The sequence below is a fragment of the Mercenaria mercenaria genome, chromosome 12 (assembly GCF_021730395.1).
Source record: "Mercenaria mercenaria strain notata chromosome 12, MADL_Memer_1, whole genome shotgun sequence".
NCBI lineage: Eukaryota > Metazoa > Mollusca > Bivalvia > Venerida > Veneridae > Mercenaria > Mercenaria mercenaria.
This window is the reverse complement of record NC_069372.1, coordinates 39,090,494-39,151,441: the sequence shown is the minus strand read 5'-3', so window position 1 is coordinate 39,151,441 and position 60,948 is coordinate 39,090,494. Positions and strand designations below refer to the sequence as shown.

The 60,948-nt window shown below is 35.8% G+C and overlaps 2 protein-coding genes and 1 long non-coding RNA gene across 4 annotated transcripts; 1 reads left to right on the top strand and 2 right to left on the bottom strand.

Moving 5' to 3' along the window:
- Nucleotides 1-1,004: 1,004 nt before the first annotated feature.
- On the top strand, nt 1,005-16,106 carry LOC123533930 (dopamine beta-hydroxylase-like). The gene is made up of 11 exons (XM_053519746.1): nt 1,005-1,236; nt 2,376-2,571; nt 5,078-5,210; nt 5,586-5,684; nt 6,516-6,695; nt 7,506-7,672; nt 9,208-9,451; nt 10,306-10,402; nt 12,622-12,785; nt 13,379-13,466; nt 14,180-16,106. Exons 1-11 carry the CDS (start codon nt 1,223-1,225, stop codon nt 14,436-14,438), a joined length of 1,641 nt encoding a protein of 546 aa, XP_053375721.1. The 5' UTR covers nt 1,005-1,222; the 3' UTR covers nt 14,439-16,106.
- A 3,456-nt stretch (nt 16,107-19,562) lies between these two features.
- Nucleotides 19,563-24,635, bottom strand: LOC128547343 (uncharacterized). Its single transcript, XR_008366463.1, has 2 exons — nt 24,351-24,635; nt 19,563-20,762 (listed from the first exon to the last, which is right to left on the bottom strand). It is a non-coding gene; the product is annotated as an uncharacterized LOC128547343 (long non-coding RNA).
- Nucleotides 24,636-42,954: 18,319 nt separating this feature from the next.
- Nucleotides 42,955-50,300, bottom strand: LOC123533931 (complement C1q tumor necrosis factor-related protein 3-like). 2 transcript variants are annotated; one of them, XR_008366462.1, is made up of 5 exons: nt 50,070-50,300; nt 49,595-49,736; nt 48,841-49,043; nt 44,942-47,776; nt 42,955-44,151 (listed from the first exon to the last, which is right to left on the bottom strand). XR_008366462.1 is itself a non-coding variant. In XM_045315919.2 (4 exons), exons 1-4 carry the CDS (start codon nt 50,215-50,217, stop codon nt 47,679-47,681), a joined length of 591 nt encoding a protein of 196 aa, XP_045171854.2. In that variant the 5' UTR covers nt 50,218-50,300; the 3' UTR covers nt 44,941-47,678. The 2 variants fall into 2 exon arrangements, 1 of the variants encoding a protein (XP_045171854.2); XM_045315919.2 differs by lacking the exon at nt 42,955-44,151 and having other exon boundaries at nt 44,941-47,776.
- Nucleotides 50,301-60,948: the final 10,648 nt, after the last annotated feature.

Here is a 60,948-nt window from a genome sequence, read left to right as displayed (position 1 = left end):
CCAGACTGCGCGGATGCGCAGACTGGTCTGGATCAATGCTGGTCGCAAACCAACTATGTTGGTTTTCTCATGGCGCGGCTTATATATAGATCTTGACCTAACAAACAATAGCACCACATCTTGAATTATGTCGCGCCTATGACCGAAAGGAAAAATGGCGACAATGGTTGCGTAAAATTTCAAGAGAGGGAAAATTCTGGATAATATATTATTTTGAGTGGAGAATGATACCATAACTAACACAAAAACACAAAAACACTTTACTAGTATATACGGAATTTGGATTATTATAGTTGTATGATAATGCAAAAAAAGAAATCGCGAAAGAGTAAATTGTTTTTGTTGTTGTTTTTTTCATTAAGGATAAATTAGGTAAAAGATGGTATAAGATGGTGATACTCCGTAACAAACACTTCAGTGGTAACTGACCATTAATACGTAAAAATCTACAGGTAAATAAGATTTCCATGGCAGCCAATGTAATGTATTATATAGTAACGAAATTTAAATCTCTTGGTCGATCTATTTACCCGGAAGGAATACGTTTTGATTTTTGTTACTTTAAATTGTTTTTACAGTCAGTATATATCTGTTCAAGTACATCTTGTTAACGCTTGACATAAAAGCAGTGATTGCGCTATTATCACATAAATAAACATCAGAAGCAAAATGTAGATCTGATTTGCATGAAGAAGTACAGTTATGTTACAAAGAGTCATTTCTTCGAAAATGCCTAATATAAAGGAGAAGGAGGGGGTAAAATGGGGCAGTTTTGTGTCTGTTTGTCCTTTTCTTATAGAATTATTGACAACAATGTTGCTAAGCCAAATCAACCCGAAGTGGGTCTACAATAAGGGCTTGGCCAAGATTTAGCTGTTTTAGATGGTGAAGCGGGGTTGGAGGTTGCACCCACTTGTTCCATAGCCTCAGCCTAGTGTTGTTGTTGTTTTGTTTTTTGTTGTTTTTTTGCGTTATTTTTACGTGTTGACATTAGAGGTGTGCATGCCGAGTCACAGTCATATGAGCTGAAAATTAAGGGTGTCATTCCCCATTCTATCATATTTACATCTTAGAATAAGCTACGGTTTGTTGAACGTCAAGAGATATTTCTTATTTCGAAATGGCAAAAGTTCAAACCTGAGGTAATCCAGGAGCGAGCGGTTTGGGCGGTATAAATATATATTCATACACTTGTCCAAGTGGTCATTTCGCATTGGGTATAATGGCTTATAACAGGTCACTAACAATATTATTGTGAAATAGAAATTTATAATAATGGATTTTGGTTTTGTTTCTTAAATAAATCGTGTACTAACGTTTTATACTAGTGGAAAAATATATCTTAAAATTTATTGAACATTTGCAAATACAAACAGATTTGCAAGAAATTGATATAATAGATGATTTATAGAGTACACGTATTTGCATGGAAGCAACTTGTTTAAAGGACTATGAAGGAAGTACACAAGTTCATGTTGTGTTGATCATCCAAGAAAAACTTAAAATGTGAAAAAAAAAGAATTATTTTCACTAATTTCTTTCGGATTTTCAAGAATCCATTGTGCTACCTGATTTAAGAGTCTGCTTGGTTACCATAATATTTATTTGTAGCTGTTCAAACGGTACAAATTCGTATTTTGATTTTATTTGTTTCACTAATCGAAAAGTAAAATTAACAGCAAAATGTATAATTTAGGTACTAACTGCGTCAATTTAGTTGTACATGAAGGGCTATAAAATGTTTGTCCGCAGATAAAGAAATGATATAACCACCAAATAAAATAGTACAAAAATATCACGACATAGCGTAAAACACTCACTTTTTCTGCATTTAAGTCTTTACTGACTTCGAATTTATACAGACCAATTCCATTTTGAGAACAAAGTATATACTGGGATTTAATGAAGTTCGAGATGGTTCTGCTGTTGCTGTTTTCTTCAAATGTGCAGACCATACTAGTCTCAGTTGCCTTGCAACGTGTTGAAAACAAGACCAATAAGAACAAGAGTATTTTAACAAAAGAGATATTATATTTCCAAAGCGAATAGCACGTCGTTGCAGGAAAGGTATATCCAATGAACTTATGGTTATACTTATATAAATAATTAATTGTTATACTGTAAAATCATTTATTTTCGTTGGGCACGGAATTTCGTCGTTTTAGTCAAATCGGCAATTTCGTGGGGATATAAATTCGTGGATTTTACCTGTTGAACATAAAATGAATGGTAATTTTACTTGTTCGTTGGGATTAAATTTCGTGGATTGACCCATCCACGAAATCCATGAAAATTAGTCCCAAACGAATATTAATGATTTCACAGTATAACGCTCACCTCTAACTATCTAGTAAATAGTACAGTACTATTTTCAGTTTACAGTTACTGTTGGCGCTTTGCTTGCTTCGTTTTGGAGAAAGTTACCCATCTTTTCAGCAAAACATTCCAAACGGTGAAATCGTACCGAGCCCATGCAACCCAAATCACGTCTGGCGGGGTGTCGGACATAAGGTCAAGGGCGGAGGTGGGGAGAGGAACCAATTTGGAATCGATTTTGATGAAAATGGATACGTAAGTTTGTTATTATCCTGTTGGTAAATTACTTTAAATTTATAGATTCATACATTTTATTTTAACCATGTTTTAACTGTCGCCATCACGTCTATAATATTATATGTAGAGGCCAGCCCTGTTTCTCTTTTGTTTTTTTGTTGTTGTTTTTTTCTCAAAGATCTTCTCGCGAGAGTAACCATAGTAAGTAAAAAACGTACGCACAACTGTTGCAACTTTTAATCTTTTTTTCTGTAAACATGTTTTGAAAACCAGTCACGAATTGTCAGGTAATCAAGGGAGGCTACAATGTAAAATTGGCTATGAAAGCTGGCAGGTCGTGCTTAAAAAACTCTCTGGTACTTCGTCGGCACCATAGCATAATAGAAAAGAACCATAAACGGGCAAACATATCAACAGAAACAGAGAAAAACTGCAAAGTACAATTCGTTTATTCGACGAATTCATCCCAGATGATGGTACCCAAGGTATTCTGCTCACCTCGGCCTTTATGCTACGCAATAGACCAGAGAATGCGGAAATACCCGATGTTTACGATTGCCTATACACGGGTGTAAACTTGTGGTTTTCATAGCGTTTATGAGATATATCTTGACCTCCCAGTACAGTAGTACTAAAAACATACGCATCTATAGTCTCGTCATGTTGAAAACGATAATAAACCATGGACATGGGTATAATAAAAAAATTAAACTCGAATTTTAATTTTGGGTGATTCCTACTATAAATTTTAGTTATTTTGAATGATATAATAATAATAATAATAATAATAATAATAATAATGACAACAACAACAATATTAGCAAACAGAACTGAACAAGCCAAACTAACCTGAGGCTCAAACATATATTATATGAGCTGCACCATGAGAAAGCAAACATAGTGCGTTTGCGCAGTCTGGTCAGGATCCATGCTGTTCGCTTTCAAACCCTATCGCAATTAGAGAAACTGTTAGCAAACAATATGGATCCATGCTGGTCGCAAACGCAATATGTTGGTTTTCTCATGGCCCGACTCGTATATGCATACTTATCAATCAGTAAGAAAAGAATTTATCACAAGAGCTGTTAGCTGTTAGAAAATTTGCAGCACCGTAGATTCTGATTTAAAATGTTTTACTGAAGTCGCATTTTGAATGCACTGAAGGAGACCAATCAAAATAGGTGAACCAGAAGACAGAAAGTTTTTTTTTCTGAAAGATTCACTTTTTGGTTTGGGTATATGAAGTTGGAGAACGAATATTGGAAGCAAATGGAAGTGGATCTTTGTGATTATCAGGAGCTATATATGCCATATATGATTTTTTTTTACGTGAGAACTGTCTTTTTAAAGTTTGACTATTTGACAAAACGTCATCACTAGAGGAAATTTCCTAATAGTCGAATATCAGTTATTTAATTTCAAAGAAGTGTCACATATAAATTGCAAAATGCAAGTTGGAATCGCAAAACTGTCCTGGTACCAAATGATCCGCCAAAGAATTGTAGTGGCGCATATGTGTTTATTGCGAAAGTATAACAACTTCTTAAAAAAGTTCGATCTGTTCATAAAAATGATTATATATACACATTTTATTATGTTCTAAATTTTAGCACTTATGTAAGTGTTTCGTTCTGTTTACATTTCTTCCGGGGTTAAAGTTAAATATTTATATACGCTGACAAAAGTTCTCTTTCAGCAAATTAAATAGATTTTGATTGACCCGGTATTGACATAAATTCTCAACGAATTGACTGTACCAGCCTTTAATAAATAAAGGCCTAGCTGGACTAAAATACGTATAAGTGGTGTCTTTACATGCAAGCTTGAAGGTATCCGACCCACAATAAACACGTTCTGTATAACAGTGCTTTTAAAATATATTAGTATTGATGCCTGGTAAGCTCGTATAACTTTGGTGTCATTTGAAAGTATATTAGATCTGTCTACTGAAAAAAAAGAATAAATTACATCACAAAAATATTACATTTTCATTTAAATATGACTTAAGACTATATATTACATAAAATGTATATGTACTTATAAAAGGAACCAGTGCTGGTTGCCTGGCCCTTAATAATGTAGTCCATTCAATATATCTGAACTACATATTAATTCCATTTGAAGCAGTGCTAGCGTTGGCACAATCTGATATCTCAGGCACACTGAGTCTATTATCATTTTTCTTGGCCCGAAGGATCTTCTAGTAGATTTTATTGTCGAACCCGCTTGTGGAAGCGAAGACACAGTCGTCCAAATGGCTATTCGGTGTATGCACGTGCGTGCGTGCGTCCGTCTGGACCATAACTTTGACATGCATGGAGCAATCGTGTTTATATTTGGCATGAATGTTAACCGCAGCAAGACGGGGTGTCATGCGCAAATCCCAGATTCCTATCTCAAAGGTCAAGGCCACAGTTGGAGGTTAAAAGACATGTCAGATCTTGACAGCTTGCGGACTCGACATGTTGTCCATAGGCATGTAGTTGAGTATATTTAAACGATTACTTTTGATCCATTTTCACAGACCTGGACTGAGGAACTCTGCAGAATGGACTCCGATGGTGATGGAAAGACAAATGGAGAAGAACTTGGCGATCCAAACTGTAACTGGAGTAAAGGCGCTACACCACAAACCAGCCTAGGACTATCACATCCTGGTATGATAGTTGAAGATTTCTTGTTGCAAGATATTATAAACTGAAGCACTTTGAACAACGCTTTCTTTCTAAAACCAGCAGCAGTATTAAATCAATAAACCGGTCATTAATCAATTATCGAAAGATATAGAAGTGTATTGTTGTTATTCTAAAACAGTAGTATTAAATGTAGACGTTTATAAGATAAAACATAGAAAAAGGATATCAGCTATATTATAACAAAATTGGACCACATTAGTTAATAATACAACGATTTCTCTAAAATGAAATTCTAAGAATAGATAGAAGCCAAGAATTCTGAAGGGAAAACAACTTCTAGCATCATGAATCATAGTTGTTTTCTTTGATAATACTAAAAGTATTATTATCTTTCAGGTATATGCGAGCCATTAGGGTCCTCTGCATGCCAGGGGAAAAACGACTTCATTGATTGTGCTACCGAAGACTTCAAGTGCAATGCACTTTCAGATCCTGGTAAGAAAACACATAATTTATCATTACCTTAAAGCTTTTCAGTGCCGTATATAAAATTCTAAAAACGTTGGCATGTAATTCAGCTATAATTCCAACTTTCTTTGTTACAAGACATTTGGTTGGCCAAAAGAAATATTGTGACCAGATATTGTACTTAGATATAAGCTCCACGACCTAATTATATCTTTGATAAATATTTAAGACGGACTTTTGTGTTAAAATTTAACAGCGTCATCTATAAATTACAATGACATTTCTCTTCTGCTGTGTAAAGATGCAAAGGCTATACATTGATCCGTGGCTGTTATGCACCTGTCAATATTTTGCCCGCCCGGGGGGGGGGGGGGGGCGGCGGGCATACACGGGACTTTAGACAGAAGACCATTCCCGACAGGCGGGAATTTGACAAACATTTGATGTACCAACCAGGCTCTAGGGTGGGATTTAGACAAAAAAGGTTGTCCCTAGGGTGGGGATTTAGACAACAAAATTTTTGAAATGTCAAATTCCCCCGGGTCGGCCCGCCGCCCCCCTGGGCGGGCAAAATATTGACAGGTGCATTAGAGTCCCATACGACATAAGATTTTATGCTAACAGATAATACAACTGTTATGCGTAATTACATAGTGTTTTCTAACCATGTTTTGTTTGTTTGTTTTGGGTTTAACGCCGTTTTTTTTTGTGGGGGTCGCGATTTCAATCCTCGGGCGGGGCATATGTTCTCCGTGGAAAATAACTGTATAAAGCTATGTCTATTATTCATTGAAAGCCTTGACGCAGAAGCATATACATATATTTTAACTGACCAAAAGATGTTTATACATTTTACAGATATTGTGAGTCACACTGTCAGACTTTCTGAGTCAGACGTTCCGGCAGAGGAGACAACATACATATGTCAGGTGCTAGATGTCCCTTCAGATAAAGACTACCACCTCGTGGCGGCTGAACCTTACATAGATAACGTGAACGTCATGCATCATATCATAGTGTACGGATGTAGTGATAAAGGTGAGTCTTGCATCATATCATAGACTACGGATGTAGTGATAAAGGTGAGTCAGACATCATATCATCGCGTACGGATGTAATGATAAAGGTAAGTCAGACATCATATAGTGTACGGATGTAATGATAAAGGTGAGTCATGCATCATATCATCGTGTACGGATGTAATGATAAAGGTAAGTCAGACAATATATCATATTGTATGGATGTAATGATAAAGGTGAGTCATGCATCATATCATAGTATACGGATGCAATGGCAAAAGGGAGTCATGCATCATAATCATTGTGTACGGATGTAATGATTAAGATAAATCTTATCTTATGAATGAAAATGATTATAATGTTTTGGCTGGATCATTCAATGTCAAAGTAATAGTGTGAAAAGATTATTAGGATATTACTAGTCTGTCTGTGTAAGACAGTGATTTCCTGAACCCGAGGGAATATATGAGTTGCGCCATGAGAAAAAAACCAACATAGTGGCTTTGCGACCAGCATGGATCCGGACCAGCCTGCGCATCCGCGCAGTCTGGTCAGTATCCATGCTGTTCGCTTTTAAAGCCTATTGCAATTAGAAAAACCGTAAGCGACCAGCATGGGTCCTGATCCGCCCAGGCTCGTCTGGACCCATGCTGGTCGCAAAGCCACTATGTTGGTTTTCTCATGGCGCGGCTCATATTGCAATAAGCGTCTGAGGACCTTTATTCTTAAACCTGAATTACGCACATGTTTTCAAACTACAGTGTACATATAATTGCAAAACTTAATTTAGGTTGCGTGTATGATTAAAAGTTTATTCTACATTTTTTAGCAAATATTACCCAAAACCAGCGTGAGCCAAATAAATGTTTCATGAACAGAGTGCCGGGCTGTGAAGAAATGGTGGCTATATGGGCTGTAGGACAAAATGGAATGTGTTACCATGAAGACGCCGGGTTCAAGCTAGGAATGACGGGCTACAAGAAAGTTCTTATCGAGGTTTGAGGATAGTGTTATTGGAACGTGGATTTTCATATTTGATATACATTCTGTTTTATTTTATTTTTTGTTGTTTTTTTGTTTGTTTTTTTTATCTATAACTTTTATATAATGATTGTAAATTTGAGGAGGGATGTTCACAACTATAGAAAGATTATACTAGCAAAAGTAGCTGCTAACAAATTATTAACATTCGTGGGGTGGATAGTTTTTGTGGAATTCATGGTTTAGTCGTTCCACGAACATTAATAGTAACGAATATGTAAAATTCAAATTCATTTTATGCTCAAAAATTAAAATCCACGAGCTCATATCCCAAGTGCTTCTGCAGACGTTAATACACAAAACAAACGTGTATTGTCGCTATATTCTTGCATAAAAATATTACACGACGACTATATGCATTGTTTTCATATGTGATGACTTTACGATTCCGGTACATTTTTTAATTACCATTCTGTTGTTCTTGGAAACGGTAAACATGTTTTAAATATCCATAACCAGGGCCCAGAAATCAACAGCTCTTCCAAAAGCATGTAATGATGGTTTTTAACCATTTTTATTTAATCTGTCATTATTACAAACATAAAATTACTCATATTTTTACATATCACCTAAAAATCTGGTAAACAGGAACACAATTTCAAAAGTAATAACTTGACATTTAAACTATTTTGAGTACGAACACATTTAGAGTACGGATGAGTACGAACGTACTTTCAAATGTTTTATCCGAATTCTTCGCGAAATTAGATAAAAACAATTCGACTGATACTTACAAAAATCATTAAAATGATTCTTAAAAACAAACAGTTGCGCAAGTTACTCGCAGTTCTTATACATTCACGGTTATCAATAAAAAATGAATCGAGTCCGACTTCTAAAAGGGGTGTAAACAAGGGTGGAGCGAATACGTATATTTTTGGGGGTAGTGCGTTTAGTTTTGGTAACTAATACAGCAAAACATACTATGGCCTAGATTGCATCTTTTATGCTACAAGAGAGAATATTATGGAAGAATCAAGATGCAGATATCAGATGTCAATCTGCGCAGAAATACATATATACATCTCTGGCAAAGCATTTCAAAAATAAAAATCATGTATTAACAGCACGTGACTCACGATTTTTCTCCCGTTAATGCATGGGCGGCTCAAGTAAAAAAAGTAGTTTTTTTATGCAAGAATGACAAAAAGCATAAAGGTGCAGTTTTGCAAATGTTTGTTAAAAAGTTGAAAAAATATACTCCAAGGCCATAAAACCACTTAGGGCCAGGCCAAAATATTAAGGTAGGCCTGGTTACCGAAAACAAACAATTTTTACGCCTAACCAAATGTATATACAAGATGTGTGCCTTTCTTTCTTTCATGTAAAGAAATACAAATTTAAATTTACCCAAATGTTGTTACGTTAACTTACAGTAACTTTTTGCAATGTGATGAAAACGTATTGAAATATTGATTTCATTTGAGGATTTGTATAATTTTCGATTTTAAATATATATTTCTCTGACATAACTTACATTCGACCTATAGATGCACTGGAACAACCCAATGAAGGTTGACACTTACAGGGATTCCTCCGGCATGACCTTACACTTGACCCCTAACCTTCGCCCGAACGAGGCTGGAATGATGATGATTGGCCAGGCATTTTTGATGATTCCACCTGGCCGTGAAAAATATTCCGTCAACTCTTCCTGTAGCTCTGAATGTACAAACAAGAAGATGATCGGAAATGTCAACGTAATAGGAGCTCTTAATCACATGCATTACCTAGGTATAAAATAAAATATATTTTATGAACGACTTATCGGCCGACACCGACATTAAATCATATATAAATGCAACATGACACAATGTTTCATAGAACTAACAAATTGCATAGATGTATATATGAGCCGCGCCATGAGAAAACCAACATAGTGGCTTTGCGACCAGCAGGCATCCAGACCAGCCTGCACATTCGCGCAGTCTGGTCAGGATCCATGCTGTTCGCTTTAAAAGCCTATAGAGCATGTGCGGATGCGCAGACTGATCTGGATCCATGCTGGTCGCAAAGCCACTATGTTGGTTTTCTCATGGTGCAGCTCATATAGATATAAATGGTATTTGTTTGTTTAAGTTTCAGTTAACATTGGTGTTGTCACAAAGAAATGTTAGATACGGTGTTTATTTGATAATTAAATTTAAACATGTTTTCCTTTTGCAGATATTTCAATAAGTCACTGAATAAAAAAATATATTCTTAAACATGCTACATTGTATTTCTAAAGACGGAATTAGTTCCACTGGGTAAATTCAACAGACAGGATAACACACAATATTTATACCGAAAATACACAGAAAGTGATAGATTAAACTAACAGATACATAAAAAACAAACTGTGGTTGCTTTGAAGTTTTATATCTTGTGAAAGCATTTATTACGCTTGTTGTGTCAAGGTTGTGCGTTGCCCAGTTGCAAGATTCCTCTGATTTTAGCTAGCATAGTAATAACTTAGCTGGGTTGTTCGGAAATGTTTGTTGTGTAAATATTTGATAGAGGTACGGGTAGGTAAGTTTTATTTATTCATAAAGCACAGTTGTCTCACGAAGATGCTTAACGCAGTCGATTGTATATCTATTTACCAGGCATGTCAGCAGTAACCAAGGCGATTTCCAATGACAAGGAAGAACATGTTATAGCAGATGACCCAAAATACAGCTACGACAGCCCAGTGTTCTATGTGTAAGTGTTACTGCATTGTATCTTCGGAGATAAAACAAAAGTACCGATGTTACTCATTGCAGACCTGAAGCGGTCTTCTGCGCATGTCCGGTTCAAGTGATTATCAGTTAAAGCGCACGGCAAAAATACGCAAATTATTGCATGTCCACACGCATTTATTATATAATATGTATAATATACTAACTAAAGGTTAGTATTACCATGGTTTCAAAACATATGCATTAAAGATACTTTTTATTCAAATCGCTTGAATCCGGTTTATACCGGAGTCTGTTATTTATCACAGGCGCTCCAGGTCTGCAGTGAGTCACAGTCAAACAGTAAAGACTGCCAAAGTACATTAAGTGACGACATATTTGAATACAGCTGTACTTGTCTGTTCCTATAACGTTACACAAGATTTAGCTTACCAAAAGGTTCCTTCTAGTGCATATTAAATATTCTTTTTAAGGGATCTTTAATAAAACAATTATGAACTATATGTTTTACTAGTTTACGTACATTCTTATCTATTTTAATAAGGATACTTAAAAGTTATTTCACACAAACATTTATTTAACTTAAAATAATATACAATTACCTTTAGATGAACGATTCAACTTCATTATTATGAACGGACAATAACCATGACTCTATCAAAATTTTGGGAACCATTGTTGACAGCTGTCCTAATGGCACTGATCAGAATTTGGTCGTAAATTTGCTTATTTCTAATTAGTAATATACTATAGCAAATAAATGAGTTCTGACAAATGCCAGAATGGATACCAGAAACTCCAGGTGAAAAAGAGCTTTTATAGAAGTCGGCACCAATAAACTAATGGTTTTGTGAAAAGTGCGCACAAAAAGTTCACAGCTTGAAAATTACAAAGCAGTTAATCAAAAGGCATGAAATCACAAACTTCGAAATAATTTATAGCACAGTAAAGTAAAGAAGTGCATTATACAAGGGAAGTAATTGAAATGTTGTAATCCGGTGACGGTACGTATCGTGCAATAGTATTCATTCACAGTCTTAATTTAGTACAGTATGTTTTGATGGTAATACTTAAAATGTCAAAATAATAAAGCTGGTATGAAATAAAACCGTAAAAAGAACATCTGGAGGCAGCAAAGAATGCAACCGAGAAGAATAATAGTTGACGATATTTTTGGGCGGGATTCTATTTTAAGATGATGAATATTCATTTAGTTAATCTCGATCCTACATTATGACATGTAAGATTTAGGAGTTAGATAGTTTAAACTAAATTATTGTTTTTTGTAGGTCTGTTATTACGTAGTTGTATTTCACTAAAGATTGACTTAAAGATGCGTAAAAACACATTGGCAAAGAGGCTATTTGTTATAAATATGCATAAGTACAAAATGGCGGCGCCTACTGGAATTCGGATGCCTTTGATGATACCCTTGTATCAATTACCTGCTCAGTCAAGTGTGACATGTTCACCATAAGTGTTCCTTCTCATGAGAAGGAACAATAATTACGTCAATTTTACCAACCGGAATTTGAAAACTAAATACAAGCAAACATGGAGAGGACTTCAATAAGCCTACTGGCTTCCAGTCCAATCCAGAATTTATGTATGTAAATAATCATTTGAAATGTACATATTGGGAAATAAAATATGTTTAAACCAAATACAAGCAAAGACAGAGTTTAAGAAATTAGTCTCTCTTGAAAGTTATCCAAACAAAAATTGGTCTAGGTTTATGTTGCTGCTTAATCTACTACAGATTTCAGAATTCTTTTACGGAAATGTTCCCCATACAACGCCTGCTCTGTTTATATTACTTTTAGTTTATTATGCATCTTGATATCGATCTAAGTATCTCGTCATCATCCCTCCGACCTCCTCATTGCCCTTACCCAATATTGTTTCTTGATACTGTATCGTAGCGTTATGTTTCATCATTCTCTTCCCCCCCCGCCCCCCCCCCCCCCCCCCCCCCCCCCCCCCAACACACACACCACAACCATTCTATCTGTCACTTATTTATTTCAAATTTTAAAAATCTTCATGTTCTCATGCCCAAGTCCAAAATAATTTCACAGATATTTTCATTGCGTGACCTCGAACTACCAAAACTGTTCAGACAAGCTGTGAAACTCGTGACTCTCGAGCATTATGTAAAAAGTGAGAATAGCACCGGCACATTATGACATGCATGCCTGATAAAAAGGGGCATACATTTAAAAAGATATATGAATGTTACAGATTTGATGAACCATTGACATTGGAACCCGGGTACGAGCTTCAGCTCCATTGTGACTTTAAGTCGACTTCACGAAGCAAAACAACATTTTTTGGTGAAGGGACCTATGACGAGATGTGTTTTGCTTTTCTTATGTACTATCCTAAGAACAACTGGCTCGGTGGAGGTGAGTTACACGAATTTATTTACTTTGATAAGTACTTATAAAAGCTCTGTTGTGATAGCGATACTAATTTAACAGGTCAAACACCACTAAATGAGACTACACTCTATTTCACGTACAATACTTAATTAAAGAACAAGAATAGAAATTTTCTTGATCACTCAGACTTTATTTTCCATAAGGAACTCTAGTATAGAAAAATACAAAGAAAAAACAAAACGCTGTGGTAACTACAGTTTCCAATGCCTTTTCTCAAGACTGCTCGCGTTAGATAGTAACATTCAAGCTGTTTAAAATCCGGTAAATACAGACAAAAACAGAGTAGAGTGAAAGAAACCAAGATGCTTATGTGAAATGAAAGAAAGATTAACATTTTTTTAAACCAGTGAAGGATTTTTTTTTCGATTTGAAGCCGGCCAGACTAACAAATATAATGTGAGATAGATATAGTATAATATATGGGAGAGAATACAATTTCACACTAGTTTGGCTGATACTAATGTTATATAAGTACGTCTATGTACGTAATGTTTTAATAATTATGTTGTTATAAATAAATTTATATCAAGCGACACATATTGGTTTTGAAAATACAGATTGTGTTACAAGTGGTCCGATCGACTCCTGCGAATGGGAAGAGGGTTACGTGGATGGCTGCGACTTGAACAAGTTAGGAGATCCAACGTACGTAAATCCAAACACACGTCCTCTTAGAAGGAATAGGGTAGACAGTAGTGCATTTTTGACTGAGAGAATATTCAATATGTCTCAATTGTTTTGCATTTCTTCGAAAATAGAGTGCATTCACATATGAGCCGCGCCATGAGAAAACCAACATACAGGCTTTGCGACCAGCATGGATCCAGACCAGACTGAGCATCCGCGCAGTCTGGTCAGGAGCCATGCTGTTCGCTAACAGTTTCTCAATTGCAATAGGCTTTGACAGCGAACAGCCTGGATCCTGACCAGACTGCGCGGATGCGCAGGCTGGTCTTGATCCATGCTTGCCGCAAAGCCACTATCTTGCTTTTCTCATGGCGCGGCTCAATTATATTAAACAATTAATTTAGCCCTTAACCTGCTGCCGGCAAATGATTCTGCCTTTGCGACCACTGCAGACCAAGATCAGCCTGCACATCATGGTCTGCACCTTCCGCTATTCAGTCAGTAAATTTTCATTGAACACCTTCAAATAATCAATGGTACAGCCCAAATTGAATGATGCACCAGACTACATTTTAGAAATTTAGCAGGGTAAGGATTAAAAAATTAATTTAAAGATCCATTTCATTTTATTTCTTTATTGATTGATTGAATCATAGATAAAACCTTTTTTATATTGCATGACATTATTAGGAGATTTTACTTTATATTGTTTCTTTTCCATACATTTTCAGTGATCAAGAAAATATAGCAAGATATACCGCCCTTCAAGAAAACTGCAGAGTTGGAGTATGTCTTGAAGAATGCAAGGAAGTTGTCCGTGAGATTTTCAGACATCCCTGCTTTCAGTCACCTCTCAAGTACATGATGCAAGATTCGTCACTAACTTACGGTGACCAGTCCACTAAACACATGATATTGGAGTATTATTACCGCATGGATTCCTGCGCCGCTGAATTGGCAATGGAAAAGTGTGACGGTAATGACGGCTGACACAGACCGGAAGTGGGTGGCGCTGCTGGTGTACATTTTACATCGTCCTTTATGTTGATTATTGCGTCAGCTTTGGTTATTGCTTTTCAGTAGTTCATGCTGTTGAACCAAATGTGACAGTAGAGTTTCTGATTACCTGAATAGAACTTTGATATCTTTCGCTATGCAACAAATCCTACGTCAAAGTCTTTATATTTTGCTGTACAATGAAATGCCTCGCTGAGAAATTCAAATGCCATAGAATGTAAGCGGATGATGAAAGCGTTTTACTTTTATCTCTTTCGGGCGGAGGTCTCTGAAAGTTATGCAAGCTTCTATAAAACCTCTAGAAAATGTTGCCAACACGAGCATGGGATGCCTCAGAAAAGGCTCACATGAGTTTCATGTAAATCTGCATTAAACCGTGTCACAAATGTTGCGTATTTATTTGAAAAAAGTAGTCTCCTATTAGTAAACAGAATATGCACAATCGCCCATAAAATTTTGTTCATGTAAACAGCCTTACTTAAATTTAACGTTTTTACAAGAAATGTTTGTAAAACACTTAAACGCACCTAAAGTATGTTGTTTACATATATCTTTAGTCCGTCTTATATATTAATGACTGTTAATTTTCCAATTCACACAGATGTTCCTTTACAATAAATAGATCGTTACTCCATGATGTCATGTTTTTATTACACTGTGATACATACTTTGTGTCCCACTTGAACTGTCCTCTTCAAAAACAGGTTTGTAGAAAACATAGGGACATACTGGTTACACCAATAAACCAAAACTCTATTTAACTTTACTTTTTTATTATCTCCCTTTATTTGATTAACACGCAACACTTTGTTTCGGAGCATAAGTCCATAACAATCAAAAGGATTTCGTTAGACCTTCACACAATAACAGAGGTCATTAAGAAAACTTTCAGTGTATAAGAACTATAACTCTTCTTTACGTAACATTTTAGGTATTGGCAAAAACTAAGTTTTGCAAGGTAGGTAGAATTATTAAGTGTATATTACGAAAGAACTATGAACTTAAAAAAAATCGAAACTGTTTGTTATCATCATAACGATTTTGATAGGATATTTACACTTGTAAATTTAAATCATTTTGTTCACAAAGAGATTGAAAATTTCAATTTTGTCTTTATAATATTATTATAAAACTTTCAGGATAGCTCTTGCAAGGTAGCCCTCTTTATGACCAAAGATGCTGCCTTGAATCATTCTTTATACATGTTTTAATCAGCTTTATAGGTCTAAGGTGCCATTTGGCCGTACATTGCTACAGCTTAGGTCTTACTATAGAATGCCACGCAGCTCTTTGTTCCCCAGCTGTATGCTTAGAACGGAGTTTAGGTACATCACATCCGCAGATATCTTTTATCAAAATCAAACTTGGCTGTTTGAGGATTAGCATCTCACATACTTTTTAGGATTAGCTTTCTGTTGTTTGTTAGGCAAAAGATTATCATGATGCCGTTAACATCTCCTGGCATGATTAGATTGTAAATTGGAGGCAACGAGTGAGTGACAGTAGAGTTTCTCACCTGAAGATACGGTATGCTCTCGTATCAGACAGTGGATGTGAACACAGATTTGTATTGATATTGGCATTCTGTACAAAGACTGTTTCACATACACTTCTTATTGGGTGCATCATGTTCACCAGCACATTTATTTTATAGCCTAAACCGCTGATTTTCCAACTCGGAACGTGGCTTGCCGTTTTTGTCAGACAAGTGACACTCAAACATCAAAGGAATGACGCGGTCAATGGTTACTCTTGAATGGCAGTATTGTTTTTGTCAGAACAGTGGTAGTATAGTGTGTCCAATGGTTACTGTTTAACTGTATACGACGAAGTGGTTGCTTTTGTCAGAACAGCCGTGCACCACAGGAATGACGTGTCCAGAGTTTACTCTTGAATAGAAGTATGACGAATTGGTTGTTTTTGTCAGACCTGTGGGACTCGGCGTGTCCAATGGTAATTCTTGAATGGCAGAATGATGGAGTTGTTGTTTTTCTCAGGAAAGTGATACTGAAGCATCAAAGGAATGGAATGACCAATGGCTACTCCCGAATGGTAATACTTGTTTGACGAAGTGGTTCTTTTTGTCATAACAGTTGTACAAAAGCAACAAAGGAATGGCGTAGCAAATGTTTAGTCTTGAATAGTAGTTTGATCGACAAAGCAGTTGTTTTTGTCAGAACTATGATATTCAAGCATCAGACGAATGGAGTCCTAAATTAAGACTTCACATTGGAAATGTGAACTGTTGCAAGAAAGTATGGATTTTTTGCTGTGGCTGTGGCAATCACACAGATGATAACCAACAGTTCTGCTAAGATCATCATCTTGTTCATCTTGTTCATCAGAGGTACAGTAAAGCCGTAAATTGTGTCAGAATTGCAGATACCGTCAGTAGTGATATCACACGACTCAGATTATGTGTAGTTTATTACTTTTATTCAGCAGCATAACGCAATGACTGTTGTCGTACTTACTGACCTAATAGTTGGCAATGTCTAGCTATTTTTTTTTATAAGAAGACGCAGCATAACATAAAAATCACGAATTAGTTTACATCAAACACCAAACTTCATAATAAGTTTATTCACTTGGCTTTTGAAATGTTTATGGGGCTATACATGTTATCGTCTTTATTTGAAGAAGGCAAAAATATGGATATTTGATCTTCTTCAACAATTAATTATGGAACATAATCATGCTTCAATAGCTGTCTATTATATTAATTAAAAGCACCTCATTATTTACCTGTTGCCAATATTTGAAGTAATTGTGTCAAACACAATAGGTTGATGGTTGCCAAGGTGTCCGATGTCTTTAGACAGTTGCATATAAAACGCTACTTTAGAATAGACTGATTCTCCTGGTGGTTGTAGAAGTCTTCTTGAAACTATCAAAAGTCAAATGAGTGAAATAATTTGCGAACATTACTCCTGTAGTTTTGCAACATTCTTTGAAAGATGCAACGACATTTCTCTCTATTAGACAAAACGAAGCAAACCATAATATTAACAAGCCCTAAAATTCCAAACGCAATATTAAATCCAACAGATTTTCTCTAAAAATATACCCGTTTCTCAAATCGGCAGTCTTCGATTGGTATGGATGAGTTTTAGTCACATCGGCAGTCTTCGATTGGTATGGATGAGTTGTCACATCGGCAGTCTTCGATTGGCATGGATGAGTTTGTCACATCGGCAGTCTTCGATTGGCATGGACGAGTTTGTCAATTCGGCAGTCTTCGATTGGCATGGATGAGTTTGTCACATTTGCAGTCTTCGACTGGTATGGATGTTTGTCACATTTGCAGTCTTCGACTGGTAAAAAATGAGTTTGTAACATCGGCAATCCTCCGTTTGTATCATTGGCAGTCTTTGTTTGGCAAAGATTAGTTTATCACAACAGAAGTCTTCGGCTGGCAAAGATGAGCTTGTTACATTGGCAGGGTGGGTTTCTTACATCAACAGACTTTGATTTGCAAGGATGAGTTTGTCACATCAACATACTTTGACTGATAAGGATGGGTTTGTAATTTCAGCAGACTTCGACTGGCAAGGATGAGTTTATCACATCGGCAATCTTCGGCTGGCAAAAATGAGTTTGTCACATCAAAATATTTAAATGGTAGATATGAATTTGACATAAAGGAATTCTTCGATTTGTCTACAGTCTTCGATTAGCAGGGCAACGATTACATCTTTGTGATGAAAAGTTTGATATTTTAATTAAAGTAGGCATTTTTATGCCCCCGAAGGGAGGCATATTAGTTTTCAACTGTCCGTCCGTTCGTTCGTTAGTTAGTTCGTTCGTTCGTTAGTCACAACGTTAACTTTTTGCATGAAGGCACTTTACTCGCGAACCATTTCACCCAGGACCTTCAAACTTCACATGCTGATAGTACTTATTGAGTACACCACCTCTAATGACTTTGGGGTCACCAGATCAAACGTTAAGGTCACAGGAGCCAACGTTATCTTTTTGCATGAAGGCACTTTACTCGCGAACCACTGCACCCAAGACCTTCAAACTTCACCTGGTGATAGTACTTATTGAGTACACAACCTCTACTGACTTTGGGGTCACCAGATCAAAGGTCAAGGTCACAGGGGCCAACGTTAACTTTTTGCATGAAGGCACTTTACTCGCGAACCACTGCACCCAGGACCTTCAAACTTCACATGCTGATAGTACTTATTGAGTACACCACTCCTACTGACTTTGGGTTTACCAGGCCAAAGGTCAAAGTCACAGGGGCCAACATTAACTTTTTGCATGAAGGCACTTTACTCGCAAACCACTTCACCAAGGACCTTCAAACTTTACATGCTGGTAGTACTTTATGAGTCCACCAATCCTACTGACTGACTTGGGGGTCACCAGATCAAAGGTCAAGGTCACAGGGGCCAACGTTAACTTTTTGCATGAAGGCACTTTACATGCAAACCACTTCACCCAGGACCTTCAAACTTCACATGCTGATAGTACTTATTGAGTACACCACCCCTACTGACCTTGGGGTCACCAGGTCAAAGGCCAAGGTGCTGCGGGGGCATTTGTCACCATTAGTGACAGCTCTTGTTTTTCCATGGTCTAAAATCAGTTTATGATACAAAAGCATTGTTCAGTTGGATAAATATTCACAATTATACATGGCACCTTATATAAATCTCCGGTCCATGGTTTTAGCTACATGTATATGACTGGTCTATATTCCTTTTTTCTGGGGCTAATAAGCAAAAAAGTGAAAATAAAACCGTGAAAATAGTTTCCAATAGTATGTAATAGAACACTTGCCAGACAATAGTCAAAACTATTGCCCGATGTCCGAATATTAATAGCTGCTTTGTTTCAGGGAGATATAATATCAAACTTGTGATTCATTTATAATAAACAGTTACCATATTTTCCTTATTGGTTTTGTATTTTTCTTTGTGTTTTCAAATTTGAGGAAAAGAGAACAACAAAGTAGAAAGAAAGACACTACATGTAATTTGTAAAGCAGTGTCTCAGTTAACGAACAGAAGTCCTTAAAGAATTATTTTACCAAATATTATTAAAAGTAGGGCTAACATGTAACAGAAGACTACAAAAGACAACAACTGTAATAGAAAGGTTTATTTCTAAGCAGAATTTATAAAGTTTGCAATGTTGAAAAAATGCAAAAAATGTCAATAAAATACTCAGAAAAAATAATGACGATTTTAACAAGCTTGTGAACGTTTTAAGAAAATTTCAAAGAGTATTATTTGAAATAAAGAAGATAATTCTTACTAGAACCATTTAACTGTTAGCCTACTAAATTTCTAAAATGGACTGGTCTGTCATTTAATTTGGGCAATACCATTTACTGTTAGAATGGGTCTTTACTGAAAAGTTACTGACTGAATAGCGAACAGTGCAGGTCATGATCAGCATGCACGGATGTGCAGGCTTAATGTCTGCACTGGTCGCAAAGGCAGAATCACAGGCTAAAGGTTAAGAGTAGAAGAAAATTGTCCCTTATCTTTAAAGAATCTGATATAAAATACTGATACAGAACGTTAAGATTTGATTTCGTTATTTGTATCGTGCTGAAACCATGGTAGTTAAACAGTGCAAAACTATGGGTTTTGAATATTTTTTGATACTATTTAGTGAACTAAAATATACACAGACATAAAGATTAATGAAAGTGTTCTTGGTTATCAGACGCATGATGGTACGTAACTGAGTTATGGTTAATTAAAGTATGATGAAGTCAGAATATTAGTTACTCCAGCAGTAATTGTCACGCACTACACCTAACAGAATGTTAGAATTTATCAAACTTAATATTAGCGTATATATACATAATCAATAAAACTTTGTTCTGTTCTGTTCTGTCCTGTTCATCTTCGTGTTTATAGCAGTAATTTGCCTAAGTGATCACTAAATAGCAAGCTGACAGAAAAATATCACTATTTGATGAACAGTTAGTATGTCAATATTGCTTGTGTCCATTGTGGAGTATCACCAGCAGTCACTGGTCAAAGTGATATAATCTGCGGATCAATATACCAGTAAGTGAAAAAATGGGGCAAACATTAAGCAGTCATAACGTCAGCATTTAACTCGTTGTCCAGACTAGCATACACACTCTGACTTCTGCATCGGCATCTTCTCCCAATCTGCACACATTCCTTCCCCCTTCCACAGCGTCTTCTAGCACAGCAATTCCGCGAGTGCCCAGTTCGTATGGCTGTAGCTTCTTCAATACAAACCGCCAATACCAGGCAGATAATAAGAATCATAATGCCAATTTTCTGCATTTTGATTTGTATCCTGAAAAATAGGAAAATCATTTCCAGAAACATTTTCGTATTGCAATCTGCTTCACATTAGAAAAACTACGCGTACTTTTCTTAATCTATATTCATTTTAGCTCGATTATGATGAAAACTTCGAGCATATTGAAAGATTCTCGAGTCCGTTTTCTGGAAAAAAAAAACAGTGCTTAAGCGTGACTGGGACTTCAATGGGACTCGAGTTGAACGGCCGGCACATTAACCACAAAATCACTACTACCTTTTTCTTCAACACGATGTTGTAATGAATAAGTTTTTAAAACGAATGCTTGCAGATTAGTTCCTTAAACAGTTCTCCCTTGAATTATTGAATAGCAAAGCTTACAGTTATATATGTCAAAAAGAAATTAAGAACGGCACTAATTGGTTAATTGGTTAATTAGGGTGTAACTACATTGTGTCTGTTTTGTTGATTTTAACCCAATTTTTACCAAGTTATGTTAAAGAAGTATGAGAAATGGTCAGATTTAGTAGAAACCAATACTGCAAAAGCAACATACAACAAAAGTACTTTAGACGTGATATATATTTAGACACCACAGTATGGTAATCAAAGCGCTGACAGCACAGAAAGGTTGAAACCCGCAAACCACTCCGCTGTAACAGTTCAAGTTACTTTCATGAAATAGTATAACATTCAAACACTAGAAATTCTGCTCTGACTAAAACCATCAAGTGTCTTGAAACACACTGACAACTCGGGTAAGGCAACTCTACATCGGCTTAATTAAAATTTACAATAATGATACCAATGAGAAATACAATGACTGTTTCATTAAAAACACAAATACTCATAGAGAATATAGATAACAGAAATATTAGATATTCTAACACGACTCTTCATTTTCCTATTAAACAAAGAAGGCTGAAAACAGTGAATTATTATACAACAAATCACTGTTCTGACGTCACAATTATTACGTCATGACGTCAAACGGCATAGTGGCGCGCTGGAAAAGAAACCGATTGAAAACGGGCAAATATTTAATGAATGTACTTAAAAATCCTTGGTAACGTGTTAGAATCGAAATAATATATCTCATTTAGTGATTTGCTCTTGAATAAATCATTGTTTGTCGTTCAGATGCGTATTATTATATCACTCGAGCTGCGCCCTCGTGATATAATTCCTTTGCATCTGAACTCCAAACAATGATTTATTCAACGACAAATCACTGGATGAGATATAGAGAATCTGTCATTGGTCTTCGGTTAAGATCAGAAAATCCCAACCCGAGGGCGCACCGCTCAAGTCTTAAACGAGGCTGGGCCGAGTTTAAGACTTCAGCGGTGCGCCCGAGGGTTGGGATTTCCGATCTTCACCGAACACCAATGATGGATTCTATTTCTCACTTACCACAACAGAAACAATAAAAACAAGCATGAAAATATGAAACTATTTAAAACGCGGGAAATTGACGTCCGTAAGCAGAAGTGACGTCATGACATTTCAGTGACGCACGATAACAAAGTTCCGCTTTAGTTTTATTGTTTGTAGCGTAACGGTACGTTCTTATCATAAAGTAATGAATTTTGAATCGAGAAATACACTATAAGGAACCGAGAGAAAAGATAAAGGTACCTGATTTTTAATTATTTTACATAAATGATATGTATATTCAGTGCATGAAGTAGTCCGTCACAGGCGTGTGGGATAACCCATGTGAGAAAAGATTTTCCAGCATTTCTAAAAATAGAGATTTTTCTGTCCGATAAGTGAGAAATATTATTCCTTAAGTAAATTGTCAACAATTAATTTTTCTGACGTCATAATTATTACGTCAGAGCGTTAGACGGCATAGCGGCGCGCTGGAAAAGAAATGAACACATATCAGGCACATATTTAACGGATATCGTCAAGGACGTACATTATAATCCTCGATAACTTGTTAGAATAGAAATAATATATCTTAAACAGTGATTTGCTCATGAATAAAATCATTGTTTGTCGTTTAGATGCATATTATTATAGGCTGCGCCCTCGCCGGCGATATAATTACTTCGCATCTTAACTCCAGACAATGATTTTATTCAATGACAAATCACTGTTTGGGATGTATTACTTTTTAATTCAAATTTAACAGTTAAAGGTACTGGCTTCCAGATCGTTAGACAACAAAAACAAAAACAAAAAAAGTTTTTTAGATAGGGGCCTATCTAAAAATAAATGCTATATTTTTTAAGAATGCTTTGAAACTTGGTTACAGACAGACTTCTAGTATATGTTACGGAAACAGATGAGAATAAATTGTTTTTTACTGCTTTTTTCGATGAAAATTGAGAAGCGTTTATAGCGCTTTACTCTGATATCAACGAAGATCTTTAACTGAATCCGACCTTTGCACCTGTGGTGACACTGAGACTACTTCCGTGTCGTAAATATCAAACAGTTCGTGAAAAGTTTTTTCTCCAATACTCCATGTCTATTGGCAGTAAACAATCTTCTCAATGGAAACGACATGCTTTCATCTCGTAATCATTGATGTTCAGTCTTAATATTTCTGAGTTTTAATACTTCCTGCTCTGTTGATTTGCATCCCCCGTGAGTACATAATCGGTTCAAGCAACACTCCGTTTTATTTTACAAAATTTAATTGAAACAAATAGCATTGCAATTATGTTATACTATCCTTATATGCCACATAAAAGTTCTCACTAGCCATGATTCCTGATAATGTGGTATTTGATGAACTGTAATTATTTCCAACATGGAGAGGATTTTATATAAGTTTTAAATAATTTGTTTTCCAATTCATTAATTTCATGCAATTATTGTTGTAGACCATGTATGTTAAGTTTTAACGCTTTACTCGGAGTAAACTGTCTCGATTATAAATATCTATATTTAACACGCATTAAACACTAAAGCCTCCATAGCTCTATTGGTAACGACAGCCGGAAAACGTCTTTATTGCCGCGGCGGTCCAGGTTTGATTCCCGACGCGGTTTCTTGATTTGGCATTTTTAAAATAGTTTAGAAACGAAAACTCATATGCTGATGCTCATATTATGACAAAGAAACATATATTTTTTAGCTAAAATCTGGAGGTCAATGCCTTTAACAGTTTGAAAGATATATACGTTACTTTACGCTAAAATTCTACAGAAAATGCTATTTTTAAAATGCCAGTTTGTCACAGTTTCTCTTTCAATTTTCTAAAGTTATACACCATAAGAAAGCTTCTGATCTGAGCTTGTCAAAGATGTATAATTTGGTATATTTTCTTTTATCATTTGCATTGAAATGATTGTTAAACCTGACCAGGAACTTTTACATAGAAATTATGTAGAGAGATAAGCGGTCGGTATACTCGTAAATAATCAGTAAAAGTAGTGCGGAAATAGAACGGCGGATTAATCTGCGTTTAGTGAAAACTGGCAGTATTAGATTTTTGCAGTATTCAGAATACGGTTATAATAGGTTTCAACCGCTTCGCGGTTTCAACCTAAAAACTGTTTTACCTGGAAAAGCTAAAAATCGCATTATGGCCTATCAATCAATCGACAGCATTTTCCAGAGTGTATTTTCTGAAAAAAAATACATAACTGAAAGATATATACTTACAAGGTGATGTAATTTTTGTACGTTGACCTTTAAGAATTTAGACCTAGTTCCAAATGAAAAAAGCGCATACACTGATTTATATGTCCAGTGATAAAAACAGTCCCTTCTGTTAAGTTGATATGAACGCAAATGGCCGGGATCACGCGATATTTTCATCACATTGCAAAACAAACGGAAATTGATACTTTAAGATTCAGTTAGTGTTTGTTTTTCTTTATCTAAGTGGACGATTCTGTTGTATAATGTAACATAGTTTATAATAAACAATAATGTTCGGCGTGCATAATGTCATGTATGAATAAGGCCAATCTGGATACGTAACAAACAAAGGAAATAATTTTTTCAGCTCAAACGGAAAATACACTTGTTACGTTTACATCAAGAATGCTTAGAGTCTAACAATTAGTATTGTCTAAGTATTATATATATAAATCATGAAATAATGTTTTAAGGAGATCTGCGCATTAGGTTCAGCCAAATAAGGAAAAACATTGCACTCAGTTGCCTTTACTTATATGAGAAGTTGTGTAAAATTACTACGGTGGTATGTTTAAGACATGCATTTTTTATTGAACTATCTCGTGCTCGCGACCGCACGACATCTTGTCTTAAGCGCTCAACATCTTATCTCGTGCGCAGGAGATCTTGTATCGAGCGCACAACATCTTATCTCGTATGGTCGACATCCTATCTCATGCGCACGACATCCTATCTTGTGCGCACGACATCTTATCGTGAGCGCATGACATCTTATCTCGAACGATCGACATCTTATCTCGAGCTCACGACATTTTATCCCGAGCGCATGACATCTCATCTCAAGCGCTTAAGATCATATTTCTTACGCACGACATCTTATTAGGAGCACATGATATCTTATCTATATATATCAAGGTCATTTGTGTGCTTTCAGGTCATCAGTAAATACATATGACTGCCACAGTTTTTGCTTTTGTTTCGTTTATGTTTAAAACCGTTTCACGGGTTTGCCATTGTAAGTAATTTTAATATACAAACTGATCAAAAAAGTGCAGTAAAATTTTGTGATGACGCAAAGACATATATTTAAGTCATGGACAAAAGAAAGATTAGGTATGTAGGTTTCGCCCATATTAAAGAATTTCCCCTTTTTCCCTTAATTCATGCATGCAGTTATATAACTTTCCTGAAAATGTGCGAATTGATACTATAAGCCGAACTGCGCTTTGTTGCTATTCTAACATACAGTATACATCAATTTTTTTAACAGTAGGACATGAATATAAAAGCGGCAGACTCGCCCACACTCTAAAAGGCATGTTGTTTTAACCATGAACAGAAGTCACCGAGATTTAAACCACATATCAGTAAGAGTGGCCTGTCGCTTCTGACTATTGACAATAAATAACAAATGCTGATTGATTGAGACAAAACCGTGACTTTTATAATTATATCATTACAGAAAACTGATGAAATGTCACGGCATATTGTGTGAGATATAAGTATCAAGAAATGAAGCATGAAATGATAGATTTCTAGCCAAAATTTTCAGAAACAAAATAGGCAACGCTATGATGCTAAAGCTCGAAATATGATAAGCATACATGCACTAGCCAATGCAGTGAGAATGCATTGTGCTAGGCAAGACCAGCTACCGAAAATCCGAGGCCAAGATGCTCAACAAATTCTCAACATAATGATGATGGTTTTGTCTCTGATTGCCTAAAGTATGCTAATGATTATGTATACAATATGCCATACCGAAATGCAAGTGAGTTGAGGGTCTTCAAATATTTTAAGAAATAAAATTTGCCCATAAAATGGTCCATTGAATATCAATTCTAATTATTTAATAGCCACATGCAATCATTCATTTCTTTAATAATATCAGATTTTGTCCGGCTTATGTACTTTAAAGATGATAATATAAGCTATATTGAGCCGTATTTGACCATTATTTCTCTTGATTTTACCTAATCAACCGAAAGCAAACGCTTCCAACACTATGCAGCAGTTACATTTTCCCTAATAACTTTCTTGGATCTAACCCGAGATAGATCAGGCAGTAATCTTGATATGTCACTTACTTTATAATCCAGCCATTATTCAAGTAATGTAATTTAGTATAATTGAATAGATCAAGTCGTAGTTTTACTTAACAGTAGTTTTACCTTTCTAGCAAAGCTTCCCCTTGTTTTCACCAGTCTAACCCTACCGAGGCCATGCCACTCTGCCGCTCCCAGTGTATTGATAGATTTGACAATTTTTCTCATGCCATCCGCCATTTGGTCCGACAGTGCTCTCATGCCACCCTACTATTCCTTGTACACTGTTTGAATCGACAGTGCTTCTCCCTTGGCTCCGGTATAATAGCATATATGAACAGCACAACGCCTATGACAAAGGGATGTAGAAGCTGCATACACAAGCATCTAAATAAAAATAAATCAAATATCAAATTTATTTATTTATTTTGTTGGGTTTAACGTCGCGCAATCAAATATCTAAAAATAAAATACTAAAAATACTATACAGTTATAAATTATTGATGAATGATTTCGCTATTCCGATAAAGACACAAAGCGCACAGCCCTAGGTTTGGCACTGTGGATAAAAATTATTAACTAGATAGCGGCAGTAAGATATTATGCTGATACAATACTCAAGAGTCAATGTTACTGCAATTCCTGCGCGACTGAGCCATTGACAGTAGAAAACGTAATGATTTTCCTACGTAATACATGCATCTAGAACAGAAAACACAGCCAGAGTCGCAATCCGAAAGCAAAATTTGTATGACATATGCCGTTCAATTCGGTTAGATCAATTTAACCTCCGTAGAAAAATCCGATTCTACGAAAAAAAACAAAGAAAAATATCAAACAGGGAATGCCACGCACCAAAAGCGCAGTCTCCTCAAAACGAACCCCCAGCACGCAAACGCGTGCACCACACACACACACACACTCTCAAAGCTTACACATCAGGACAAAACGAACAACACACACACACACACACAAAGCCAACACATAAGGACAAGACGAACAATAAGCATACACACACGCGCGCACACAAAGCCAACACACAAGGACAAAACGAACAAACAAAGGAACACAGTGGGGCACCGCCTTGGAACGGTCAGTGGCAAAAACACCACTGGGGAGCTTAAACCGGTTTATGGTGCGCACCCAACCTCACTCTTACCCCCACCATGTTCCAAAGACATGGGACAGTGTAAATAAAAGTAATCCCCTCCAGGTGAATCTCTAACACACGTAATGGAAACAAAAAGGCATGGCATGTAAAACACAAAAATGCTCGTGTATAAATATATAAAAAGCAAACCTTAAGAACCAAAAACGTATGTACTCAATGCCTTTTCAGAAGACAGAGCAACAAGAGAAACACCCTTAAGGGCCCGACTAAACAGGCCAGAAGACAAATATCAAAACAGTTCAGTCCTGGTAGGATTTAAAAACTGCTCATCATAGAGTCCTCCCCCTCTTCCGTCAGACGCAATCAAAGAGGGAAGCGTAGTGTCCAACTGTAAACGGGTTGAACACTAAACATGCGGTATGTCTCAAAACAGTTGGGTCGTAACCTCTTTTAATAAAATGTTTGATAATCTTTCCAAATACATTTGGAAAATTACCATGACCCAAGATCTTACGAAGTTTGGTAACCACATCCCCATAAAAAACGGGTTTAGAAATACCTTCTCGCAGAAGTGTCTTTAAATTACTATTGAATTTTAAAACTAAATCAGAATTACGATAATAAAATTTAGTAAAATATTTACGCAATTTGTAATAACGGTAGCCTTGCTGAAGAAGTTTACTTGTAATATATTGATTACGTTCATTGAAATGCTTGACATGACTACACGCTCTGGCAAACCGAATTAATTGAGAAATATATACCCCATAAGATGTAGCCTGAGGTACATCCCCATCCAAATGGGGAAAATTTACAATACTAAAGTTAAAATCATCCCTCTTGTCCTAAATTTTGGTATGTATAATATTGTCATAAATAGAGAGATGTAAATCTAAAAATGAAGCATCAGTATCCGAATTGTTAGTTTTAATTAACTGAAGCTCCCTAGGATAAATAGTACCCACCAAATGACCAAAAAACGGATTATCCATATTAAGGATATCATCCAGATAGCGTGATGTATTATTAAATGCAGTTATAATATCTGCTTGCGTATCTGGAGAAAGGCTCAACATAAAGTCTCTTTCATAACAATATAAAAACAAATCTGCGACAAGGGGTGCACAATTTGTTCCCATGGGAATACCAACAACTTGTCTAAAAACTGCATTCCCAAATCTGATGTAAATGTTGTTCAATAAAAAGGAAAGGGCTTTACAAACTTCGTCACAGGTCAAAGCCACAGCAAAACAGTTCAATAACAAGCGTAAATATAGATATTACGGACATAAAACAATGTACAGTCTGTATCATATATGGTAAAACAAAACAGGACGACTTTAATGGACCAAAAACAGCGTTTCAATAACATTTAAATTTTACCTGTCCGCTTTTACAACAACCATAGTAAAATAGTTTTAATAACAAACGTTAATATCAATAGTTTGGTCACAAACCGATGTAGATGGTAGAACAAAAGGGACTAAAGACAACGGTTTAATAACATTTTGCTTTTACCTAACTACTTACCTTCAGGCATTGCTGCCAAATAACGTATTCTAACTACTTTATCCAATACCAGCATAAATTTCTATTGTCCACGTGTGTGTTTGTCTTTACCCATGGCTCAAATGAAATTTCTTTTCAATACCTGCTTAAAAATAAAACAAAACAAAAGATTGTACTACTGTATACTGAACAAAGTGTGACATCGTCCTTTTCTGTACATAAATCTACTAAATCCGGTCTAGTATACTTTGTATTATCACCATCGGCAACGACAGCAACAATACTATAATGGACAGCACATATAAATCTTTAATAAGGATATTTTATTAGGTACTTCTCCGAAACTATAAACATCCTGTAAGTGTACATTTTGTACAGAACTGGCATATTCATTCACGGTTACGACCAAAAACCGAGTAAATATAATTTCTATGGCCACCAACTGGACGTTTTTGTTCGAAAATTTGTAGATAAGAAAGACCCTTACCACTGAAAAATGTGCCCTCTGGTATGTTAAAAAGTAAACAGCCATCTTTGACTGCAACTAACATTTTTCTCGCCTAAAATCAGCAAATGACAAAATACTCGCCTCCCCATCAGCCCCTCCTGGTTTAGGACAATTTAGATTTCATACTGTTAAAATTCTATGGTGGTTAGACAACAACACTGAAAAAAAAAAAAAAACCCCAAAACATAATTTAAAAAAAAGTGTTTTCTTTCGGTACCTGACGTTATTCAAATGCTCAGTGAATCAAATATTTGTATATTCTCACTCTAAACGATTTTTAAGTAAATTCATAATATGTCCACAATCAGGTCAAACAACTTTAAATACATTTAACGAATCTCCTAAAGTAACACTTTTCATTTTTGAACAAGATATTCCTTTCTAAATTTTTCTTACTAAATTTCAACTTCGAGCGAGAAATTAATCAAAGGTCACAATGTACTGTGTGACCAGTTACAATTAAGAAAAACGTGTATTTTGCACGAGCAAAACGTACGTGTCTGAGTTCTGAAAGTGTTGCTTTAGTCAGCAGTTCTATAGCAAATAAGAATTTACGTAAGACGAAAAAAGATTTTCTGAATTAAAATGCTCAAATTGTGCTTCTTGTCGAGGGCAACATGTCATTATGGTAGGCACGTTCACGCTTTCATTGGAATTTTACTTATTTGGGAAAAAATATGAGTTGATATACGAACGGGTATTTTGTAACCATCAATTAATGAACTCTCTGTCTGGTGCATGTTAGGCTTTTTTCGCTAAGTCACTTGTCCCTTTCTCAAACGACGGGCTTTAGTAGTTCTCAACTTAAGAAACAAACCGTTATATTTTGTGTTATTTTTGTTGGAAAAAGCTTGTTTGCCGGCAAATAGATGTATGCCATTATTGCATGGCAGTACGTCTTTCCATAAAGCTAGGTCAACTTGCAATTTTGCTTCCGCACATTTAGGGTGGCCTTCCCGAGGCCTTCCCATATTCGCCGGATGTGAATCGAGTAAAGTAGTGGTAGGAAAGTGTGTGTTGTTGGGCGAAGAAACCAGTATCGGCCTAAATATAACAAAATGTCATTTAAAATTAAGACTGTCCAGTTACGCATTTGCTGTCAGTGCCCGTAACTACACTGAGGCGGCTGCATTGGTGTTTTCAGCAAAGCATATTTTGTGATATCATTGAAAAATGCAGTCTCATTTTTATGCAATAAACGCAAAACACCAGAACGATTAATATGAAGTAACATCTTCAAATCAGCTTGTATTTACAAAATCCGGAGAGATTTATATGAGGACTGGTATATTTGTCCAACGTTTCCCAACGGTTTCATGATAATACCCTACTACATCTAGTCCTAATGCTGTTGAAGCTGATGAAGCAAATATTTATTCATATCTTCTTTGTAGCTGCGCTTTTGTAATATACAAGTATATTATTATACTTTCAGTATAGCTCTTGTAACGCAGCCCTTTTCATGACAAGAGATGCTTTCTTGAGTCATTCTTTATACACGTTTCAGTCAGCTTTATAGGTCTAAGGTACCATTTTTGTCGAACATTTTTTACAGCAGAATGCCGCGCAGCTCTTCGGTTCTTCAGCTGTGTGAATAGAACGGAGTTGAGGTACATCATATCCGCAGATATCTTTTATCCAAATCAAACTTAGCTTTTGGGGATTAGCATCTCACATACCTTTCAGGATTAGCTTACTGTTGTTTGATAGGCAAAAGATTATCATGATGCCATTTACATCTCCAGGCATGATTAGATTGTAAATTGGAGGCAACGAGTAAGTGACAGTAGGGTTTCTCGCCTGAAGATACGGTATGCTCTCGTATCAGACAGTGGATGTGAACACTGATTTATATTGATACGGGCGTTCTATACAAAGACTGTTTCACACTGTTGCATACACTTCTAACTGGACGTATCATGTTCACTAGCACATCTATTTTATAGACTGAACTGCTGATTTTACAACTTGGAACGGAAATTTGACGTGAGCATCAAAGGTATGGCATAATTAATAGTTACTCTTGAATGGCAGATTTGTAAAGTGGTTGTTTTTGACAGAACATTTGTCATATGGTGTATCCAATAGTCACTGTTAAATGGTGAACGAAAAGTGGTTGTTTTTGTCAGACCTGAGAGGGTATAAAATGAATGGCGTGACCGATGGTTACTCTTGACTGGCAGAATGAGGGAGTTGTTGTTTTTCTCAAGAAAGTTATACTGAAGCATCAAAGGAATTGAGTGACCAATGGTAATATGTCGAAGTGGTTCTTTTTGTCAAAATAATGGACTGATTCTCCTGGTGGTTGTAGAAGTCTTCTTGAATCTATCAAAAGGCAAATGAAATAATTTGTGAACATCACTCCCGTAGTTTTGCAACATTCTTTGACACGACATTTTTCTCCTATTAATTAGACAAAATGAAGCAGAACATCATATTAAAAGGTTTGTCACATCGACAGTCTTCGATTGGCAAAATGTGTTTGTAACATTTGCAGTCTTCGATTGGCTAAATGAGTTTGTAACATCGGCAAACTTCAATTAGCAGAGATGAGTTTATAACATCGGTAGCCTAAATTGTCGAAGATGAGTTTGTCACAGCAGAAGTTTGTGATGTCATCAGTCTGACATCAACATACTTTAACTGACAAGGATGGGTTTGTAGTTTCAGCAGACTTCGACTTGCAAGGATGGGTATGCACAGGGGGTGGGTTTCTTACATCAACATACTTTGACTGGCAAGGATGGGTTTGTAATTTCAACAGACTTCGACTGAAAAGGATGGGTTTGTCACATCGGCAATCTTCGACTGGCAAAAATGAGTTTGTCACATCAGCCGACTTTGAATGGTAGAGATGAATTGACATAAAGGCATTCTACGATTTGTAAAAATAAGTTTGTTACATCAAATATGCAGTCTTCGATTAGCAGTTGCAACGATAATATTTTTCTTATGAATAGTTTGATATCTTAAAAGGAGGCATTTATTTTTTTCATGTTCTAAAATCAGTTTATGATACAAAAGCATTGTTAAGTTGGATAAATATTCACAATTATACACGGCACCTTATATAAATCTCCGGTCCATGGTTTTGGCTACATGTATACATACATATGACTGGTATATATTCATTTTTCTGGGTAGATCAATCTAGCTGCTTTGTTTCAGGAGATATAATATCAAAATTGTGATTCATTTGTTTAAGAAATAATATAGATCTATCCCAAACAGTGATTTGTCATTAAATAAAATTATTTTTTAGAGTTTAGATGCGGAAGAGATATATCGCAAAGGCGCAGCCCGAGTTATCAAGGATTATTATGTACGTCCATGACGATATCCATCAAATGTTTGTCTGATTTCTGTTGATTTTATTTCCAGCGCGCCGCTATGCCGCCTAACGCTATGACGTAATGAGAGTGACGTCAAAAAAACTTGAAGTGTTGAATAATAACACAGATTTCAGCCTTCTTTGTTTAATAGGAAAGCAAATCTGGCCGTGATAGAATTGTAAACATTTACCATATTTTCCTTATTGGTTTTGTATTGTGTTTTCAAATTTGAGGAAAAGAGAACAACAAAGTAGAAAAAACACTAGATCTACATGTAAAGCATTTTATCACTTAACGAATGGAAGTCCTTCAAGAATCATTTTACCAAAGATATTATCAAAAGCAAGTTAAAAGCTTGAAATGTTGAAAAAAATGCAAAAAAAGTCAAATAAATGTTTCATGAACAGAGTGCCGGGCTGTGAAGAAATCGTGGCTATATGGGCGGTAGGACAAAAAGGAATGTGTTACCACGAAGACGCCGGGTTCAAGCTAGGAATGACGGACTGCAACAAAGTTCTTATTGAGGTTTGAGGATACAGTGTTATTTGAACGTGGATTTTCATATTTGATATACATTCTGTTTTGTTTTTCTGTTTTGTTTTTTTATCTACATCTTTTATATAATGATTGTAAATTTGAGGAGGAATGTTCACAACTACAGAAAGATTATACTAGCTGCTAACAAATCATTAACATTTGTGTGGGTGGGGAGAGTTTTTGTGGAATTCATGGTTTAGTCGTTCCACGAATATTAATAGTAACGAACTTGTAAAATTCAAATTCATTTTATGTTCAAAAATTAAAATCCACGAGCTCATATCCCGGGGGATTGTTCGGTCTTGGTCACAAACACATCCCAAGGGCTTTTGCAGACGTTAATACACAAAACAAACGTGTATTGTCGCTATTCTTGCATAAACATATTACACGAAGACTAAATGCATAGTTTTCATATGTGATGACTTTACGATTCTGGTACAGTTTGAATTACCATCCTCATGTTCTTGGAAACGGTAAACATGTTTTAAATAGCCATAACCAGGGCCCAGAAATCAACAACACTTCCAAAAGCTTGTAATGATGGTTTTAATCATTTTTATAAACCTGTCATTATTACAAACACAAATTAACCATATTTTTACATATCACTTAAAAATTTGGTAAACAGGAACACAATTTCAAAAGTAATAACTTTACATTCGAACTATTTGAAGTACGAACACATTTAGAGTACGGATGAGTACGAACGTAGTGACAAGCTCTCAAATGTTTTATCCGAATTCTTCGCGAAATTAGATAAAAACAATCCGACTGATACTTATAAAAATCATTAAAATGATTCCTGAAAATAAACAATTGCGCAAGTTACACGCAGTTCTTATACATTCACGGTTATCAACAAAAAATGAATCGACCCCGACTTCTAAAAGGGGTGTAAACAAGGGTGGAGCGAGTACGTATATTTTTGTGTGTAGTGCGTTTAGTTTTGGTAACTGATACAGCAAAACATACTATCTTTTATGTTACAAGAAGAGAATATTATGGAAGAATCAAGACACAGATACAAGATGTCAGTCTGGGCAGAAATACATATATACAACCCTGACAAAGCATTTCAAAAATAAAAATCATGTATTAACAGCACGTGAATTGCCTTGTTTGCACACGATTTGTCTCCCGTTAATACATGGGCGGGTCAAGTAAATAGATATACAATCGACTGCGTTATGCATCTTCGTGTGACAGCTGTGCTTTATAAATAAATAAAACTTACCTGCCCGTAACCCTATCAAATATTTACACAGCAAATTATTTTCGAACAACCCAGCTAAGTTATTACTACGCTAGCTAAAACCAAAGGAATATGGCAACTGGGCAACACCTAAGCTTGCCACTACATGCTTTCACAATATATGAAACTTCAGAGCAACCACAGTTTGTTTTATGCATCTGTTAGTTTAATCTATCACTTTCTGTGTATTTTCGGTATAAATCCGCGAAGACTGGTCAAGGATGCATACTGTTCGCTTTCAAAGCCTATAGCAATTGGAGAAACCGTTAGCGGCTGGTCTGGATCCTTGGGTGTCGCAAAGCCACTATGTTGGTTTTCTCACGGCGCGGCTCCTATATACATCAATGAAATTTGTTAGTTCTATGAAACATTGTGTCATGTTGCATTTATATATGATTAATATGTCAGTGTCGACCCATAACTGGTTCATAAAATATATTTTATTCTATACCTAGGTAATGCATGTGATTTAGAGCTCCTATTACGTTGACATTCCGGTCATCTTCTTGTTTGTACATTCAGAGCTACATGAAGAGTTGACGGAATATTTTTCACGGCCAGGTGGACTCATCAAAAATACCTGGCCAATCATCAACATTCCAGCCTCGTTCGGGCGAAGGTTAGGGGTCAAGTGTAATGTCATGCCGGAAGAATCCTTGTAAGTGTCAACCTTCATTGGGTTGTTCAGTGCATCTGTAGGTCGAGAGTAAGTTCTGTTGGATGAAATGCATTTTTCAGTGAAATATGTATTTAAAATCGAAAATAATACAAATCCTCAAATCAAATCAATATTTCAATACGTTTTCATCACATTGCACAAAGTTACTTAACGTTACAACATTTGGGTAGCATTTTTTATATTCTTACATTTGTTTGCTGGAATAACTTTTGTATTTCTTTACATGAAAGAAAGAGAAGCACACATGTTGTATATACATTAGGTTAGGCGCAAAAAACTGTTTGCTTCCGGGAACCCGGCCTACCTTACTATTTTGGCCTGACCCTAAGTGGTTTTATGGCATTGGTGTATATTTTTTCAACTTTTGCAAAACTGCATTTTATGCTTTTTGTCATTCTTGCATAAAACTACTTTTTTACCAGGCATGTCAACAGTAACCAAGGCGATTTTTAATGACAAGGAATAACACGTTATAGCAGATGACCCAAAATACAGCTACGACAGCCCAGTGTTCTATGTGTAAGTGTTATTGCATTGTATCTTCGGAGATAAAACAAAGTAACGATGTTGCTCATTTGCAGACCTGGAGCGGTCTTCTGCGCATGTCCGAAAGTGATTACCAATTGGAGCACACGGCAAAAATACGCAAATTATTGCAAGTCCGCACGCATTTATTGTATCATATGTATAATATACTAACTAAAGGTTAGTATTACCATGGTTATAAAATATATGCATTAAAGATACTTTTTATTCAAATTGCTTGAATCCGGTTTATACCGGAGTCTGTAATTTATCACAGGCGCTCCAGGTCTGCAGTGAGTCACCGTCAAAGAGTAAAGACTGCCAAAGTACATTAAGTGACGACATATTTGAATACAGCTGTACTTGTCTGTTTCTATCACGTTACACAGTTACGTCAATTTTTGCCAACGGGAATTTGAAAACAAAATACAAGCAAAGACAGAGTTTAAGAAATTGGTCTCTCCTGAAATTTGTCCAAACAAAACTTGGCATAAGTTTATGTTGCTCTTTAATCTACCACAGATTTCAGAATTCTTTTACAGCAATGTTCCCTATACAACGTCTGCTCTATTTGTAGCACTTTTAGTTTAATATGCGCATTAATACCGATCTAAGTATCACATCATCATCCCTCCCACCTCCTCATTGCCCTTACACAATATTGTTTTTTGGTTCTGTGTCGTAGTGATATGTTTCATCATTCTCATGTCCTCATGTTCAAGTCTAAAATAATTTCACAGACATTTTCCTTGCGTGACCTCGAACTACCAAAACTGTTCAGGCAAGCTGTGAAACTCGTGACTCTCGTGCATTATGTATGAAATGAGAATAGCACCGGCACATTATGACATGCATGCCTGATAAAAAGGGGCATACATTAAAAAGATATATGAATGTTACAGATTTGATGAACCATTGACATTGGAATCCGGATACGAGCTTCAGCTCCATTGTGATTTTAAGTTGACATCCCGAAGCAAGACAACATTTTTTGGTGAAGGGACTTATGACGAGATGTGTTTTGCTGTCCTTATGTTCTATCCTAAAAACAACTGGCTCGGTGGAAGTGAGTTACACGAATTTATTTACTTTAAGAAGTACTTATAAAGGCTCTGTGGAGATAGCGATACTAATTTCACAGGTCAACAAACACCACTAAATGAGACTACACCCTATTTCACGTACAATACTTAATTTAAGAACATGAATAGAAATTTTCCAGATCACTCAGAGATTTTTTTTTCATAAAGAACTCTAGTGTAGAAAAATACAAGAAGAAAAATGTGGTGTTAACATTTATGTAAGAAAAAAACACTGTGGTAACTGTACTTTACAGTGCTTCTTCTCAAGACTTCTCGCGTTAGATAGAAACAAACAAGCTGTTTGAAGTCCTGTAAATACAGACAGGAACAGAGTAGAGTGAAAGAAACCAAGATGCTTATGTGAAATGAAAGAAAGATTAACATTTTTTTTAAACCAGTGAAGGTTTTTATTCGATTTGAAGCCGGCCAGTCTAACAAATATAACGTGAGATACATATATACTATAATATATGGGAGTGAATACAATTTCACACTAGTTTGGCTGATAATAATATTATATAAGTACGTCTGTGTGAATGTTTTAATAGTTATGTTGTCTAAATAAATTTATGTCAATCGACACATTTTGGTTTTGAAAATACAGATTGTGTTACAAGTGGTCCGATCGACTCCTGCGAGTGAGAAGAGGGTTACGTGGATGGCTGCGACTTGAACAAGTTAGGAGACCCAATGTACGTAAATCCAAACACACGTCCCCTTAGAAGGAATAGGGTAGACAGTAGTGCATTATTTGACTGAGAGAATATTCAATATGTCTCAATTGTTTTGCATTTCTTCGAACATATTTCAAATAATAGTTTGCCGCAAAAAATTGAACAGTCAAACATGCAACGAGAGCCGTCATCAGAGTGCATTCACATATGAGCCGCGCCATTAGATAACCAACATAGTGGCTTTGCAACCAGCATGGATCCAGACCAGCCTGAGCATCCGCGCAGTCTGGTCAGGATCCATGATGTTCGGTAACAGTTTCTCAATTGCAGTAGGCTTTGACAGCGAACAACCTGGATCCTGACCACACTGGGCAGATGCACAGGCTGGTCTGGATCCATGCTGGTCGCAAAGCCACTATGTTGGTTTTCTCACGGCGCGACTCATATATTAAACAATTAATTCAGCCCTTAGCCTGCTGCCGGCAAATGATTCTGCCTTTGCGACCACTGCAGACCAAGATCAGCCTGCACATCATGGTCTGCACTGTTCGCTATTCAGTCAGTAAATTTTCATTGAACACTTTCAAATAATAGATGGTACAGCCCAAATTAAATGATGCACCAGACTCCATTTTAGAAATTTAACAGGGTTAGGATTAAACAATTAATTTAATGATCCATTTCATTTTATTTCTTTATTGATTGATTGAAACATAGATAAAACCTTTTTTTATATTACATTGTATTATTAGGAGATTTTACTTTATATTGTTTCTTTTCCATACATTTTCAGTGATCAAGAAAATATAGCAAGATATACCGCCCTTCAAGAAAACTGCAGAGTTGGAGTATGTCTTGAAGAATGCAAGGAAGTTGTCCGTAAGATTTTCAGACGTAGCATCCCTGCTTTCAGTCGCCTCTCAAGTACATAATGCAAGATTCGTCACTAACTTACGGTGACCAGTCCACTAAACACATGATATTGGAGTATTATTACCGCATGGATTCCTGCGCCGCTGAATTGGCAATGGAAAAGTGTGACGGTAATGACGGCTGGCACAGACCGGAAGTGGGTGGCGCTGCTGGTGTACATTTTAAATCGTCCTTTGTGTTGATTATTGCCTCAGGCTTGGTTCTTTCTTTTCAGTAATTCATGTTGTTGAACCAACTATGACAGTAGAGTTTCTGATTACCTGAATAGAACTTTGATATACCCTAGCTTTCGCTATGCAACAAATCCTACGTCAAAATCTTTATATTTTGCTGTACAATGAAATGCCCCGCTGAGAAATTCAAATGCCATAGAATGTAAGCGGATAATGAAAGCGTTTTACTTTCATCTCTTTCGGGCGGAGGTCTCTGAAACTTATGCAAGCTTCAATAAAACCTCTAGAAAATGTTGCCCACACGAGCATGGGATGCCTCAGAAAAGGCTCACATGAGTTTATTGTAAATCTGCATTAAACCATGTCACAAATGTTGCGTATTTATTTGAAAAAAGTAATCTCCTATTAGTAAATAGAATATGCACAATCGCCCATAAAAATTTTGTTCATGTAAACAGCCTTAACTTAAATTTAACGTTTTTACAAGAAATGTTTGTAAAACACTTAAACGCACCAAAAGTATGTTGTTTACATATATCTTTAGTCCGTCTTATATATTAATGACTGTTAATTTTCCAATTCAAACAGATGTTCCTTTACAATAAATAGATCGTTACTCCATGATGTCATGTTTTTATTACACTGTGAAACATACTTTGTGTTCCTGCTTGAACTGTCCTCTTCAAAAACAGGTTTGTAGAAAACATAGGGACATACTGGTTACACCAATAAACCAAAACTCTATTTTACTTTACTTTTTTATTATCTCCCTTTATTTGATTTACACGCAACACTTTGTTTCGGAGCATAAGTCCATAACAATCAAAAGGATTTCGTTAGACCTTCACACAATAACAGAGGTCATTAAAAAAACGTTCAGTGTATAAGAACTATAACTCTTCTTTACGTAACATTTTAGGTATCGGCAAAAACTAAGTGTTGCAAGGTAAGTAGAATTATTAAGTGTATATTACGAAAGAACTATGAACTTCAAAATTCGAAACTGTTTGTAATCATCATTAACGATTTTGATAGGATATTTACACTTATAAATTTAAGTCATTTTGTTCACAAAGTGATTTGAAATTTCAATTTTGTCTTTATATTATAAATCTTTCAGGATAGCTCTTGCAAGGTAGCCCTCTTTATGACCAAAGATGCTGCCTTGAGTCATTCTTTATACATGCTTTAATCAGCTTTATAGGTCTAAGGTACCATTTCGCCGTACATTGCTAGAGCTTAGGTCATACTATAGAATGCCACACAGCTCTTTGTTCTCCAGCTTTGTGCTTAGAACGGAGATAAGGTACATCACATCCGCAGATACCTTTTATCAAAATCAAACTTGGCTGTTTGAGGATTAGCATCTCACATACTTTTTAGGATCAGCTTTCTGTTGTTTGTTAGGCAAATAATTATCATGATGCCGTTAACATCTCCAGACATGATTAGATTGTAAACTGAAGGCATCTGGGGGAGTGACAGTAGAGTTCCTCATCTGAAGATACGGTATGCTCTCGTATCAGACAGTGGATGTGGACACAGATTTGTATTGATATTGGCATTCTGTACAATGACTGTTTCACATACACTTCTTATTGGGTGCATCATGTTCACCAGCACATTTATTTTATAGCCTGAACCGCTGATTTTCCAACTCGGAACATGGTTTGCCGTTTTTATCAAACATGTGACACTCAAATATCAAAGGAATGACGCGGTCAATGGTTACTCTTGAATGGCAGTATTGTGAAATGGTTGTTTTTGTCAGAACAGTGGTAGTATAGTGTGTCCAATGGTTACTGTTTAATTGTATACGACGAAGTGGTTGTTTTTGTCAGAACAGCTGTGCACCACAGGAATGACGTGTCCAGAGTATACTCTTGAATAGAAGTATGACGAAGTGGTTGTTTTTGTCAGACCTGTGGGACTCGGCGTGTCCAGTGGTAACTCTTGAATGACAGAATGATGGAGTTGTTGTTTTTCTGAGGAAAGTGATACTGAAGCATTAAAGGAATGGAGTGACCAATGGCTACTCCCGAATGGTAATATGACGACGTGGTTCTTTTTGTCATAACAGTTGTACAAAAGCATCAAAGGAATGACGTAGCGAATGTATAGTCTTGAATTGTAGTTTGATCGACAAAGTAGTTGTTTTTGTCAGAACTATGATGTTCAAGCATCAGACGAATGGAGTCTTATATTAAGAATTCACATTGGAAATGTGAACCGTTGCAAGAAAGTATGGATTTGAAGCTGTGGCAATCACACAGATGATAACCAATAGTTCTGCTAAGATCACCATCTTGTTCCTCGGAGGTACAATAAAGCCGTAAATTGTGCCAGAATTGCGGATGTCAGTTAGAGAAATCACATGACTCAAATTATGTGTAGTTTATTACTTTTATTCAGCAGCATAACGCAATGACTGTTGTCGTACTTGCTGACCTAATAGTTGGCAATGTCTAGCTATTTTTTTTATAAGAAGACGCACACATAACATAAAAATCACGAATTAGTTTACATCAAACACCAAACTACATAAGTTTATCCATTTGGCTTTTGAAATGTTTGTGGGGCTATAAATGTTATCGTCAGGATTTGAAGAAGGAAAAAATATGGATATTCTTCAACAATTAATTATGGAACATAATCATGCTTCATTAGCTGTCTATTATATTATATTAATTAAAAGCACCTCATTACTTAATTGTTACTAATATTTGAAGTAATTGTGTCAAACACAATAGGTTGATGGTTGCCAAGGTGTCCAATATCTTTAGACAGTTGCATATAAAAATAAAACGATACTTTAGAATGGACTGATTCTCCTGGTGGTTGTAGAAGTCTTCTTGAAACTATCAACAGTCGAATGAGTGAAATATATTGCGAACATCACTCCTGTAGTTTTGCAACATTCTTTGAAAGATGCAACGACATTTTTCTCTATTAGACAAAAAAGCAAACCATAATATTAATAAGTGATACTTGAAAATTTCAAACGCAATATTAAATCCAACAGATTTTCTCTAAATATATACATGTTTCTCAAATCGGCAGTCTTCAATTGGTATGGATGAGTTTTAGTCACATCGGCAGTCTTCGATTGGCATGGATGAGTTGTCACATCGGCAGTTTTCGATTGGCATGGATGAGTTTGTCACATCGGCAGTTTTCGATTGGCATGGATGAGTTTGTCACATCGGCAGTCTTCGATTGGCATGGATGGGTCTGTCACATCGGCAGTCTTCGATTGGCATGGATGAGTTTGTCAATTCGGCAGTCTTCGATTGGCATGGATGTTTGTCACATTTGCAGTCTTCGACTGGTAAAAATTGAGTTTGTGACATCGGCAATCCTCCGTTTGTATCATTGCCAGCCTTTGTTTGGCAAAGATGAGTTTATCACAACAGAAGTCTTCGACTGGCAAAGATGAGCTTGTTACACTGGCAGGATGGGTTTCTTACATCAACATACTTCGATTTGCACGGATGAGTTTGTCACATCAACATACTTTGGCTGATAAGGATGGGTTTGTAATTTCAGCAGACTTCGACTGGCAAGGATGAGTTTGTCACATCGGCAATCTTCGGCTGGCAAAAATGAGTTTGTCACATCAAAATCTTTAAATGGTAGATATGAATTTGACATATAGGAATTCTTCGATTTGTCTACAGTCTTCGATTAGCAGGGCAACGATTACATCTTTGTGATGAAAAGTTTGATATTTTAATTAAAGGAGGCATTTTTTTTCATGGTCTAAAATCAGTTTATGATACAAAAGCATTGTTAAGTTGGATACATATTCACAATTATACATGGGACCTTATATAAATCTCCGGTCCATGGTTTAAGCTACATGTATATGACTGGAATATATTCATTTTTTTCTGGGGTAATAAGCAAAAAAGTGAAAATAAAACCGTGAAAATAGTTTGCAATAGCATGTAATAGAACACTTGCCAGACAATAGTTTAAACTATTGCCCGAGGTCCGAATATTAATAGCTGCTTTGTTTCAGGGAGACATAATATCAAACTTGTGATTCATTTATAATAAAAAATTACCATATTTTCCTTATTGGTTTTGTATAGTGTTTTCAAATTTGAGCAAAGAAGGACAACAAAGTAGAAAGAAAGACACTACATGTAATTTGTAAAGCAGTTTCTCAGTTAACGAACAGAAGTCCTTCAAGAATCATTTTACCAAATATTATTAAAAGTAGGACTAACATGTAACAAAAGACTACAAAAGACAACAACTGTAATAGAAAGGTTTATTTCTAAGCAAAATTTATAAAGTTTGAAATGTTGAAAAAATGCAAAAATAAAGTCAATAAAATACTCAGAAAAAATAATGACGATTTTAACAAGCTTGTGAACGTTTTAAGAAAATTTCAAAGAGCATTATTTGAAATAAAGTAGATAATTCTTACTAGAATCATTTAACCGTTAGCCTACTAAATTTCTAAAATGGACTGGTTTGTCATTTAATTTGGGTAATACCATTTACTGTTAGAATGGGTCTTTACTGAAAAGTTACTGACTGAATAGCGAACAGTGCAAGTCATGATCAGCATGCACGGATGTGCAGGCTTATAGTCTGCACTGGTCGCAAAAACAGAACCACAGGCTAAAGGTTAAGAATAGGAAAAAAATTGTCCCTTATCTTTAAAGAATCTGATATAAAATACTGATACAGAACGTTAAGATTTGATGCCGTTATTTGTATCGTGCTGAAATCATGGTAGTTAAACAGTGCAAAACTATGGGTTTTGAATATTTTTTTGATACGGAGTGAACTAAAATATACACAGACATAAAGATTAATGAAAGTGTTCTTGGTTATCAGATGAAAGGTGGAAAGTAACTGAATTATGGTTAATTAAAGTATGATGATGTCAGAATATTAGTTACTCCAGTAGTAATTGTCACGGCACTAAACCTAATAGAATGTTAGAATTTATCAAACTTAATATTAGCGTTTATATACATAATCAATAAAACTTTATTCTGTTCTGTTCTGTTCAGTTCATCTTCGTGTTTATAGCAGTAATTTGCCTAAGTGATCACTAAATAGCAAGCTGACAGAAAAAGTATCACTATTTGATGAACAGTTAGAATGTCAATACTGCTAGTATCCATTGTGAAGTATCGCCAGCAGTCACTGGTCAAAGTGATATAATCTGCGGACTAATATACAAATAAGTGAGAGAAAAACGACGTATACATTAAGCCGTCAGAATTCCATCATTAAACTGGTTGTCATTGCGGCGCAGAGCATGCGCCCATGCACTTAAGCATCGGCATCTTCTCCCAATCTGTACACATTGCTCCCATCTTCCACAGTGTCTTCTAGCACAGCAATTCCGTCTGGCCGTAGATTTTTCAATACAAACCACCAATGCCAGGCAGATAATTAGAATCATAATGCCAGTTTTCTGCATTTTTATTTGTATCCTGAAAAATAAGAAAATACTTTCCAGAAATATTTTGTATTGCCATCTGCTACAAACTATACGTACTTTTCTTAGTTATACTCATTTATTTTAACTCGATTGAAATATTCTCAAGTCGGGTCCCTGGAAAAAACGGTACTAAAGCGTGTGGAACGAACCTTTCAATAAGCAATTTGCTTCCGGTTCAATTTCCACTCGTCAGTTCATTGTATTATCTGTTGTGAACTATATGAATGTAAAAATTATTGGCGGATAAATATGTTTAAACTAAAGCGTGACCGTGACTTCAGTGGGATTCGACTTGAACGGCCGAAACCTTATCCACTAAAGCACTGCTCCCTATTTTCTTCAACTCGATATTGTAGTGAATAAGTTTTAAAAACCAATGCTTGCAGATTAGTTCCTAAAATGATCCCTTGAAAAATTACATAGCAAATTTACATTTATATATGTCAAAGAGACATTTAGAACAACATTAATTGTTAAATTATGATATAACTGCATTGTGTCTGTTTTGTTGATTTCCAATCCAATTTTTACCAAATCATATTACAGAAGCATGAGATATGGTCAGATTTAGTAGAAACCAATACTGCGAAAGCAACATACAACAAAAATACTTTAGACGTGATATATTTAGACACCACTGTATGGTAAAAAACTGTTTTCCCTGGCACAGCTACCTGGAAATGCACATCTGATCGCATTATGGTCTGTCAATCAATCGGCAGCATTTTCCAGAATGTACTTCTAAAACCAAAACAAAACCTAACTGAAAGTAATATACTTACAATGTGATGAATTTTGTTACGTTGATCTTTAAGAACTTAGATCTAGTTCCAAACGAAATAGCCGCATATACTGCTTTATATATCCAGTGATAAAAACAAACACTTCTCTTAAGTTGATTTAAACGCAAATAGCCGGGACCACGACAAGCCAACAGACGATAATTTTATCACATTGCAAAATAAACGGAAACTGGTACTTTAAGATCCAATTAGTGCTTGTGTTTCCTCTTCTTAATTGTTTGGAATTCTAGCGATTCTGTTGTTTATGTAACATAGTTTATTAACATGAATAATAAATGTTAGGCGTGCATATAATGACATGTATGGATTAGGCCAATCTGGATACGTAACAAACTAATGAAATAAATTTTTCAGCAGATAAGGAAAATACAATGGTTCCGTATACATCAAAAATGTTTAAAAAAATAACAAAAACTATATATATGCACTGCCTAAGTATTAAATATAAATTAAGGAGAACTGCGCATTAGATTTAAACAATCTACTTGAATGTATCGATTAAGGAAAATAAATGCGCTCAATTGTTATTATAGTATGCTCTTTATTGATGCATTTTTTTTTCAAGATTAGATTATCTCGTGCGCACGACATCTTATCTCGAGCGCACGATATCTTATCCCATTCCCATGATATCTTATTTCGAGCGCACGACATCATATCTCGAGCGCACGACATCTTTTTTCGACCGCTCGTCATCTTTTCTCGTGCGCACGACATCTTATCTCGAGCGCTCGACATCTTATCTCGTGCACATGGCATCTTATCTCGAGCGCATGACATCTTATCTCGAGCGCACGATATCTCATCTCGAACGCTCGACATCTTATCTCGTGTGCACGACATCTTATTTTAAGCGCATGACATCTTATCTACATATATCAAGGCCCTGTGTGTGTATTCAGGTCATCAGTAAAAGACGACTGCCACAGATGCTTTTGTTTCGTTTATACTAATAACTGTTTCACAGGTTTGTAAGGTAGTATATAATATATAATATCAAATTATATCAAGACGCACAAACGAGTGTATAGTATGTGTTCGAAATAAGTGAAAATGCCCAAACTTCTTTGATCTTAAGGGGGTGGGGTATGTTTGAATACCTATTAATTCTAAAGGTGATTCCAAAGGTCTTTATTAATAGTGTTATTACAAAGCATACATTCATGTCATATACAGAACAGCCAAAGAAACTATCCAGAAGTACAACTGGGATATTTTAATAAAAAACTTAAATTTACAAATTTGACTTGTTTTCTTCATACCACATTTACACTTGAAGAACTTCACGTGTTGAATTTAAAGCAGCATGCCAAGAAGGACCAGGAAATACAGTAAAACTGAAGTCACTACACGCCGAAAATTGAGTATGCAATGTTAATATTGTGGAGGCTTGTTTGTGTTGACCTGGTTCAATTCTTCAAGGAACTCTACTCTTACCTTCTAGTTATTTATCATTTGAACTTTGGGAAAGTACAGACTTTTATGGCTTTTTCTTTATCGTTTTTACAATGCAGACTTTAATGAAACGAAAAAAAATTTCACACTTCATAATTTCACAGATTTTTCTATTTAAAGGTGAAATCGTGAAGTATGAAATAACGACCTTAACGATTTTTAAAAAATTACAAAACGCGGAACCGTGAAGTATGAAACAAGGAACTTCACTTCTTCACATTTTACGACTAAATTGTGAGGTATGAAATAAGGAACTTTAAAATTTCAAACATTACGACTTTAAAATTTCTAAATTTTCCGTGAAATACACCGCGACTTTCGTACTCCACGACTTTACCTTTTAAATTTCTTTACATATGCAATGATGAAGTATGAATTCGTGAAGTTTATCTAATTTCAAAAAATCAAAATACGCTAGCCGGTGAAATATGAAATAATAAACTCCACCATTTCACACGTCAGGACTTCACGATTTCTGAAATAAATCATAAAACGTGAACTTGTGAAGAATGAAAGAATGAAAAAGACTATTTCACATTTTTTCAGGACTTCACAGCTTCTAAAATTTCATAAGAAGGAAAATAATGAAGTATAAAATAATGAATCTATCAACTTCGTGATTTCTTAAATTACACGACAGGTGAAATAATGAAGTATGGAATAATAAACTTTTTCACCCTTCTAAATTCCTGATTTTTTTACAAACGTGAAATCATACAGTATGACGTAAAGATCTACAAATCATGAAACTGTGAAATCATGAATTTATGATTTTGTACAATTTCAAGATTTCTGTTGTGAAAAGTGAAATTATTACTTCACCACCGGTCTTTCATGTAAATGACTTAATGGTGCATTCATTCAATTTTTAAGAACGTTGGTAAGGTTGATAGTTTCGTAATGTCTACCAACGGCGCGGTATTTATACCGTTTATCAAGTTTACGGCGAAGTTCGGTTTACTCAAGAAGCATTGTTATAGCCGACCTAGGAAGATATGACCTAAACTTTTTTCATTGTCTTCTGCTAATTCATAACATTAGTATGTTCATGTAACTTCTGTGTGTACGTGTTTGTACTTGTACTCAGTTAGGGGATTTAATGTAAACTAGCAAAAACAAACTTGAAAACACGGAAAGTGACATAAAGACCTTAGCCTCCGATGAGACTGTAAATGTCTAAAAATGCCACTGAAAATAGCATTTTAATTCACGCCATTAACTATGCAGTATTACAGACGACGAAACAAAGCAATCGTTCAACCTAGCCTTCATACAGGAGCCAGCCAGAGTATGTGGAGTAGAAGTCTCCGGCGACCACGGCGCTGTGCCAAGTCCCAGATCGAACCCAAACCTCTTCTCCTGGAAAAAAAAATTTACATAATTGTCAAAATGCGATATTATCAATTTTCATGTAAATATTATAACTTGTTTAACAGGACAACATCGTCACATAATCGAACTGGGCCAAGTTGTTCGAAACTTTAACAGACTGTTAAATTAATCGCCTGTTAAATTTTGATTCAAAATACTAGTCTTGGTGGGAAACACTAGTACGATGTTTTAATTTTACTGTAAAGACGTTTTAGTGTTCATAATCCTTAAGTCAAACATTTGTTTTTCTCGAAGTTTCTAAAATTTCTGAAAAAAAATTTACATGTAAAAGTATAATCACTTTTATGTTAATAACTGTTTAAAGCTTTCGTAACAATCGAGCCAGGGCGTCAATTGTTAACGTCTTACATACTCTGACAATTGTAAACACCGTTCAGGTAAATAGAATGTCAAACGTCAATGTTTTTTTTTCACTGACTTCAAAAATACATACCAGGTGCGTGACCTCATAAGTGGTCATTTTTTATGTAAGTCGTGCGTTAAACAGTTCATTATTGACCATATTTCAATTTATTTAGGCTGAAGAAATTCTTACAGCATTTAATTAATAATTACGCGTGAAGATGCATATGTAATAAAAACATCATTGGATTAACATCGAGAATTATGCACTTGTTCTTTTGTGGAATAATATTGCGTTCCTCAAGTCGCGCAACACTTCTACTGAAGAACTCGCACAAATCTAGTACCAATATTTGTCAAAATTCCAGGTTGTACGATTTTTGGATTTATATATTTGAGTCACGCGCGTCGGAACGTTCACCCCTCCGTAAACCCTTTTGGAAACCATTACAACAATTTCAAGTAACTATACACAGTGAAACTACGAAAAACACGCACTGCCCAGGTTTCTAGGTCCAAAGACGAGGTCATACAGTTAAATATTAAGACCGTCCCGCTACTTGGAGGTTGAATGTCGTGTCTTATTTCGTGTCCGCTTCTTATCTTCTAAACTATCTGAAATATTTTCATTAAATTGACATAAATAGTTAACCTTATTAGGACAATATTTATCAGGTGGTAATATATACCTTCATTTAGTTGCAAAACGGCTGTATTAGAAGATGCTGCATAATCAATATGGTCCATGGCATCTGACATTGATTTGCCAACAACCACAGAATTCCTCACAAGCTCTGTGTTCATATAGCTGTGATCTCTGTTAGTATTCAGCCAGAAAAACACATAGGTCCCAGTAACTGGTGCCGTAAATATTCCATCATTTGGATTGTATCTATAAAACAAGTGTCCGACATGTGATACTTCCGTCTAAGTAAAGTCTTTAAAAGCAGGCGTAACGTACAAACATACCTTCATTTATTCCGTGATTATGACAACAGACAGACCTGAATTACAACTTTAATTTCCTAACAAACAAATGTCGTAAAAGCCGTCAGCCCCCTGCTCCAACAAAATTCAATAAAAGCGACCGTAACTAAGACAACGGTTCAATAGACCGGGTGACTTGAAACTGATCCAGTAACCAGAAGCTGCTCAATTTCTATAACGAACTTGTCAGTCTTTCAGTTTGGACAGTGCCATTTACTCTTAAAAGGGTTGAATACCAAAAAGATACTGACTGAAAGGCGAACAGTACAGGTCATGATCAGACTGCACGGATGTTCAGGTTGATCATGGTCTGCACTTGTCGCATAGGCAGAATCAATCGTGTCCAGCATGATAAGTGTTAAGGGTATCTGAGATATTTCACAATCATTCAAACCGGGAAATCGTATTAATTATTTTGTATCCAAAAGCAAAGGCAGAAGTTTCATGTAAACATACCCGCCTCCGATGTTGGTAGTAACTGTGTCAAACACAATAGTTTGGTGGTTGCCAATGTGATCCACATCTTTAGACAGTTGTGAATAAAATGCGACTTTAGAATGGACTGAACCTCCTGGTGGTAATAGCAGTCTGCGTGAAACTGTTAGTTAGAAAAAGTAGTTAATATTTTAAATTGTCTGTTTCACTCTGTCATTTTATAACCATCTACCTACCAAACAAAATGTTTTCAACGTTTCAGTCAGAAAAAAATACGAAAACATAGTAATATACGTTTCTTTCTTCTTTTTTTTGACATCTGAATACATACAACTTAAGTATAAAAAAGACTTAATTGTATACCATGCGTGTGTTTGTTTGCGCATCTTGTCATTAATGTGTTAGTTTTAATCCAAGTAACACAAACTTTCACGTTACATTGTTCTTACAAACACACATACATACGAAAACCTTAAATGTAGTTAAGACGTCTTACCACTGGAGATACTTTCCAGCTTTTGTAGCCTTTCTTTGATTTCATCTAGTTCTCCGATTCTCGAAAGACACTCGTCCAAGGTCAGATTGCCGCCTCTTGCTAGAACCATGAAACAACATGTAAACACGATCAATAACCTGCAAAGCATTTTTACAAGACTTTAGTTCTTTTTCTGTTCAAATTCTTTCATATGATGATACTACGTAAATACAATGTATACACAACACATACAGGTCAAGTTCATTTGGAAACAAGATAAGAAAATTTAAGATCACTGACGAGTACTTATCAAAAGGTAACTGATTTTGCAAAGTCTCTAGTAATCATATATACATGTATATTGTAACATTATTAGACATATTGACTAAAATCCGGATTAGGCCAGGTATATATATGAACTAACATAATTAATATTTTTGTCTGCATGAAATTATTTATAAATATCTTGTAATAATCGAAAAAGACTAAAGAAAGCGTAATAACAAATTATATAAAATGTAAAAACAAAAACTGCAAGGACAATTACACTTAGTGATAAGACACAAAGAGGAAATAAAGCCACCACATGATGATCTCTCGTCTACAGAAGCTTTGGCTCATGCAATAGGTGCAAAATGAGTTTTAAAACCATTTTCTCAAATCTGTAACAGTTACTATTATTTGAACTATTGTTATTTTTGTGAATTTTCAAAGACTGATTTTTTCAGGTCAATGTCACTAGGGGACCAGGCCCCGATTTCACGAAAAAACTTAAGTAATTACTTAGTTAAGTCTGTTACTTTGTAGCTAAATTATACTATGGTTAATAGTATTTGTCTGCAGTACTTATTTCAGTCAAGCAAATATCACATTTCTACTTAAGCATGATATAACGAACTTAAGTATTTTCTTAAGTATATTTCTTATTTTTATACTTCGTTTTCTTTAAAACTCAGAATTGTTGTGTTTTAATTTATGAAATATTCATATACGGTTCTGTTATAGATGAAAAAGTCAACATTAAAGATACATAAAGAGCTAATACAGGCATTTGAAATAACAGACTTAGCTAAGTAATTACTTAGTTAAGTCTGTTATTTTAAAATCATGCTGTTGCTTAAGTTATTGTTATTTAATGTTGATTTTTTTCTCTACCAATGTATTTATAGCAAAATTAAACTATGGTTAGTAGTATTTGTCTGCAGTACTTATTTCAGTCATGCAAATACGATATTTCTATTTAAGCACGAGATAACGAACTTAAGTATTTGCTTAAGTATATTTCTTATTTTTATACTTCATTTTCTGTAAACTTTTGAATTTTTGTGTTTTGATCTGTGAAATAGTCATGTACGGGTCTGATATAGATGAAAAAGTCAACACTGAAGACGCATAAAGGGCAAAAACAAGCATTTCAAATAACAGACTTAGCTAAGCAATTACTTAAGTTTTTTCGTGAAATTGGGGCCAGGACTCACTGTAGGGATGTAAAATGATTTTTAGGCATCCTACACGGTTTCAACGCATTACACGTACGTGCTTTTGAGAAATTTTCATTTTTGTGAATTTTCAAAGGTGTCAAAATTATGAATAAAAAATGCTAATTTCTTCAAAGTCAACGTCAGTAATGGGCCAGAACACATTATTTGGATGTATAATGAGTTTTTTAACCCTCCTACAATGTTTCAAAGCATTATATGTAACGATTTTTTGAGAAATTGTCATTTTGGACTTGAAAGACAGACGTATAACTTACTATTTTATACAATGGATACATTATACAGTGCAGGTGTACATCTTACATGAGACGTCATGGAAGGACTAGATATAGGAATGAGAAGCAGTTTTCCTTTGCAAAAATTTATCCAGATACCCGTAATAACTGTAGTAAGCATTGCTTTTGAAAGATTTTTGAATGATCCTGTGATGTTTTCGTATTGGTGCCTCAGTTAGCACAACATCACAGCAAATCATTTTTATCGTGTTGTCGTGTTGGCATAACAAAAGGAGGGCGACGATTTTGGCATAAAGGTGACAGAATGACTTTTTTCTCTACCGTGTTTTAGCCCTGTTTTGTCTAGTCATACTGACAGGCGCCATGCGGTGACACGAGGGCAGAAAAAAATTATGGCACATGATCGAACCTACATTTTTTTGGATGCAGCTCGCTGCTTTATGTCACTTTTACAGCTAAACCCCTTAATTTTCTCCGTATGTTTTGAACCAACAAGTTTAGTCGACCGTAAAGTGACCTTGCTACTGTTATCCGTTTATTAGTTAATCTGTCTTTGATTTATAGCTGAAAGATTTAGTATACCTTGCAATCAGTGTTTATTGAACCGCAGCAATTCATTATATTCGTTGTAATTAACGCTTTTAGTCCCGTAATTTGAGAAAAAATCAAACAACATCAAATGATAGAAAGAAAGGGTTGCTTTACCTGAAAGTTGAACGGCATATAAAACACATTTATCTTATCCGTAGGACATGAAAATAAGAAGCGACAGACTCGCCCGCACTCTGAGAGACATGTTGTTTTAACCATGACGAGAACTGACCTAGATTTTAACCATATATCAGTAAGAGCAGTCTGTCGCTTCTGACTATAATTGACAGTAAATAACAAATGCTGATTGAATGGGATAAGGCCGTGACTTTTATTATTATAATATCATTACAGAAAATTACTGAAATATCATGGCATATTGTATGAGATAGAAGTATCATGAAATGAAGCATGAAATGATAGATTTCTAGCCAAATTGCATAGAAACAAAATAGGATGCTGAAGCTCTAAATTTATGAAATTCCGAGGCCAAGATGCTCAACGAATTCTCAACATCATGATAATGGATTTAAAGGAAACAAAAATATGAATCCGGTGCATAGGCAAGAGAATATATAATTAGAATAAAACTGCCAAATAGATACCATATTTTTGCCATGTTTATGCAACAATATATCAGCCACGATGTGAACAAAAGTCACGACTAACAATTAAAACTTAAATCTTTAAAATGATATATTTTCTTTTTGCTCTTACGAAGATGATATTTTGCAGCAAAATAAACAAGTCCGCTGCTGCCCGCGTGTTTACTTGATACAACATAATTATCATATTCTACAAAATAAAATATTTTCTTTACTGAATAAAAACAAACAGTTTCTTTTGTTACACAACCTTAAAGTTTCGCTGAATCTATTTCATTTTGTTAACAGGACTATTTCAAAGGGAAGTCGAGAAACTGCGAGCCGGCTGCCTAACCCCTAACTCCTATTTATATAACTTTTTTACCCTCATCTTTTAGTTATTTATCTTAATTTAATTTGGAGGGCGGAGGGGGGAGGTAGTGATGTCCAAATGCTGCAAACAGAAAGGTGTCTCCACCCCCCGACTTCCTTGATCTATAACATTCGTTTTTCTGGTATTAAATGAAAATTGGACATGATACAGGTCTTAACATTTGGACAAATTAAATATACAGATAAATACTTAAATAAACTGAAAAAACCCGCTGAATTTCGTAGATGAAACACTTTCATATGCATGAGCAATATCTTAAACAATCCATAATGAAGCCTTCATATACATGGTGGCGAACGTTTGACTTCTTGGAAGGAATAATTGTCTTTATCCATAAAAGGCACTGTATACCGGTGTGGCAGTATGTGGCGTGACCTGGTGTACTGGCGCTGAAAAATATATAACACGACAGCAGAATTTTTTCCAAAAATTGTTAGGGCGAGGAGGGTGGGTATTTTTATACATGAAGTGTCGACTTGCCTGCTTAGTTATTTGTGAAGGAATGAACCGGTTTGAAATAACGACCCAACCCGTGAACCACTCGTGCGTGAAAGTGATTAATCGAGGCACGTTATATTGGATTAGACTGGATTAGAGTAACAGAAGCAGAAATTATAGCTCATGCGTACCTACTGAAAAATAACATGGATTTATTTCTCAAGAGAACATAAATTCCTATATTACTCTACAAAAGAATTGTTACTTTACTGATATATACATTGAATCCGGGAAAGGACTACATAAAGGGGTCGCTTTTCGGACAGTTTTGCACTTTTTTAAATTCACCATTGTCAAAAACTGTTACACATCTTCTTTTTATGCATTTGCAAAAATGTCCCAGTGCTGAAATTTCACATTAAAAGGTGGAACATAGTTTACAGCAATTATTTGCTAATAGTCTTAATTTTTAAAGTGGGGGGACAACATTTTGAGAAAAGTTTAAGTATCCAGTGCTTCAGGGCATCACGGTAGAACATGTAGAACATGTAATGGACATATAAATTGTTGATAATTATGTTGTTTGTTATCCATTTTTTCTGGGCTTTTATAATAATATATACTCCTAAACATTAATTTTTTAACTGCTAATATCTCATGTTTGTTTTCTCTGTCCCTCTAAGTAATGTTTTGGCCGCTGCCCATGCACAGGTGGTGTCCAAATGTGATCCTTTATTTGTTGTTTTTGGCCTTTTGTCTACTTATTTACCTTTGTATGTCTATTTTTGTAAATGTTTACGTATACTCTACTGGAAAATCGTGGGTAGGTGACGGGGTTAAATTTGCCTCCAATAAAACGGTAAAATTCAAGTAGTCGTTTTACCACTGACAACCTCAACGACTGTGTCCTTTAGTGTTCCTATTTCGTATCTATTCATTGTGTTTGTTAATCATGGGATCCTTTTGGAAGATTAGAGTTTCATTTTTTTTCTGCAAGTTAGACTTTAAAGAAATTTCTACTGTAATTGTTTATAATTTACACTGGCGCTTGGCCAGAAAGAAACTGCCTCTGTACATGTTATATCCTACCCATAGGTATACTATAAGAACAAAGGTGACCGTCATGAACGGGAAAATACACGAACGCTTTCAATTGCGCATTTCTCACCTAAAACGCACAGTTCGGTTAGTGGGTACTATGCATGTCGAAGTAAATAGTGAACCGGTCACAGTGCCTTAATTTTGCTTATCGCAGAGACACTCCACGTAGTTTAAATGTTCATCAACGTTACAGAAAGAACTTGGATGAACTTCCCAAATGTACTTTTGGTCTAAATAACAATTTTTTCAGATTGGCTGATATGGAAATGTGTGTCAATCGTCGTTTAACTACATGTATTCTCTAGAAGAAGTACAGTCAAACCTGTCTATAAAGACCACCCTTCGGTGAGCCAAAATGTGGTCTTTTTTGGGAGGTGATCTTTATTTACAAGTGAAAATGCACTGTAAATGTAAAATTGGGAAACTAAACATCTGGTCTTCAAAGCCAGGTGGTCTCTGTTCAGAGGTGGTCTTTAACAGAGGTTTGACTGTATATGCATCCTTAATGTTTAATGTAAATTAAATAGACAATACAAATATTTTTCCACTGTATGATTTCAAATTCAAAATCATTTCTAAGATGATTTTCTTCATCATTTTATGTTGATGTTATAACTGTGAATACATTCTGTTTCTGTTCGTTTACATTTCGTCGAACATTGCGCACTGCCATATTTTCTAGACCTGAAATTCATCAGGCAGGTTCATCCAAGTTTTTACTGTAACGTTTACACAAGAATTAATAAAGCCAGAACGTGGCTTGCTTAGCTCTTATTAAGAGAGGGCAGGGATGGTGCTAAAAGTGATAAGCTAAAAAGTTGAAAAAGGGTCTATGAATGTTAAAAGTTCCGCCTCGATAGCTCAGTGGTAGGGCGTCCGCTTCGGGTGCGCATGTTTGTGGGTTCTGTCCTAAGCTGCGTCATACCGAAGACGTAGGAATGGTATCAGAAATTCCCCTGCTTGGCGCTAAGCATGTGAAAGGACACAGGCTTCCACCGAATATCAAGTGTTTCTCAAGTACATTAGTTATGCTCACAACTGATATGCACCTTTCATCTACTGACACTAAATTAGATCTATCCGTGTATCCAGTCCCTGAAATATTTCCAGGGTTGAGATTTCAATGACATTTGTTTCAAATACGCAAGATTCTAAGTGCTCAACTGGCTCAGTTACCAAAGTTTCCCTATTTGTAAAGCTAATTTCTGCAATAAGGGAGAAACAATTGATGCACTATTCCACGATAGACTGGTCCTTTGTGTGATATTGAGCTCTTTTTGTTCACTAAAAATGGCCGTGGCCAGATGGGAAATATGGATTTTGTAATCCAGCTTTCGACTGGTCATTTTTGATAAAAGAACCGCCATTTTGATTAAGCGTGCTGTCTGACTCTTTATAAATGAAAGAAAAAGGTGGGGACCAGGAATTGGAGATGTTCGGCGTTTTAGGTAGTTTACATAGGAAAATCCTATCGAATTACATCAGCAAAAGCATGAAATATGCGGAATGTCTATGCAATATAAAATACTGAGACAATGTTACGGGTGCACGATGGAAGATAAATTATATCTTGTTCAATATGCCTATTACCCATTTGTCAAACTGTGTTTTAGACGAGAAATGCGCGATTAAAATACATTAGTATATTTCCCGTTCATGGCCATGGTTCTATAGTATACCTAGCGGTAGGGTATAACATGTACAGAGGCATTTTCTTTCTGGTCTGGTGCCTGTGTATTTTCTGTCATTTCAAGATTGTAAGATAGTTCAATCATCTTTTTTATCCAATGACAAGCGAAAGATTTTCAAAACAGTAACCAACCTATTTTCATATTATTTCATAACTGAATCATGTAGTAGTACACAGTCAATGAGTATTTATTGTTCCGCCTACTATGGATATCTCGAATCCAGGGAGGCGGAGCAACTACCAAAACATGGACTGCATACAAGAAAATAATGTGTCTACATAATGCACGGACCAAGTATATAAATACCAAATTGTGTTTTTTCTTCTGTTTAATGCAAGCTGTACTTTCATAGTTCAAGTTTTACCTTTCTGCACCTTTCACTCTTTGTATTATCTCCACGATTTTATTACAGCATTGATCGGGAATTACATTGATTGATGTTGTTTATATATATCCAAATTTCCTATTGTTCATTATACTCAAATGTTAACCGGAGGTTAATTACCTCTACTGGTCAAAACATGATGGTGGCTGATTTCTGCCATTTCGTGTTGGCTTGTTGGCGGGGCGAAAACGCAACAACACGAAACTCGACAAAAACCTAATTTGTCGAGTTTTCGTGTTTTTGTGTCGGCGGGGCGAAAACACGAAAACACGACACATTTTACGCACAATCTCGACGTTTAGAGGGCGCCGACACGACAAAACTATCTGCCGACTTTTCGTGTTGGCGGGTATAAATGTGTCGTGTTGATGCCTTTTAATTGTCGTGTTTTCTCCCCGCCGACACGAAAACACGAAAAGTACCTTATCTGTCGACTTTTCGTGTCGGCGGGGCGAAAGCACGAAAATACAACAAATACGAAAACTCGACAAATTAGGTGTTTGTCGAGTTTTCGTGTATTCGCCCAGACGACACGAAAACACGACAAATACTTTATAGACATCCTTTATAAAACGTAGAGTTATTCTAAAACCAGCGGCAAAGGGTTGTTCTTTCTGTTCGAACTAACCGTCAATTTTTATTCAGAATTTATTTATATTCACTTAAGCTGCATTAGGAGATCTGATATAATTACAAAACAGTACAATAATATATCAGATGTCAGTTGTCGTTTTAAGAATATAAAGTGTATGTATAACATACCCGTTTCCTGAAATATTTCTTTGGGTTGCGTTGAGCGGCATTTTTTATGAGTCCAAATTTTGAGGTACGGGTGTTAACCTCCTCCTGACAGTGGAATCACAGGGTCTTTCTCGTCAGTTTTGAAATGTAAATGAAATTCTGTTCCACGCTGCATTTTTGTTCAACATTTGAGGTACGTGAGAGGGTCATACCCTCCTATTTAGGGGCTCAGATGGTATTTTCACGGACATTTTTGAAATATAGGAATGCAATGGTGACCTCTGGTGCATTTTTGGTCTAAATTGTAAGAAAATATTATTTTTATATTCGACCTTCCTCTTTCGATATCTATTTATGTAACAAAATGATATTTGCTCGAAATATACATAGAACATAAGTCAATTTTTATTCAAAAATATATATATTCTAGAATGCAGTTATGTTGTGTTCAGATCTGTATTTGTTGTGCGCGTGTCTAACGAAAGATGCCATAACGAAAACACGATAATCGACAAATAATATATTTGTTGTGTTTTCGAGTTTTCGTGTTTTCGTGTCGTCGAGGTATTTGTCGTACTTTCGTGTTGGCAGGGCGAAAACACGACAACACGAAAACTCGACAAATACTTAATTGACACGAAAACACGACAAACAAAGGCAGTCAATACGTCATATTCATACCCGCCAACACGAAAACTCGACAAATATTTATGTCATAAATGGTGCCCTCTAAACGTCGTGTTTTCGTGTCAAATTTGACAGGTTTTTGTGTTGTCGTATTTTCGTGTTGTTGTTTTTTCGACGTGCTATCACGAAAACACGAAATGGCAGAATTCAGCCACCATAAGAAATAAAGCAGAGTGCGCTTACTATATTTACAAACACATGATATTGTGTACAAACAATGTTGACCTCCAAGGGAAATTCAAATTCAAATCTTTTTTCCCAAAATCACTTTTGCAAAATAAAACAGAAACAGGTTTTTAATAAGATATTGTAAAATGTTAATTTGTACAAATGCGCGAATAAAAACAAATCTTTCTACTGATTTAAGGTCATTTCAAAGAAGGGTTCCCTGTGTGGTTTAGTGTACTTGAGATGGAGATGTTGATTGATAAAAAGGGGCGTTTCAACTATAAGTCAGTTATAGATACACTTATTGACATTCTTCTTCTTCTTCTTCTTCTTATCGTTGGCGACAACACTGTCAGACCAGTAGCCTCGATGAAACTTGTGGTTTGCCACAGATCCTCAATGCCTCCATACAGTTTCTGGTGGATTGAGGTATCTATCGGCTAAGTCGCAGCTCGCTCCTGGTCATGCCTTTTACATCTCTGAAGTATATGCTCCGCAGTCTGATCTTCTTCACCACATGGACAAGTTGGCGATGATGTCAGTCTGTATTTCTTGTACATGTGAGCATTGAGCTTGTTGTGCCCTGAGCAGAGCCTGACCATCATCACTTGTTCAGACCGATCAAGGAGATGAAAAGCATCTTCCTCCATCCTTGGTCTCGTTAGTGCCTTGATGATGGTGACTTACTCCTTTTAACTCACAGGTTCTGTTGGTTGTTCTGACTGAGCTCCTAGCTTAGCCAGTTTGTCTGCCTCTTCATTGCCTGCAAGTCCACAATGGGATGGAATCCACTGAAGTGCTACTTTGCAGGTTATACTCAGGCTCTGCATTCTCCTGGCTAGCTGCGGAGCTTTATTGTTGATCAGAGCTTTCTTCTGCCGAGTCTTCAACCATTTAGACGGCCTTCATGAGTGCTTCAGTCTCTGCCTTGTAATTGCTGCAGTGTTTTCCTGTGGCTGCATGTAGTGTTTCTCTCTTGCCGGATGGGTATTGAATGAAAACTCCGGTTCCTCCATCTTTGACGGCGTATGTGGCTGATCCGTCTGTATAGACATGAGTCCATGATTCCGGAGGATAGTCTTCATTGATCATAGCAAGTGTGAGGCTCTTCCGAATGCCTTCATCCTCTTGCTTCCCGCGGTCTAGACGAGGAACAGCAAGTCTCACAGTCACTGAGGACAGAGCATTCGCTAGTGGGTTTATATTGTCTTCACTACCTATTCTAATGCATTACGTTTTGCCTCCACTACGCTGCGCTCCGTTTTGGCAATTTAATTGCATTAGAAAGTCAATCATTGATCTATAACCTATACTTATTTAGTGATTTGTCGTTGAATAAAACCATTGTTTGGTGTTCAATAAGAAAGAAAAATATTACGAGGGTACAAGTGATGTAATAATACGCATCTGAACGACGAACTAAATGTGATATGTGATATGACATTTGATGCTATGACGTAATAATTGTGACGTTCAAGGTGTGTGTGTTGCACAATTATAGACAGTTCCAGTCTTCTTTGTTAACTGAGGAAATCAATCCAGTCCTGTTAAAATATGGTTCATTTTGATAAACTGACAAGATATACAAGTACAATTTAAGTCATATAATTATGATACAAATAGGCATTTGAACCTAAGTAGAACTTAGAAGAATTATACTGATATTATATGATATCATATGGCAGCATGAGTGACATTGATGTTATCAATTCGAGGGCAGAATGCCACCTGAGGCAAAAGCCGACTGATGACATTCTGTTTCGAGGGTTGACAATATCAATGTCACACACGCAGCCATATTATATTTATTTTATCATACAAAATAAAATTTAGTACATAACATGTTTGAAAATGATTTTAATTAATTCAATCTAACAGTTTCATCTTCAGTGCGGTACTCGCCTGTGTACACATTGAATAGCAACGTCACTACTATATGTGTACAAGGGAGGCAATAATTTGGCTAAACAATCGAAGCAGTTAATTGCCCTTATATGACATTCAAAATATCTGCTCGGTCACATGACCTGACAGTCACTCTCGCTTGGTCACGTGTCAAAATGGTTTAAAATGATTGATAGTCAAAATATCTCATTCTCAGGTAATGAGATGTTATCATTGTAGACAAAAAAGAGGTATAATAACATAACCTATCAACGTCATAACATAACCAATCAACGTCATTACCTTTCAATAGCACGGTACTTAAAAACAATGTCGAAGATATACGTTTGCGTTTTCGAGTTTAGCGCATTAAGTCGTAAGGGCTGGCTTTCGCAACAAACATGATTACAATCAACTATGATTTTATTGTCTTCCGTTCATTCAAAAGATCTATATAAGATCCTACAATGTATAGTTGTATTTGTTTAGTTTTGATCTGAT

Excerpts from the sequence above, each read along its gene's own strand:
- LOC123533931 (XM_045315919.2), bottom strand. The coding sequence starts at position 50,217 with ATGCTTTGCAGGTTATTGATCGTGTTTACATGTTGTTTCATGGTTCTA. Across the intron at positions 49,737-50,069 it reads GCTGGAAAGTATCTCCAGTG|TTTCACGCAGACTGCTATTA; the intron begins GTAAGACGTCTT and ends TCTAACTAACAG. Across the intron at positions 49,044-49,594 it reads ACTACCAACATCGGAGGCGG|ATACAATCCAAATGATGGAA; the intron begins GTATGTTTACAT and ends CTTGTTTTATAG.
- LOC123533930 (XM_053519746.1), top strand. Across the intron at positions 5,685-6,515 it reads CAATGCACTTTCAGATCCTG|ATATTGTGAGTCACACTGTC; the intron begins GTAAGAAAACAC and ends TACATTTTACAG. Across the intron at positions 13,467-14,179 it reads AACAAGTTAGGAGATCCAAC|TGATCAAGAAAATATAGCAA; the intron begins GTACGTAAATCC and ends ATACATTTTCAG.